Source organism: Clarias gariepinus, chromosome 4 (assembly GCF_024256425.1).
Source record: "Clarias gariepinus isolate MV-2021 ecotype Netherlands chromosome 4, CGAR_prim_01v2, whole genome shotgun sequence".
Classification (NCBI taxonomy): Eukaryota; Metazoa; Chordata; class Actinopteri; order Siluriformes; family Clariidae; genus Clarias; species Clarias gariepinus.
The window spans coordinates 23,022,745-23,091,365 of NC_071103.1; the positions used below are offsets into that span (position 1 = coordinate 23,022,745).

The 68,621-nt window shown below is 38.9% G+C and overlaps 2 protein-coding genes across 4 annotated transcripts; both read right to left on the reverse strand.

The window, feature by feature from the left end:
* Positions 1-20,448: 20,448 nt before the first annotated feature.
* On the reverse strand, positions 20,449-52,127 carry foxo6a (forkhead box O6 a). The gene is made up of 2 exons (XM_053494852.1): positions 51,028-52,127; positions 20,449-23,779 (listed from the first exon to the last, which is right to left on the reverse strand). The coding sequence occupies exons 1-2, from the start codon at positions 51,499-51,501 to the stop codon at positions 22,196-22,198; spliced, it is 2,058 nt and encodes a 685-aa protein (XP_053350827.1). The 5' UTR covers positions 51,502-52,127; the 3' UTR covers positions 20,449-22,195.
* Positions 52,128-55,031: 2,904 nt separating this feature from the next.
* Positions 55,032-60,646, reverse strand: med18 (mediator of RNA polymerase II transcription, subunit 18 homolog (yeast)). 3 transcript variants are annotated; one of them, XM_053493717.1, is made up of 4 exons: positions 60,621-60,646; positions 60,391-60,495; positions 59,958-60,253; positions 55,032-55,886 (listed from the first exon to the last, which is right to left on the reverse strand). In XM_053493717.1, exons 3-4 carry the CDS (start codon positions 60,028-60,030, stop codon positions 55,333-55,335), a joined length of 627 nt encoding a protein of 208 aa, XP_053349692.1. In that variant the 5' UTR covers positions 60,031-60,253; positions 60,391-60,495; positions 60,621-60,646; the 3' UTR covers positions 55,032-55,332. The 3 variants fall into 3 exon arrangements, with proteins under 3 accessions (XP_053349692.1, XP_053349695.1, XP_053349693.1); XM_053493720.1 differs by lacking the exon at positions 60,391-60,495 and having other exon boundaries at positions 60,621-60,639; XM_053493718.1 differs by lacking the exons at positions 60,391-60,495; positions 60,621-60,646 and adding an exon at positions 60,347-60,367.
* Between the last annotated feature and the right edge of the window lie 7,975 nt (positions 60,647-68,621).

The following is a 68,621-nucleotide window of genomic DNA, read 5'->3' on the forward strand; positions in this document are numbered from 1 at the left end:
ACAGACAGATCAAAACTTATTACATGCTGTGTAGGTCAGTTCAGGGTTCATCTGATTGTCACACCAGTGTTACTGTAGACAAGCTGGCTCTGTTTGTGGCTGTGTGGGTGTCCTGGGAATGGACTCAGATTCCCCTTGCCTCCCATGAATCTCAGCAGGGATACTTGCACCTCTAAGCAGTCTGTCAGATCTCTGCAAAAGAAATATCAGAAAGAGAGAGAGAGAGAGAGAGAGAGAGAAAGAGAGAGAGAGAGAGAGAGAGGTGTAATCGCTAAATCAAATAATTAATGGTCCAAGTGATGTATAGGACAATAGATAATGCAATAAAGGAGATTGTGATCTCCAGATAGATACAGAAGAATATATAGAACAAGTAAGATTTTAAGTAAAAGAGGTTATACGACTGGTGATGATAAAGTTATAACAGTACACTTTAAAAGGAATGAGAGAGGGAGTGAGATGAGAATGATAAAAGAGACATAAATGAAATCCATTAGTCATTAACTGATATTCATATGTATGTGACATTCACTTACTTCATGAACTCTTTTCTTTCATACAGACCTTCTTCTGTCTATTCCTTACCCTCTCAACCATCTCAGGCATATATACACACACACACACACACACACACACACACACACACACACACACACACACACACACACACACACACATCCACAGAGGCAGAATAGTTGTGTTTATTTTTTCTTGCCAGTCTCTTTAATCTTAAGAGGCGGTGCCATTTGCATGCAAATCAACTATTACTTAGAGGCACAAATAAACTATTACATTCAATAATCAAGGACAAGGCAAGGAAAGAAAGCCAAAAAAAGAATAAAAGAAAGAAAAGAGCAGAGGTGGCCGGTATAAATATGGTAACAGCCCCCCAGATATCAAAATAAAGTTCAGTTTTTTGGCCCTCACATCAAATTATTTGCTATTAACAAATGTCTTAAGGCAGATTATTTTAGACTGTTGTGAAACAGCACCACCAAAGGTCAAAAGAATCATAAAAAAATATGATATAAATTAGTGAGACTGATTTTCTTTTCAGCCCAGACTGTCAGTGCCAGCCATGTCAGGTGATTACACAGAGTGAAATGGTCCAAGAATTGATATTTGAACTGATAGATTTTAGAGTTCATTACTCCCACATCCTTAACATTGATCTCATATCAATGAGTAAGAAAGTGCATGTAAAATACAGTTCAGTCAGGAGTATACTGACTTTGAATTTAATTTAAAAAAAAAATTTTTTCTAAAATAATTTTGTAGAAGAAATGTAAAAGTAGACTAAGCACAAATTATCAACTGAAATTACACATAACGCTGAAGAACAGACAACGGAACCATAGTTTTTGTCTAGCATGTTTTCTAGTTTGTGAAAATGTTTTAAAAAATATGATAGTACATCACTCATTATTTCATCAATAAACCATTAACCTAACCCTAACCCAGCCCTAACAGTTTAATTTTTATGCTATTGATAGATATTTTATTTTAGCCCTCCCATTTAATATCAGGCTCAGTCATCAATACAAATGAGTACAATGATGATGAAACAAATAAACATTAAACATTCACTAGTTTCCACTCTTCACTCACACAGACATATATTCACTGAATTTATTAAATTAATGAAATAAGAAAAATGATGCAATCCTAAACCACAAGAGATGATTAACAATCCAAAGTGAATATGTGCATCATGTAATATCCAACTATGAAATGGCAAATATTAGCTCACTATACCTGTCTGCACTGTAACTCTTTATGTTTAGGTCATTAGTAGTGTTGACCTGTGTACCGTAACATCATAGGTAGTAGTAATTTGCAGTGAGCCCAGGGAACCTAAGTGAACTTTTATTGCTCTAAGCAAATGGACATCCAGAATCTAAACCTGGGCAAAACTTATCAGCTAACCATTTGTAACATTTTTATCATGCTGCTTGTTTCCTTTCTGTCTTCTCTCTGATTCCTCTTCATTTGAAGTTGCAGCTCAGCTCCACAACACCACCCCTCCCCTCCCCGCTCTCTCTCATGATGACTTGTTTGAAGTTCCAGAGGAGCTAGGTAGGTTATTTTCACTCTGCAGTGAAGAAGATGGAGGGAGCTCTCTGTAAGGCTGCTGATTGTGAGCTGTTTGAAGTCCTAAACGCTCCACACTAACATTCGCTCCCTGGCACTGTTGCAAAGGCCTTTTGAAGCTGCACTGAGCAACACACAGATTTTATACATTACACTTCTCCAAAACGGGCAATTATTTTTCTCCCCCTTCTTCTAGTATAACTGAGCATGTGCCAGTCGTTCCAGTAAAGGAGAAAGCTAACTGCACCCACACACAGCTTCTCATAAGAAATGTGTGTGTATGTGTGTGCAAACTTGAAGAGTGCATACGGCATTTATTCTTTATACACTTTTAATCTGTAGCAATAGACCTGATTCAAAATGTGTATGGCATTCCCTTAATTACATTGAAACCACTGACAGGTGAAGTAACACTGATTATCTTAAACCTGTCAAAGAACAAGATATATCAGACAGGAAGTGATCAGTAATTTTTTGAAACTGATTTGTTAACTGTGCTTAAAGAACTAAGAGGCTTTAACAGTAATGGTTTGAGAAACATGACATAGTGTTCTTAGTGTTGACTTGGCCTCCAAACTCCCCAGATCTCAATCACATTAAGAATGTACTGAAGTACAAAATAAACAATCCACATAGATGCTTGATGGCTTAGAGTTGTTTTGATGTTTTAATAATAATAATAATAATAATAATAATAATAATACATAAAACTTAAAAAGGGATCATTTGAAGACTGCCAATGAATCAGCAGCTACTTGAAGTAATGTATGCCTACCTTGAGCAATATTAGACAGGTTACACAATATTTGCATAATATTAGGCAGGTGACTTTAATACTGTGGATAATTAGTGTATTAATGCACTTGTACTGATATATTATCATTCCTTTAGTAACAACTCACAGAGGGATTTTTGTGGCAGAGATTCCACACAAAAAAAAAACTGATAAAAAACATGTATAATTGTTGATATAGTGACGTTTTCTCTGAGGAGAAAATCTGTCATATTTGAGAAATTTGGTATTTTGAAAATAATCTGCAAAAGAAACTCGAGAAAACTCTAGAGTGTTCTGCCATGGAAAAGTCTTCATTACTTTGCACTTTGCAGTTTTACAGTAACAGGACAATTTGTGGTTCGGGGGCTTTATTAACTAGCTAGAGATACAGAGAAGAAGTTGACTGTTCCTAGCTGTTATAATGTAAGTAAATCAAAATCAACCTTCCTGTATGGTATAACTTGTGTTGGTCTTTAATAAATAAAGAATAGTAAGTGTTGTAAAAATGCTGTGGTAACTAATTTTCCTAAAACAATATGTCATATCAAACAGTAATATCAAACAGTAATATGGTCCCCCAAAGACAATGAGGTGAAAAAGTGAACTGAAGATTTGTATTAAAAGTCAATTCACATATACTATGTAAAATTATGAATTTGATATCTATTTTGTCAGGGAAATAACTCAGGCGAAAACCTAGATGGAGAGAGGTGAAATCATATTTTGTTGACTTTTTCTCAGAAATGACTACTGTTCCAGTTACTGTTAGAATTTTAACTTCAAAATCTTTAGTGCCAAATTTAACTCCAAATTTAGTCCGTTTTTACCATAAATCCTAATGAATAACAGACAGAATGTTCAGTAGCATAGATAATGTTATAGACAAACTAAGAGTAGAGATTCAACAGAATGGTTCGTGAAAAGGGTAGTACAAGAAATAATTTCAGGATTGTTGATTTTTTTTTTTTTTTTTTAAACTGAGAGCAAGGCTTCAATTACCTCCAAGAGTGATGTGAAACACTGAAATAGGAGAGGGAATGAGGGGTTGGAAAGGTGTGGGGTACACAAAGATGGAGAAAGAGAGATAGACATCATGAGTAGCCTATGTGTACTGAAGAAACACAGTTTAAAAGATTGCCTGTCTACTCTTTGGGAACTGTAATCATATGTTACAACACTTTTCCTCTCACTCTCGCTCTCTCTCTCTTCCTCTCTCTCTCACACACACATACACACACATGCACACACACACACACACACACACACACACATACACACACATGCATACATGCCACAAACAGAATTATAGACTTTAGTTGTACCCCCTGAGAAAACGTCCTTCTTTTTAGTTGCTACAGCACACAACACCTTAAAACATTACAGAATATTTTGGTTGTTAGTTTTGTAATGGTTTGCAATTACATTTTTTGCGATAACTTTGATAGGAATGTTGTGTCGACCTTGGTTTGATAGTGATTCAAAAGATCTACTATTTTCTATCTGTACTGATCCCACAATTTAACACTCGGGGCATGGCTCAACAGGACCTCTGGGGGTGTGCTATAGTGTCCTTCACCAGGACATGGCAGGTGCTGTGGGTTGTGGGGAGGAACCTCAGTGGATCAGACTTGTTTGTCGAGTATTTCCCATAGGTGATCAATTGAAGTGGGATCGGGAGAGTTTGGAGGCCAGGTCTAGTGTCTTGGCCTTTTGCCTGCTGGGCCATGTACACAGTGGGCTGTAGTGCATTGGGGGTTTTGGTGCCTTTCTATCAAGGGCATCATTCTTCAATGATTTTTGCTGCATTGGCTTTTCTGTGGCTTTTTAACTGACGGAATAGGCTGGCTGTTCCCTGTGGGCAGGGGTAAGCCTTGGGGTCCAAGATCCTGTTACCAGTTTTCATTTGTATAATTGGTTATTAAACATTAATGTAGTATATTACAGTATATTACAGTATATTAGTATATTAATTTATCAATGTAGTTTACCTGTCAGTAGTCATAATGTTAAGGCTGATCAGTGTTTATGTATATACAGTAACTATTTAATTTTTTTAATAACTTTTTTGACTGAGTCTCTCTCTCTCTCTCTCTCTCAGGGCCTGGCTACAGTCCCAAATCTTCTCATTTTTAAGACTTCTTATTTATAGTTTATTGAAATATAAAAGCCCCTTATAGTATATTAAAAGTGAAATAAAAGTCTACATATTGGATGTGTGCAAAATGAAGATGACTGGTAAGGGCATGCTGGATGAAGGCCTCTATATACAGTATGCGCACACACACACACACACACACACACACACACACACACACACACACACACACACACACACAGAGAGAGAGAGAGAGAGAGAGAGAGAGAGAGAGAGAATAGGCACTCTACTAAAATCATTAAAGATTTATATTGATTCCTATTGCTTTTATAATGGTATGTAACAATTCCTTATGGATTGATATCGTTTTCAACCTGTGGATTAATGGTGAGTCAATCCTTTTTTAAAGTAGATTTACTGTGTGTTTGATGGATAAGCATTATTATTTACTGTTTTGGTATTTGTGAGAATTCACATACAGTCAGCCCCAAAGTGATGGAGATGGGGAGATGAAGAGAGAGATTGGGCAGGTAGGTGACAGAGAACTTGCTATATCTATAATACAGAATTAAAGAAAAGTTTACATACACACATTCTGATTTACTGAATCATTTATAATTACTTATTACTTTAATGTTAATTATTAGATTCTGCTGAAGAGCTTCTGCCTGTACCAGTTGCAGTTTTGTACGTGTGTGTGTGTGTGTGTGTGTGTGTGTGTGTGTGTGTGTGTGTGTGTGTGTGTGTGTGTGTGTGTGTGTGTGTAGAGGGGCAGCTGGGGGTATGCAGAGTTTTCACTGAGCTGAAGCATGACCTCTTGCAGTCTTATTAGTGTTAATGAGGGAGTTCGACTTGGCAAATTTACAGCAGTAATGTGATATTAGCTTCAGTCACTAAAGCCGAGGGGAGACCATCACCCTCCTGTACATGCAACCTTCAGTAGTATACTCCCACACACACTTGCTACTACACAGGACAAAAGCTAATAAATTAAGCAAAATAATGTCATCTTTGCTTCACACAGGAAGGAAATAGTGTATTTCCACTTGGTTTGTCAAACGTTTCAGAAAGAACAAACAAAACATTTTTTTATTTAGTAGTGTCTTTTTCTATTTCTCTCTCTCTCACTCACACACACACACACACACACACAACACAATTATTATTATTATTATTATTATTATTATTATTATTATTATTATTATTACTATTATAGTGGAACTTTGGCTTTGTTCCACAGCCAAAAAAAGTACATAAAAATAATTAATACAAAATATAAAGTAAAAATAAAACAAATTAACCTGCACTTTACCTTTAAAAAAAGTAAAAATTAATCCAGACTGATAAGTCTTGCGTGCAGGCGCTGTGTGTGTGTTTGTGTATGTGTGTGAAGTAACAGTAGGAATCAGCCTCCCCCTTCTCATCTTACACAGTAAACCTTTCTCCTCCATATTTGAATTTCACACAAACACACACACACATCACACATAAATGGAAAGACTGTTTTGTCGGAAAAATTAGCAAGGAACATCGCCAAAGACACTCGCATGAGAGCATACTAACGGAATCACTGCTGTAAAGTAAAACAAACAAACAATTTAACCTGCACTTTACTTCTGAAAAGAATCATGACAGAGAAGTGTTTCTGTGTAAAGCAGAGAGAGAAAGTGTGTGTTTGTGTGTGTGTGTGTGTGTGTGTGTGTGTGTGTGTGTGTGTGTGTGTGTGTGTGGCATAGAGAGAAAAAAACATTGGCTCAGTTGTGATCACGTGACACTCGGCATCAAAACAAGAAGCGCATGCGTGATACATGATACTTGGTACTCAGAAACCAAGACTTGCTCGTTTTTCAAGTCAAAATTTATTAAAAATCTTTGCTCGTCTTGCAGAACACTCGCAAATCGCGTTATTCGCAATCCGAGGCTCCACTGTATTCTTCTTCTTCTTCTTCTTCTTCTTCTTCTTCTTATTATTATTATTATTATTATTATTGCTCTGATTAAAATGGTTAAGTTTTTTTTTACACCTCAGTCCATCTAATGGAAGACAATCTGGAAATAATCACATTTTATTTTCTGAATTGCATTTCAATTGAAAATCTGTGCTTTATCTTTGACAACATCAGGATAATCCACAGTACTAAAAGCCTCACCAGCAAGCGTGTGTGTCAGAGAGAGAGAGAGAGAGAGAGAGCAAAATGTGTGTGCTTGTCTGTTTGCTATGGCTTCTCCTCTCCTTAAGGGTCCCTGAGAGGCAGCCCAGCTTCTTATGAGAAGAGCTTGCAGCATTAACCTTTTCCCTCTCAGCTGTTAGCTCTGGCTGCTTCAGTCTCCACAGACATTTTCCACAATTATCCCATATTCAGCCATATGCTGCCATGCACTGAACATCCCTTGTTTTATATTATGTTGCCTTCTTTGTCCCATCCTTTACCGCATCCCCCACAGTACACTTTTACTAATTGCAAGCTATCAAAATAGCATTTAATGATCTGACATCTAAATCTATTCCATTAAAATACATCACTTAAACCACGCCAATTAAATGTTCATATATCTTCTTACACATACCTACACTTTTATACATGTGTGAATTCTGAAATACTAAACACAACGAATCTATCCATTATTTTATTATTCACTATTAGGATCGCACACACTGCCACAGATTTATTCTTGTTCATGTGTACTCACATCACATTTGCCTTCACTATTTCTCTGTCTTCTTGTGTGTGTGTGTGTGTGTGTGTGTGTGTGTGTCTCATACTTCTCCCGTTTCCCCCCAGGATCTCATGTATAATGTATAGGCTGCCTCATGAATATGCTAATATTGCAACATGGATAGAGAGGTGAGAGGGCTTCCCCTGTTCTATTCTTGCATTCGCCTGATGAGAGACAGAGAGGGGGAGAGCTAGAGAACTGTAGGAGGAGAGGGGGGGAATAGGAAAGAAGGATCGTGAGGAATGAGTGAGAAGAAAGAGATAGGTGTGTGAAAGGGTACAGGACTTCTTGACAGGAATAAATTGGAGAACACTAGTTGAGAGACAGCACAAAAACAAAAAATGAATAAATATGAGGGCTAAAGGTAAAAGGGAATAGACCCTAAATAAAATAATATGAGTAGAATGTGTTGTGGTCTCTTTTATGAAATGCTAAATAAATTGTGAGGACTTTGTGGTAGTTATGAAGAAGAGACAAAGGTCTAAAAGTATCACAACAGTCAGAGGTTGAAATGCTGCTTTCAAAAACAGTCGCTAATTATTTATGTAAAATCTGAGAGTATTGTAACGGTACAATTGTCATTCTAGTGCCAGACCAAAAAGTAATGTGTTAGATAATTGCTTTAGACTTGACTTAATAGCCTCTAGTTCCACAGCATAAATCGGGTGTCAAAAAGTCGCTTTCAAGTTTTCTATTACTTTAAATACTACATTCCCAACTCACAGTATATGAGAATACAGAGATACTCAGTTCCTGTAGACCAAATGATATTTTAAAGAAATAAAAAAAAAAATTATACATTTTAAAATATCTAATTAAAATTAGTTTGGTTTATGAATCGATGTGGATCAACAGTTCAAAATTCTGCCATTTACAAAAAGTTTGGACGGGAACATGCCAAATGGTTAAATGTTTTATTCTGTGGTTATTTTAACATTGATTAAATACAGGGTCAGCATTTTGTTTCATGGTTGGTATGGTTTTATGCGTTTCCTCCATGTGTTGACTATTTATATATAATTTTTTTTCTGTTGTTTCTTTCTTTCCAAAAGATTCTATACAATTAAAATTTAAATGCCCCCAACATTTACTGGGCCATAATATTTTGCCTATTAATCACATCCAAAAAAATCATGTAAATAATGTATTTATTTATAACATTATTATTTGATTTTTTATTAATTTTATTAAAGAAGTTCATTAATTAATTAGTATTTGGGTTTTTCAACAAGTGTAAAGTGGTCCACATGGTCTCTTTTTTTACTGTTATGACAATTAACAATTATGCTTAAAGTATTTATGCCTATAGTCAAAAGTCACCAAACCTAACAAAATAATACAGAATTGTAACTAAATAAAGAAACCTAAATGCTTGTTAAACAAATGGCCTTTACATGTCAATGGGCCTATGCATGCTTTATTAAAGGCATGTGCACTTGGAGTTTAAAGACATTAAGCCTGTATATGAAAGATTAGTAGGTGGTGCTAGGATTAACTGTCATTAATTATGACCCAACCTCAATGCCTCTTTGTACTTTAAAGATATTCCAACTTCGCACTTTTGGATTAGATGCTAACTGCATTTTGTTGGCTTTGGACTTCTTCCTCTGCTAAATCACATTAAATCTAATCTAATCTAATCTAATCTAACCTCATTTAACCTAAATCAAAAACTGTAAAACAGAAATTTATGCTACAAGTGTCTAATTAAAGTAATAATGAGTTTGACCATGTCTAACTAAATGTGTTCTAAACTGTTTAAATAAGAATAGTTAGTTCTTATGTTTCTTAATTTGCTATATTTTAAATAATCAAAGGTTTTTAGTTTACAAACTCCGGACAGCCATAGCATTACCACTACATAATATTGACACATTAACAATGATTATAATTTTTTTTTTCAGTAAACTGGTGACAGGATCATGAGCACCTGCTTGTTTATGCCTGTGGGGAACAAAGAATAGCCTGTCTGGTCTGCTCCCACAGAAAAGCTAATGCAGCACAACTTGCAGAAATAAATAGACAATGTTGGCCACAATAGAAAGACATTAGAACATCCAGTGCACTACAGCCCTCCATGCACAGAGCCCAAGGCCACCAACCGGACCTCCAAACCCTCTAAATCCCAATATGATCAAGTATCTATGGAACGCACAGACAAACAAGTCCGATCCGAGGAGGCATCCCCGCACATAAAGAATCCACTGTCAATACGATCCTGGTGCCAGACACTATAGCACACCACAGCTGCCCAGGTGCACAAGAGGGACCTATACAAAATTAGGCATAATGTTGGGGAAGTAATATTATGGCTGATTATGGCTCATTGTATATTAATTGCTATACTCTATAAAATGCATTATAAATAAAAATATGACTGAATATAGCAATCAAAACAGTCAGTGGAGCAGTCTTTCAGTAATGTTTGTTTTGACATTCCCTGTTTCCCTCCAAAAATTAAAATATTTTTTGTTTTGTTTTGTTTTTCCTTCCTGTCTCTCCAGTGAAATTCTTGCATTTACTGTTTTTAAGAAATGTTCATGAGGTCGACCTACATACCGTCCACTCCACTCCACTCCAGTTTGTGTGTGTGTGTGTGTGTGTGTGTGTGTGTGTGTGTGTGTGTGTGTGTGTTTGGGTGGCCATAGTGATTTGTCTCCTGGTGCCCTCAGGATGCTGAGAGAGCCAGAGGTCAATTGATGATTCAGCACCTGTCTGAGTGAAGCAAAACGAGAGATAGTGAAAAGAAGAGATGTAACGACTTAAATGGAAATAAAATGGGTACACGCATATGCATGCTTATCTTTCTTTCTCTCTCTCTCTCTCTCTCTCTCTCTCTCACACACACACACACACACACACACACACACACACACAGTCACTCACATAGAAACATTCAGAGCCCTCAGGCTGACATACTCACAGGCAGTGTGTTGGCTAAGATGATGGTAGAAGGTTGTCAGTGGCCAGAGGGAAACGAGAGTGCTCAGTACTATGGTCCTGGAGAAACTGAAGCTCTGAATACAAGCCACAGTGGGGGTCAAAACTGTGTGTGTGTGCGTGTGTGTGTGCACGGGTGGTTTTAGGGGGGGTGCAAGAAAGAGCAAGAAAAGCTCTGACCTTCACCAGTAAGCAGCTAGAGGGCTCATACCTTCAGGGAGACATCTGAGACTTGGCAAAGTCACTCTCAGACAAGCTACATCTGTGGGCATACATTCTGGGCTGTCTGCACAACCACACAGAGACATATAAACAGGTGTTTTATGTATTCGTGGTAATTTGTGATTATAACTATAGTCATTAGTGCATTGTTACAAAAACTGAAATGTGTGTAATTATACCTTATAGGGTATATTGGTATAGTTCCTGTAGGTGTTCTTGAGTTCTACTTTCTAATATTTTTTACCATTGCAGTTTGACCCTTTAAGCATTCCATGAGTATAACATACTAAAAAAACTTTTAAACCCTTTTCCAAAATGAACCCCTTATAAGAGCATGGTCTATTTTATTGCACTGAGTTTCATATTCCTCGTGTTGCAGTTTAGATTTAATTGGGCCCTTTCTTTCCTTTTTCGAAAGTATGGTATACTGTTGAACTCAGTATAATGCAATAGTTAGTCAGCCATGTCTTTAGCAAAGTTCCTGCTCCATAATTATTAGAATGCTTTTTCACAACCTTTTATTCAGTCCACTGGAGCTGTACGAGGTATTAATTATAAGTATATGTTGTGAACAAGTTTATATTTTAAGGCGTGTTTTGAATAGCATGTAGTATGTAATATGCAAAATGTTCTTGGTTAGATCATGGTGCTAAAGAGCTTAAGAACTTCCAATGGCTTGGGCCTTAAAAAAAACTCAGACTAATAATTTTTCTGTTAATTTGTGGTGGGGGAACATGGAACAAGGTATGGAGAGAGAGAGAGAGAGAGAGAGAGAGAGAGAGAGAGGTGTCGCTTCTCTTCACTGATTCCTGTGCTGAAAGGGATTTGCATAAATTTTTAATCAAAGCAAATTAGATTATAACCAAATTAAATTACACTTCCTGCAAAACCCCCGCCTGCAACATCACCAGCCCCCCAGCCTCCACCATTAAATGAGAGTCGCCAATAAGAAAATAAATTAATAAATAAATTCCAAGCCTGATCACTCTTGGAATTGGATTTATTCACAAGGGAATGCTCATTATTAAAAATGCACACACAAAAAAATGGATACCTGTGATCCTCCAAAGCTCAACATAACACATTGTGTAACACACAAGAGCCATAGTATAGTGATTTGTAATGAACTAAAACTTTTTCTAAATGGCAATTTCTTGTGCAAATCTCAGCTAGGAAAACACAGTGTGTAGGTTAGATAATAATAATAATAATAATAATAATAATAATAATAATTATTATTATTATTATTATTATTATTATTATTATTATTATTATTGTTATTATTCTATGTACTGTAGTTTGCTCAGTGTCAAAGAAATAAATAATAAATAAATGTCAGTGATGACAAATCACAAATTACTTAAATCACATGGAATAATTGTACCTCAAATAAATATATATGCAGGATGCACTGCTATGTTCCATATGATCCATTGTTTATGGAACTGTAGTGCTGTAATCATTGAAACGAGTCTTGCTGTATAGTGTCTAAAATGTATTAATGAAGTGTTAATATTCACCAAAAAGAGAATACATTCATGTGAAGTGGTTAGCACTGTTGACTTGCACTTTCAGGGTCAGGGTTCGAGTCCTGGCCAGGCTCGATTCGTGTCTCTGTGTGCATGGCGTTTGCATACTCTCCCAGAGCTTGGTGGGTTTCCTCTGTGTACTCCGAAACCTCCCACAGTCCAAAGAAATGCATGTTAGGCAAACTGGCGTTCCCAAATTGCCCGTAGTACATGAATGGGTGTATGTGCCCTGCGATGGATTGGCACCCTGTCCAAGGTGTACCCCGCCTTGTGCCCTGAGCCTCCTGAGATAGGTTACAGGTTCCTGCGACCCTGAATACAGGACAAAGCAGTATAGACGATGAGTGAGGGAGTAAGCAAGGAATACAACTCCAATGTGAACATACACACACTCATCCCCTCCTCCTACATGCCATACCATATCAGCGGGATGCCATAACACCCCCTCCCCCATGTATACACTGTGTAACACACATATTCCTGCACAATAGGACACAGTAGGAAGGTTTGACACAGCATGGTATTAACTGAACATATTTTACACTGTCTGTTCCAGCGATAAACTAAATGGCAACATGTATTCTAGGTGCACATAAATGATAAGACATGAATGCACATGACCCAGAACAGGCTGCCTATAGAACTTATACTTACCTGTTTGTACCAACTTTCACATCTTATGCTTTGCCAATTACTAGCCTAAAATTAAATCTTTTCACACTTTCAGATATAAATAAAAGTTTTTGAAACCTGCCAAAGTTTTTTTTTTTTAAACAAAGGCAGTTTCATCAAGCAAAATGCTCCCACTCATTGTGACAAACTGTCACATATTCTTATAATCATAATTACATTTGACCCCCACAAAGAGCTGGATACAAGCCTACACATGTGGACACTGATGGAACAGCAGGATTAGTTCAATTGCAGCATCTTGTGCAAGTGTAAACGATATTAAAAATCAAATCATGAAGGAGGCAGGCTCCTTTTCAGCAACATGATATTGCAGTATGTCTCGAATATATAGCCATGTTCTGACTCGTCAGACTGTCCCAAAGAACACACAAGTAAGTCAGTGTGTGCTAATTTCCCAGTTACACTCAATACACTACATATACTTAAAATTTGTACTTAATAATACAGATTTAGTCAAAAATGAAGGTATGAATAAAGATATGTTGGCAGATTACCGTTTTTTCTTAGATGAGCTAAATTATTGTAATTTAGTTAATTTAAAATTTTAGTTAATTTTAAAGTAAATGAACTTTAGTATTTGGTTGCATAACCCTGGCTTACAAAGATTGCATAAATCCAGCGACTCACTGAGATTATCAAACTGTGACATTCTTATTTTGGGATTGGACTGCACCTTCTATAATTGTTGTCTATTCAGTTTCCTCTTCAGATGGTGAAATTCAGACTCATTTTTTTTTTTTTTTTTTAGTTTTATTTCTGGAGAGGTGTTCACAGACATAACCCAGGGTTCAACCCAAAATCTATCAACTGTGTAAACAATCAATGTAATACGGCAGGTCAGCACTGCAGCTGGACATTGCATGTTTCCATGTTGTCCTCATGCTTGGTGGGTTTCCTTCAGGTACTCCGGTTTCCTTCCATAGGCTACAATTAGGATAATAGTTTTCCCAAATTGCCAGTAGTAGATGAATAAGTGTGTGATTTGTGGATGTGTGTCCTAAAATGGAATAGCACCCTGTCCACGCCTTTGGCCGAAAGTATAGGATAAGAAGTTTGGAAGATAAACGAATGAATGAAATATGGCACACAACAAGAAACATTTGTCAGCTATGTTGCAATAACTTCAAACACTAAAAGAATTTGTGGGCTTAGACAAAACCATAAGAAATTCTGCTTTATCATTTTATATTCATAATTTGGTATCATTTCCAAAAGTAATCCATAATTGGTTAAAACTGGATCAGCTATGCAGCTGAAAAGAACTGAAGCAGTTTAGATTTTTCATAAAAAAAGAAAGGTGACAAATCATCTTATTTGTTATTATCATCTTTTAACAGTCACTTCCAAATGGCTAACTGATCATTCAATTGTACTTGAAAGGTTGCATATGCAGCAACTGTTTCTTAGCAACAGCTTGGTAAATTTTCTTGAATATTTCAGCTCACCTGTTTCAATTACTTATATCACATTGCTTCATGAATTAATGCTAAATACAATTTTCACCTCCAATTAATAAGCCTAAATCATATACGTACATCATGAGAGAAGAGAAGAGAAGAGAAGAGAAGGGAAGAGAAGAGAAGAGAAGAGAAGAGAAGAGAAGAGAAGAGAGCACAGCTGGAACACGCATCTGGCTGGGTGCAGTATTCCTCAGGGGCTCATTTACCAGTACAGATTGTCTCTGTTCTCGGCTGCTAAGGACCAAAAAGGGCCCTGGTGGTCCTTGCTGGGAACATAGGACACCCTGAAGCATGACACCTAAGTCAAGAAATGTTCCCCCCAGTCCTTTCTTGCGTAAAAATAGTGGATATAGTCATCCCACTGCAACCATGCTAAATGTTAGTATACATTTTCCCTCTTTCCCCCTTAAGTGGTTTAAAAAAACAGTAATTAACTCATGGCTTATCCCTTTTATGACCTTGTGACCTTAATGGATTTCCCCCCTCCTATTTAGTCAGCTGGCATCAAGGTCAAGGCAGAACCATGACTCTTTTCACCTAGATGATCCAGGTGGCCTTTAAATAGAAAGGTTGCATACACTGTTATATCTATTTTTCTTCCTGAGCAATTACAATAGGGGGACAGTCATCAAGTCACTGTGATCAGGTCTTCTGTGTGTATATATATGTAATTCTGCCCCAAAATTAATCTTTTACTGTATAGCTGCCACCTATTATCATTGAGAATTACTTACTTGAGGTAATGAAAAAAATAATCAGCCAGTCTGTGAATGACAGAGATCAGATTTTAGATCAAATTCAGATTTTTTTTTTTATAGACAGCAAGGGAAGTACGATTCTCGGAGTAGGGGCCAAAAGTGGCATAAGAACTGATGCCTCCAGCGATGAGTGAGAAATTAATTAAGACTGGAAATGGTGGCAGTAGCGGAGAAATGGAGCCTGCCTCTGGGAAAGCCCCCCCTCTTTCAACACTATTATTGCCATTATCATCATCTCATTCTCCCCATCCTTGAGTCAGAGTAGCTTCCCTCCCCCCTGTGCTTCTTGCTCTCTGTCTCTCTCTCTCCCTCTCTTTCTTCTATTACCTGCCTGCTTGGCAGTGGTGCTGTGTGAAAGCCTAATGAGATGTCTATCACCTGAGTCTAGACTGACTCTCTCGGCCCTTGCCAGTCGCAGCAGAAGAGTGCAGTAGCGCTTTGAGAATTACAGAGAATGCCAGCTGAAATGCAGTAACCTGGGCCATGTACCCATGTATGCGTATGATAGATGTTCTGCAAGAATATGGTGTAATATACTATGTATATCTACATAAGTGGGCACTCTTGATGGGGTAATGTGTGAATACAGTGTTAAAGGACACACACATACACAATGCTATGATGAATTGCCAGAACCATCCCTAAAAACACAAGATCTCATTTCACATTTCATCCCAAACCGCCTCTCTCACCCTTCATCCCTTTTCCAACCATCCCTACAGTCAGGTTGAGGACGTTGTGAAAGCACTGATGGAAAACAAATGTTTCCTTCTTTTAAAGATCTTCAAAATCTTACTTTGCTTACATGTCCTGTATCTATGACTAGGTTAAAAGAAACAGAAATCAAAAATGGACACATTGACACATAAAAAATTATGTAAGCATTGTAAGAATTCATCTAAGCCATGTTATAGTAAATCATGCTCCACTAGATCACTCCCTCATTTAATCAGCCAGCATATTCTAAGACTTCTTCAGTACTCATCTGCTTCTCTGAGTGTGTATGTACTGTGAAATGATTAACATGCTGGTCTGAAGAAAAAGATAGATCAGGGAGAGAGCAGAGCAACGTAGAGCAGAACAGAGAGAGAGAGAGAGAGAGAGAGAGAGAGATTGTTAGCAAACAGTGTGAGTTGCTGGTAAAGTTGCTGGGCTGAATGAGAAGGAATACACCCCCTTCTCTGTATGTGTAAAGGGCCATTGGTTCCAAGTGACAGGCTTGCTGAGGGTCAGGGTAGACTGCACTCTGGATAATGGACCTCAGTCTCACAGACACTGGAAACCCACACACTCACACTCACCACTCCAGGCCTCATTAGCCATACCACAACTGCCTGTGTTCACACACACACACAGAAAGAGAGAGAGAGAGAGAGAGAGAGAGCAAGAAGCACAGGGGGAGGAAAGCTACTTGCTATATCGTATGCTTTCTCTCTCTGACTTCTAGCATCTAAACTTAATCCCAGTAATCAAAAATGAAACTTTCTGGCTCTTTCAGTTTTGTTCCTTTTTTTAAGCTTCATTAAAAAAATATTTCTGGGGACCAACCAAATGCCCCTATCAGTAACAAATTCTGCCTTAATATAAAACTTTACTTTATATGGTCATGCTCCTTAAATCTCATATTTTTGCTCTCTTTAAGATTTATTAAAGCCATATTCTGACCCCTGGTCTGCTACCTTTACGTATTAAGCACTTACTTAGGTTAGTGCCTTACACCTCCAGGGTCTGGGTTAGAATCCCGGGCCAGGCTTGATTCCTTTTTTCTGTGCACATGGAGTTTGTATGTTCTCTGGGTTGGTTTCATGTTGCATGTTTGCTTTGATGGGTTTCCTCCGGGCACTCTGGTTTTCTCACACAGTCCAAAGACCTGAAGATTTGGCTACTTGCTGTTCCCAAATTGCCCATAGTGTGAATGAGTGTGTGTGCCCTGCAGTGGATTGACAACCTGTCCTGAGTGTACCCCGCCTTATGCCCTACATCTCCTGGGATAGGCTCCAGGCCTCTCGTGACCCTGAATACAGTATAAAGCGGTATAGACAATGAGTAAGTGAGTGGTTGGCCATACTAGCTACAGTGCATTGCCAAAAAATGTGCATATACATATCTATTACAGCTAGATAAATTAGTTCAACTGCCATTCACAGTTATGTGTTTCATGTGTATTTTGCAGATAAAAAAGAAAGTCACCCCATCATCAAAAAAAACTGAAACAGCCTTAACTATCCAGACACAAATCCACCTGCTGCAGTTTCTGGACTGCTGAAGATGGAATATGTTTGAATGTGAATACATATGACGCGAAAAATCTCTTTTATTTTTAAAGTAACTGCAAATAAAGAAAGCATCTTTGAATGTAATGTAATTTTTATGAATTATTTTTTTTGTTTGTTTGTTTATCTTTTGTATCATACAACAGACTTTAGTCTGCTAGAGCATAGGTGCAAAAGTAAGTGCAGGTAGAGAAAATATGATCAAAATTCAATCCTGATTCTAAATGCATAAAATCACTATACTGTAGGTTTAAACAGGGTTTTCTTATTTAAGCCTGGTTGTTTCACACATCTTAAATATAAGTAATATACCGATCAGCCATAACATTAAAATGCAAAACATTAAGCCCAATATTGTGTAGGGTTCCCTTGTGCCACCTGGGCGTGGGGTTGTGCTGTGGTGTCTGGCACCAGGATGTTAGCTGATGACCTAAATAATAATAATAATAATAATATCTCAGTTTTATATAGCGCCTTTCAAAATACCCAAGGTCGCTTTACAGAATAAGGCGTGTGTAATGTAAGCATGTAAGGGGGGAGGGGGGGAACTAGGGGCCAAAGGCCTCTGTGAAGAGATGTGTTTTGAGGTACTTTTTAAACAGGGGTAGTGAAGGGGCACATTGGACATGAAGGGGTAGCTTGTTCCAGAGGGTGGGGGCAGTTACATTAAAGGCTCTGTCGCCAAATGTTTTGAGTCTGCTGCGGGGGACGATCAGCTGACCCTTGGAAGAGGACCGCAGGGACCTTAGAGGGGTGTAGGGGTGGAGGAGGTCAGTAAGGTAGTGGGGAGCCAGTCCGTGGAGAGATTTGTAGGTGAGGAGGGCCTCCAAACATCGGACTTGAGCATCGGACTTGAGCATTTGAAATGCTTCAGATCCAAATCTGACCAGACACATTCCATAGGTGTTCGGTCAGATTGGGATCTGGAGCATTTGGAAGCAAGATCAATAACCTAGAACTCTTGATCCTTGATCCTTCAGTATCCTGGTATATAATTAATCAACATTATTGAATTTACCTGGCTGTGGTAGTATAGTGTAGTGGCTTATGTAGTAGGTATGTCTCCATTTATTTGAGTTCCAGTTTTGATGGAGTAAGTTATCCTTGACCTTTTGCCATAATAATGTGCCAAATTTCCCTCCCGGCTGCTTTATGGAGCACAACCCATGTTTACTGGTATATAATTGATAATCAATGTTATTAAATTCACCTGCCAGTGGTGTTTGTGCTGCCACTGATCGGTGTATATCTAGATGCTTAGACTACGGATATGGATATACAGTATATATATATATATATATATATATATATATATATATATATATATATATATATATATATATATATATAAAAAACAGGGGTAACCTGAGACTGAGATTCCTTTTCATTATCTATCCCTGTATTTGCCATGTTATACAATAGCATATCCAATGATCTGGTATATTATGCAGCTATTGCCTTTAGCCTCATCACTAATGACTCTTTACTATCACTAAGTAATTAAATGTGCCAGTCAGACTGCTGTGAATTAAACAGCATGTGTTAGTCAGACAGATCCATGGCCTAACGTGCGATCTTGAGATTAAAGACTCTACAGTAAAGCAGGGAGAAGTAAGGAAGAGATTAAGGGGGGATTGCGAACACGAGAGCAACACCAAACAGCACTAGTGACATGTTCTCACCTTGTCTCACCACTGATCTGCTGTGTAAAGATAGCACTCTCTGATATGATACCTTTTTCATCATAACAACAAATTTTAACAGTAGGGAAAAAGAACATTCCACCAAGCTTATTCGGTTGAGGTAATGATCACTGACATGTACAGTACACGCTTTAATGGTAACAGTCGTGTTAGGCAGGAGTGTAAACTCATCTACTATCAGGTGCGTATTAAAACCTCTTCAATTTGCAGCCTAAATATACCAACCAGAAATATGACTATCCATGGAGAATCTTATGTGCTTCTCTTCTAACTACTGTTTTGCTAAAAAAAAAAAAAAAAAATCCAGTGTCTTTGTATTCATCTGCACACTTTTGCTTTCTTTCTCTCTCTGACTCTCTCCCCAGTGAGGTAGTGCTGAAGTTGAGTCAATTAAAAGCGTGCATCTCCACCAGAGTGGGAGGAGGGAGACTCCCTAGGGGGCAGACAGTATGGCTGTGCAGAGAAGCACTCTCCCTCTGTGAAAACACCTCAGATGGGACTATGACAGCTGTGACCAACCTACAGCTTCAGAGGCGATAACAAGCCTTATTAGACTCTTAGACTCTCACCTCCATTCCACCCGTACCCCCACCTACCTGCACTAGTACACAATACAACCTGTACCACATAATGCAGACCTAATTTTTAACATTCTGTTATTCAACTTTAAACTAGCATGAAGAGTTGTATGTAAGACCTCCTTGCATGTTACATTACGCATTATTTGCATTGATTATCCTGTAGATTATGTACTAACCTTGTTCTATAGCTTTCTATAGTGTTAGTGTTTATCATAAAATACATTTATTTTGTACACTATTCATCCATTTGTGAATAGGTCAAAAGCTACTCCATAACATCTAAAGTACAAGAAAACAAAGAACTCTTTGCCTGTTAAGCCCCATGCAGTGCAGGCTGTGATGCACTAGGTGTTATATTTGCCTTATAATGGCCTTATACAGTATAATATAAAACTGCATAAAATCACATGCTAGATGTGTACAGAATGATTAACATTTGATTTCATTTATTTGTCAGTCACCAAATGATGAGATACATTCTCTTAAAAAAGAAACAATGAAAGAAATATCCTTTTTCATCTTTAAAAACTTATAGTACAATATTCTTAATATATAGATTTTATACAAAATAAAAGGTCATGAACAGTAAAGAAACAGTGATCTCTTAAACACACAAAATGAAGGAAGGAGACACATGTAGTAAGTCCTCGCTTCCATACAACAACATTGTAAGACTGCTATTATATATTAAATATTTAATATTAGAGCTTTCTATTCTGATATCTGCATTAACATAGCTTCTTTTAAGCATGTCTGTTGAGTCACGGTGGCTGGTACTGAAGTGACAGCTTGCACAAGATTATGGTTAATGGGCAAAGCAGAGAAAGCAGTGTGCAGTCTGACATATCAGAGGACTGGGGCAAATATTAAAAAATGACAACAAAAATTGTACTAAGGATATCCCACTGGGTTGTGGATTAGCGTCACAAGAAACAGGCCAACTGAGTAGCTTTATTTGAGTGCAAGGGTTGATGGAGTAAGTTATCCTTGACCTTTTGCCATAATGACGTGCCCCATTTCCCTCCGGGCTGTTTCATGGAGCACAACCGTGCATAAGAGGAAAAGGAGCAAGTTTATAAGGAGCATGGGGCTGCAGCTATAGAGACCACACACACAAGGAGAGAGAAAGAGAGGTCTTTACAAAGAGAATGATTCTTTCACTGATGCAGCCACCGCTGCAAATAACTGCAAGCCCTTTTCCATTTTCATTTTTTCCATTTTTTTTCAAAACACAAAATAAGGCAAAAATCCTAGGCTATGTTGATGTTTACCTGATTTATTTATTTCTGTCATTTTCATTTCTGATTATCGACATATAAAATTAAAATTAAAAAAAAATTATGTATGTCTATCGCATAGCACCTCAAAATTGAACATCACATTAAGTTACAATACAACACTTCCCACAAGAGAGACCAAACTGCCATCATGGGATTCTACCAATTTTATAAATAAAAAGAATAAGAAATGAATGCCTTGCTCTTTCTATTAAAATTCTTTTCTGTGTAAGTGTCTGTCCTGTTTTGGACAACAGACAGTTCTACTGCCTCACTGTGTGCTGGATGACTGTGTTAATCATGCCCATCACTCAACATATGTGAGCGAGGGGAGAGCGGCCTAGTGATGGGAGGGGGTGTATTCAATCTGCAATAATGATGCATCACTGCAGCATCACTTTGGAGATTAAAAACAAGACGCTGAATTTCAATCAAGCCGTTAATGGGCCAATGAAGGATGATGGGCCAGTCTGGGCTGGCAGGGGAGCTGAAGCTATCAGTGAGAAAAAAGGTGAGTGAGTTCTAACATTATCTCTCACTGAGAGAATTTGGAAGGGGGGCATCACTTCCAACAGAAGTGATGTCTATAGAAGGTCGTTCAGAAATGGAACTATCAGAATTTTCACTGGTTGAAAATTTAGGACTTGCAAGCCTGTATACTGGCTTTATAAGGGTATGAAGCAGCCAGCTACATCTCCTGTCATTCAGGGGCTAGCTTATTGTTGTGAAAGTAAGAAATGGATTTGTTTTACGCAGTTAAAGTGCTTAAGCATTTCGTTTTAACTGGAGAAGAAGGCAATGTTGGGTAACACAGTTGAGATTGTCATCACGGTTCTTTCGGCAAGAAGAAAGGGTTAACATTAAGCAGAAAGAGGCTAACAGAGGGCTATTTTAGAAAAAAAAAAACAGATGAGCAGGCAGAGTAAGACAGAACTTTAGAGAAATTTTAACTATGGTTTTTCATTTAAATTCTTTTGTCACGCACAGTGCATCTCCCTGGATAGGAAGCGGTGCGCTCTGCCCTATGCAGGCCTAAAGGTAGTTTGATCTCTTATAATGTCTGTAGGAAAACTTGGCATCTTAGCCAGGCACCCAACTCTGGTTACTGTGGTTCTGTTGTGGGCCTGTGAGTCCCATGCTCATGCCCATGCCCATCCCGACACCCATCCCCTGTGCCAAGGAGCAATCAAAATTAAAGTCCATCTCCTCTGTTGAGTCCATCATATCATGAAGGAGAACAGACTCAACATCACAGTCCAGGCTGCCATGGAAAATGTCCAGATCCAGGTCTGCTGGTAGCCGCTCATGAGGGTAGCCATGATGAGGGTGGTGGTAACCTTGGTAACAACTGCCTCCTCCCACCATTCCCTGAGCTTGGTGGAATGGTCCATCAACCATTGCCTGCTGGTGTGGGCCTGGGTATGTGGCACTGTAGCGGGGATGAGGGTGTGGTGCAGTTGCTAGATGGCAAGAGTCCTGAGAGATGCCCTGCATACCAGCAGGGTTTGGGGGCAGTGTAGTTGAGGCAGGAAGGTGTGCATGGGATGGAGGACTGTACAAGTATGGAGCTTTATGGTTGTATGACTGCATGTGGCCACTGATGGGTTGAGCATGGACAGCATGGCTTTGAGGCTGATGATTCTGGCCCAGGCTGTGACTCATGCTGTGATTCATGCTGTGGGTGTGATTGGGGTTGTTGGCTATGCTTGAGCCAGAGCTGTGTGACTGGTTGAGATTGTGGGTGTTGGTATGGTTGTGAGCAGGATTATGATCATGTGTGGCACTGTGGGTGTGGCCAGATTTATGGCTATGACAGTTGCTCACCCTACTGCTGGAAGGACCAATCATGGGCTCATGCTCCTGACCAAGCATTATGTCTTTAGCACTGTACTGTGAACCTCCAGTTAGTAGACTCTGCAGGGTATTTGTGCCTGAGTAAGTCTGCATGTTGCCAGAAAAGCTGGAGGTCTTATTTTCCTGGATCGTCTGCAATGGTGTTTGGTGACACAGCATGCCCATGCCTGCTTGTCCATAGGCTGGACTACTATAGGAGCCCTGAACCTTTGACCCACTGCTGTAATGGTAGGAGGGGCGCTTGTGGCATGGCGGCTGTTGATGGTGGTAACCTTCTTCCAAGCTGATGGCTCCTGTGAGGTCCGCTAACTGTGGCATTTCCACTGGTGGGCAATGTGCCACAGGTGAACAAGTGCTGGAGGGACTTGGGTAGATGTGTGGGGAAGTGGAGCAGGACAACCTACCCTCCTCTGGGTTTTCTAATTCCTCCTCTGCCATAATGGGTGACAGACTCAGTGTTGAGGCTGCAGAGCTAGTCCGAGAGTGGAGATCAGTCCATGCCTCAAACTCCTCCCCAACACCTGTTGCTCCCTTAACTGTCTTCCCTGATGGACTAGTCTGCTCAGGGGAGCCATGAAATCCCTGTGCCCCTGTCCCCACCACTGCTCTGCCTACCACTTTCTTGCGGTTTACACGGCCTTTGCACTTCAAGTACTTGGTGCTGTTGTCCATGGAGACTGCGCGTCGCCGTGGAGCTTTCCCAGACTTACTCCCTTCAGGGTTCAGCATCCACCAGGAGCTCTTTCCTGTGCCTTCATTCTGTACCCGGATGAAGCGGGTGTGGAGTGACAGATTGTGGCGTATGGAGTTCTGTAAGAAAAAAGACAAAAAAAAAGGAAGGACAGACTATTACACATCTTAATGGAAATGTTATGATTTTTCAATCAATCTGAACCCTAATTTCAAATAAGCAGTCATGCTGCAAAGGCTTCATTGCTCAGTTTCTTTGAAATGGAACTATTGATGACCGGCTGACATGTATTCTGTTTATTGACTGTGTTTTATCTGTGACTAGGGGATTCCTCCCTCAGACTGGTGTGGATGTCAGCTAATCCATGGTTCAGTGTGCTTGGCTTGGGGTTTATTTGAAGCCTGTGCCAGCCTGGCCCATTGCCAACCTCCTCTCCCAGTCTGAGAAAGTAGATGTGTTAGGTTAAGCCAGTGTTGAATACAAATAATAAAGTCAGACAAATCTGCCTCCCACTCTTGTTCAATCTGCTTTCCATATCTCACCCTCTCCCTACTTTTCTAAAAAATTGGCTGCCTCAGAGAGCCTACCTCTGTCAAATTGAAGTGACTGCTTGAATTCAATTGTATTACTTTTTAAACCAAAGCCTCATCAATTAAAAGAATGTACATGCTGAAGTCACTTTCCCAAGTCGTGTTCAACGCTGAGATGAAATTTGATTTAGCCCTTTGTTTTTTTTAATCTATAGGTAGCATCCACATTATTAGCAGCAAGTTACAGTACACAAATAAATCAATGTGGTGCATTTATTAACAGTTATTTATTTGCATGGACTGAAATATTTTTATTTATAAAAGAAAAGTAGTTATTGGGCAAGACCTATACTAGTCCTCTAGATGAACCAGCCCGGGAATTTTCCAAATGAGTCTTGTCAATGTTACTTATTTTGGCAATGCATATCCAGTATTGTGCAAAAGTCTTAGGCACCATATTATATGCTGTACCAATTTTGTCTTGTACTTTTTTTTTTCTTTACAGCCATGCATATATTCTTCTGTAATGTTATTTATTTAATAATTTTTACTTTATATATGGAAATACTGAATGATTTTGTACATAATTATGCAGACATGATAAACATATACAAATCTGTCAGTCTTAATGCATAATAACTTTTATAACAACCCAACTGCATGTTTCCCACATTGTGATGATAAGCCACTTAAACGTTTTTAGTGTGTTTAACCAAAAAATACATTTAATAATCTGTCTGTGAAGATTTCCAGTCATCTAGGTGAGGTTATCCAGAAGTTGAGTCATGTCAATTGGACTTCTTCCTAGGAAGGAGATCAGTTGTCATGAATCAACTTCCAGATTTAATTATGTGTTGTTTTCTGAAAAAACATGTGCGTGTATGTATGTCATGTACTACCAGGATCGTGGTTGAATAAAATATGCATAAGGACATAAAGACCCCCACCCTAAAACCCAATAAATGAATAAATGAATAAATAAATAAATAAATAATCAGTATCTCCTGCTGTCAGGTGATCGAAAGAATGGCCCCTCAAGGTAGCACCTGCAACTGATGACAGTAGCCATGGTAACACGGTAAACGTGAACACCAAATAAAGCATGAATCTGTTGTGGGGTTTACTTAAGAGCAAGGAGGAGAAAAGAGTTGCTTTTTAAAGCTGCAGCTGAGCTCCCCACAGTCTTTCATCAAGATACCAGGCCTGTGGTAGAACTTGCGGAGTATGCTTAGAACATCAGCAACAAGATAAACATATACATATATATATATATGTATGTATATATATATATATATATACACACACACACACACAGTATCAGCAAAATATCAGCAAAAAAGAAACGTCCCTTTTTCAGGACTGTGTCTTTCAACAATAATGTTGTAAAAATCCAAATAACTTTACAGATCTTCATTGTAAAGGGTTTAAACAATGTTTTCCATGAATGTTCAATTAACCATAATCAATCAATTAACATGCACCTGTGGAATGGTCGTTAAGACCTTAACAGCTTACAGAAAGACATTTAAGGTCACAGTTCTAAAAACGCAGGACACTAAAGAGACTTGTCTACCGACTGTGAAAAACACCCAAAGAAAGATGCCCAGGGTCCCTGCTCATCTGCGTGAACGTGCATTAGGCATGCTGCAGGGAGGCATGAGGACTGCTGATGTGGCTAGGGCAATAAATTGCCATGTCCGCACTGTGAGACGCCTAAGACCACGTGTAACAACACCTGCACAGGATCGGTACAACCGAATATCCCACCTGCGTGACAGGTACAGGATGGCCACAACAACTGCCCGAGTCACACCAGGAACACACAATCCCTCCATCAGTGCTCAGACTGTCCGCAATAGGCAGTCCATGAGGAGGAGATGCACTGCAGTACTTCAAGCAGTACTTTTGCTGAGTATATATATATATATAAAATATAAACATTTTTTGATTTCTCTCTTTGTGTAGGTCTGAACGGACCTGAATTAGAAGATGAGTCAGGGGCTGTTTGGGCATCCCAGACCTTTCACACCACAGAAACTGGCAATCAGCACTAATCCCTGCTCCATTCCACATAATCCCAGACAATCACCGTCTTATCCTAGTTAACTCATGGGCACTCCCACATAGGTGAATCACACTGTCAGGGCATGAATGAAGGTGGTGCATGCCCCACTACCTTTGTGGGGATGACCTATTGCAGAGAAAAAAACTAAAATCTGCACCCCGATATGCACATTTAGATTTTAATACATTTTCAGAAGGAAAAAAGACAGGTTCTTGAACACTACTCAACATGTATATTTATTAAATGTAAAAGGTATAGAATAAATCAATCTAGACTTATAATTCAGTTTCATCCTTCTATACAAAAGCCCCCACACAATTTACATCCTTAAAGAGCAGGTGTAAGTAACAACAATACTCTGTGCCTATGTCAAGGGCAGTAAAATCAGAGCCTTCACCTTCTTTCCCACCAATAAAACACTTCGAGACGCTGTTAATTAACTGCATACATACATACACACACCATTCTGTATACACCAATGCCTGACAAAACAGCCAGGAAACAAACAGACTTAAGGACAGCTCTTGTTCTTTTAAAAAAAAAAATAAAAAAAAAAGTCCAACATGCCCAGTTGCCCCTTTCTGAAAGTGTTTGAACTTGGCTCTCATTAGCGACCACAATCCTGATAGTTCTATTTGTGATGCAGCTTCTACCTCCACACCTCCTCACCCAAGTCCTTTTGTCCCAAGATTAAGAGCTTAAGACCTACTAACCTCCCAGTCTGACAAATTTACACTTTTTTTTTTCAAAGCACAGGTGGCCTTGGCACTAAATGGGCTTTTCCAAGAGCATGCATATGTTTAGAGCCAAAGGTCCAGACGTCCTGTTTCAAGAATCCACGCTTTGTACCTATTATCAGAATAGAGAATTAATCTCTCCCTGTCTTCTTCTTCTTCTTTCACCCATTATGTGCTCCTATTCAAAACGATTCCTGCTCAATGCCACACCCCCACTCAGTTTCATCTAATATTCCAAATGAGAACATCAACACTAAGAACTGATTCAACCAATTTGACAAAGAAATCTATCTTTTAAGAAGCTCAGGGTCAACACAAAATAATCAACAGAATACAACATGACATCCAGATTTTTTAATGGCTGTACTGAAGGAGGCCCACTATCCTATTTAAAGGTTTCACATCTTACCCACATACAGAAGGGCTTCATCATTATATATATTGTGAAAGTCCAGTGAAATCTATCCCATAAAAATAAGGACTATGGTATGAAAGAAAATCAAGTCACCTATTTGGGAGGTTGTATTTATTCAGAGGCAAGATTAATCTATTGATCACATCCACTTTATCAGACAGCATGAAACTTTGCATGAGATCTGTGACAGAGCCCAGTTCACAAAATTGGCTGTGTGCCATCTTCTCCTATGCCATTGCTTTTAGACAGGCACTCAGCCCCTTCAGACTGGCATAGAGGGCAGCTGTATGAGAAATGGGATGGGAATGTGAGGTTAGAGCTTGGGGCCCACTGTGAGAACCATCTAAGTAGCACAATGGAGTTCCCTTCCACAAATACAGCTCCCTCCCGCTTCAGTCTGCTACCTCCCACTGTTAACTCAAGTGGGCCCATGAAACAGGTCAAACTATTTAGGCCCAACTTGCCGAGTGTATAATCACAACTAAAAGAACAGCCGGATGAGATGAAGCATGTAACAAAGGCGCGAAACCATTCACCCAATTCAGAAAACTTCAGCACACAAAAGAAAGATGTTATACCATAACACACAGAGCAGCATCTGCCAGACAAGACCAGGGATCTTCAACCAGTCATTATTAAGCCATTTCATATGTCAGCAGCCATTACATACTGTCTCTCTATACACCCCATTAGGCTGATAAGCACCAAGTTTGTGTGTGTGTGTGTGTGTGTGTGTGTAAAAAAAGAGAGAGAGAGAGAGAGAGAGAGAGAGAGAGAGGAGTGTGTGTGTGTGGGGGGGGGGGTGTATTAACTCCATTTGCTGTGAAATGTTTTCTTGTACCAGCAAAGATGAGGGTGGGGGGGGACAACTTGATGCGAAAGGTTTTGTTCAGCACAGGAATGAGTTTTGTCAGCAAAGCTCGTCTCTAGGCTATTGATGGAAATTAGCAGTGGATAAATATTCACATTCCATGATTGATGTCACGGCTGGGCTTGTCCCTTTGAAGGAAAATAAAGAATGCAGAGGCACACAGATTAATGGAAACTGGGGGGGTAAATGTGTTCACACATTTCTCACAGGGAGGGGGATTCTGACAGGGAACATAGAAATCCAGACTTCAGCTCTTGCAGTCAGCACAGTAACAGAAGAAAAGAATTTCCCAGTTTAATTTAGAACACAATATACACAGACAAAATATGTAAAACAAGGATCTAATCACCAAGAGATTAAACAGTTTACCTAATCTGCCTAAACCGGTATACAATTTGCTATATACTGTATTAATATTTGGATAGTGGAGCATGAATGGAATGGTCTCTCAAATATATGTATATACAATCATGGCATCAGGAAATAACACAATGCCCACATAAAACCATGTAAATATGGTGTGTTTAAAGGTAGAAATGAAAGCGCACGTCTGAGAGCTCTTTGGCCAGAAACTGACAGCCATTCTGCTGTGAGGGTAATGGGGTTGGTGGGTGATTCCTGCTTGGCTATGTAATAATTGCAGTGCCCAGGCTGTGTTTCCTGCAGGCTGGATGGATGGCGGATGGCTGGGTGTGGATACAGGCCTGCGTGGGAGGGAGGATAAAAATAGCATTGCCAGCTTAGCCGAGCATCTGAGACCTGGACAGGAGATCGGAAAATCCCCCACCCAGCACAAGAGAAGCCATGATTTATATGTAGAACAGGCCAAGGAGCAACCTGGGATCCTCGCATCTTCCATCCCAGTCAAAAGCAGCTGGGAGTGCATCACGAGCACAGCAAGAGGGCAGATTTTCCAGCACTGGTCTGCCAGATCACGCCAGACCTTCCCTTTACCCCCCAGAGAGTATTCACACAACAGGTGCAGGAGTGGTACACCTGTGGGAGCTCTTGATTGCTCCAACCATGTGCACACACACACATACACACGCCCACACACCTTCTTTGTGAACTCGACTCACATTTTCCACAGTGCTTGCCATATACCTTGTTAAGTCGTGCACATTTTTAAACAGGTTTTAACTGCGGGATTTTACAAGGAAAGGCTGTAAGTAAGCATCAGTGCATAGTTCTGTGTGCGTGTGTGCGTGTGTAACGTTGGTATATTTAATAGCCCACAGGCAATGTGCAAAGATTTGATTATATTGCAACCTTCATCTTCCATATACAAAAAATGGACAAGCAACAATAGGACAAATGCAGACAGCCTTTTTTCCTTCTCTCTCATCATAATCTCATTCATAGTCATAAGAATTTCATTTCCCACATTCTAAAGGTCAGCACACACCTCTGATCAGACTTTAATACAGATCATTCTCTGGGTTTAATTTAATTTCACCAGAGCAGGAAACTCATTTGCAAGACATGTGTTCAGCATGCAAAATTTATACAATCACTGATTTAATTGTTTCAGTTTCAGAGCTGGGGAATATGCTGTTGCAATCAGATGCTTGGATCCCCTACATTTACACACATTTATTCACCTTCCATCTGTGGTCTAAGACTCAGGTAGCTAGATGAACTCAAGCCCTTATGAATATGCACATGGAATTTATTGCGATGACTTGGTCAGCCAGCCTTGACTCCTTTCAAAATCACCTCCTTAGAAATAAAGCATGCGTAGAAGCTTAAGGAGCAGTACACAGACATGATCACACATGCAGCTGATGACCAAGTCATGCACCGGTGAGCAGCAAGCTCTTGCAACACACTCAACATATACATGCATACACAAGCCTGGCACACAGGGCACTCTTAAACAGAAGTACCAAGCGACCAGTTGCTAAGGAGACCCATGGGAAAGGGAGGGCTCTTGTTGCCATAGCAGCCAGTTCTCTCCCAGCCAACTATCCCTCCCCAAGGGAGTGACATGGGGGAATTTGGGGGAAGGGAGGTAGACCAGGGGAGTTTACTCAAGTAAAGGACGGACTCACATGGACACATACATAGAGAGAGAGAGAGAGAGAGAGAGAGAGAGAGCGAGAGAGAGAGAGAGAATCTCTCAGAGAACTACATGATGGATGCATCATTTGCAACAACATAAAGAATATATTAACATTCAAGTTCATATCTGACCAGATATTAAAAATTTCTACTTTAGCTGGAATAAACTACAAATAAATATTAAGGATACATTGATAAGTTTTGTGAACCAAAGATCACTAGAATATTATCCAGTTTACAAAACAAAACACACACACACACACACACACACACACACACACACACACACACACACACACACACACAGTACCACCTGCTAATCATGGAATTCTCCCAATAATATCAATTACTGATCTTAATTTAATGTACTGTAATAATACCCTGAATAATCTCTGTTCCATTTCCATTCAAATACAGCTCACACTGAGAGGCAGTCCATGTTGATCCTGTGTCTGAGTAATATTCACAGCTGATCTCTTGAAGCCATTTCTATTGCTTTTCCTTTTGAAATATGATTTCTCTCTGTAATCCATGACAATGGCATTGTAAAAACGAAGACTGGCCAAAATAATCTTTATTTGAACTTCTTCCTTCTGGTAGATGCTACAGTACAAAACACCATGTGCTAAAACAACCAGACACAAGTTTCTTTCTTGTGGTTGTTCAAACTCACGAATTGAAACAGGCCCTAGAGAACATTTTTAATCTCCAGCACAGAATCATGTGATCACCCACACTCCTTAAGTGCCCCCTTTCTTCACCTTCCTGAGCTGTGCAATAACGTTACATCCATATTCTGTATAGTACATGATGTTAAAGGAATCCTGTTCTGCCACGCCAGTTACACATCAGAAGGATTTACCTTACTTACTTAATAAAATCCTAATGCATGTTTTCCAATTTAAAAAAATAAGTTGGAAAAGTTAAGTGATTTTGAAATTTCCTTTTAAACAGAAACAATAATTATAAGTAAAAACATTGCAGGAGACATAACTCTCAGTCAAAATAACAGTATATGGTAGAATTCAGTTGATTCTGCTTTTCTTATTCAATGCGCCTGTCATTTTAACATTTGGTCTCATTGATAAATCTCATATTCTCAAATACTTAAGTATGGCCTAATCAGCTTGTGAGGATAATGACAGACTTGGCCGTTAAATCACAGTGATTAGATCAAATTTCAGATTTCAACCAAATGGTTTCAGAGTTAGTGGCGGCTGTGAAGGAGATATAAAAGCGAAGGGATAAGGAGAAAGAAAACAAAGCAATTGTTCTCCATCCATTTAAAGATAAAGAAGTGAAGAAATGAACAGATACCCCTTTTTAGTCATTACTAGACACAAGAAAAATCCCAATTAAGCTGCTTTGTATTAAAGTCTTTTTGTGGGAGTGGAATGAGAAAGAGAGAGAGAGAGAGAGAGAGCATGAGCAAAAGGAAGAGGGGCAAAAGAGTGTGGGACCAGTAAAAAGGGGCCTGTATGATATAGAGGACAGAGATGGAAGATGGGAAAGGAACAATGGTGAGAAAGTAAGAGAAAAAGAGAGTGAGTGAGTAGATGCTCAATACTCCAAAAAGGGCAATTGGCTCTCAGTTCCTCTGCAGGAGCTACTAAAATTTTAATGTGTGATACGGCCACAGACTGCTGAGTCCAATGGCTTAAGTAAAACTCTTGCTCTAATGAGAGGGAACGTAAATGGCTAATGGCCCCACCAGAGTGCCTGATGGAGAGGTAAAGGAGATTTGGGTGGTGATTTCAGAGGGTGAGATATGGATGTTAGGACATGTGCTGACCTTTTACATTCTCCTGAAAACTTAATAAGGAAAGTCTTTTCTCATGTTACAGGTATTGTAAAGTACATTATGTTCAGTAACCTATTATTCCCACTTTTCTTCTCTTGCCACCTCGCAAACTAGCACACTGTAATAGCACACATTCATTCATTCAGCCAACCAGGGAGTGTCTATGCCTATTTATTTTGCTCTGCAATTATTTCTAATCAATTATCTTTCAGCATGGACAGTCTCGATTAACATCAGGTCTTCTACTATTTCCCAAACACAGTCCCTGACCTCTATCCAGGAAAATTGTGTATGAAACTTGCAATACTTAGTCCTGATATGGTTTATGAATGACAAGGACACAGTGTGTCATTGACGTGAATCAATGCTTATAGTATCCAGTCTTAGTGTAATGCAAGTATTCACTGAAAGAATACGCTGCCTTTTGTTCCAAACTTCAATGTCAATTATACAATTAGACAGTCTTGGACTGTCTGATAAATATTACTCATTTCATATAGATGTTTTAAGATAAAAAAAAAAAAACATTAAAGGCAATTCATGACTTGATGATTCTATCTTTGTGCTATCTTGCTAATGTAGCAATCAACATCTACCGCTAATAAAACAACATGGTTCGATAATGTAAACCATCCTATCCATAGAATCGACAGTCTACAAGAATAAAGGGGTAGGTTGGAGAAATATATTTTGAAAATGTATGTATTATGGAAAAATGTAATATGATTTAAAAAGATAATAATTTTTTCAAGTCCAAACGTTTGCAGATGAAGTCCATGAGGTGCCTCGAATGTCTCTACACAGTATGGTTTTTGCCTCCAGACCTTCAAGAACTAATTTTTCCAGGTAACCAGGCCTTTTCTGTAGCAGATCTGAGATTATTGAAAACCTTAGCCTTTTTATAAATGCATTTCTGTTCTATTAAATCTATTAATTCTCCCAAGGTTTGTAGTATTCTCTGTAGTAACATGTGTTCAGTTTGTTCCTGGTTTTTTAATGAGGGGTTTTGTCTTTAATTATGACATTTATTGTTTTATTTAATTTTATTTGTGTTTTATTCCACTGTTAATTTGTCTAATGTTATACACCTTCTCATCCTTCACTTGTTCTCTTTAAAAGGAAAGTTCTTTTTTTTTAAAGACCTAAATCTAAATTGAGATGCATGTAAGCACATTCCACAACCCTTGTTCCGTGCAAAAATGCATTCATTTGGAAACTTTGGAAGTGTTGTGGAATTTTTCTCTGATTGCTTACATTTTAATTGCATTCTGGGTGACAAAGCAGGAAAATAACAACCAAAACTGATTGTAATGTACTTTCATGTATCTCAATTTTGATTTAAGACTTGGAGAAAAAAATAATTTTGCTATATAAATAAATAGGTCTAACCTTTTGTACAGTTCTTGTATTTTGAAACATTATCTAAAGTGAGCATGTTAGACATAGTGTTCTCTGCAATTTATTTTTTTCCTAAGATGTGTTGCTTTAATATGGTGAATATAACATTCATTATGGATGACACAGTTTGACAGATGGCACAATACAGACAGTCTAAAGGAAGCTTAGTGAAGAATGACATACTTCCAATTTCCCCAGAAGCAAACTGAGCTATGCGTAGGAGGCCTCTGATACATCTGGTCCTAACTGTGTAGACAAGGGCAGCAACAGAGCTGGGACATGTGTTGAGGATGGACAGCTCTGGATTATGAATATGCACATGAAACATCATAAACATAAAATAGCCTCTCCTCTCCCAATTAACATACAGGCAAAAGCAGGATTAGGACACAAGGACCAATGGATGCATGGATGCTGGGTTGGCACACACATACGTACACAAACACACGCAAGCACATACACACAGACGCACACAAATGCACTCACGCACATAAATACATACTAGTTGGATAAAAGGGTCACTGTGACCTAAATTCAAACATTCTGTTTATCTTCTCAACTGTCAGGAAGTTCAGCAGGAACCGGAAGCCTTGCTGTGCCACAGACAGGGACAAGGTGGTTGCCATTACCACCTCTTGGTTATAAATGTACATCAACAAGAAGATAAATAACATCATGATAATTTATGTTATGAGGCATGCTCCTAGAATTGGTTGGGTGAGTTCTGTACATGTAAATTCTGAGCAGGTACCACTGGTGTCACAATACAGTAGTTACCTGGTATATTGGCAAACTGGCGCTGATGGTCCCTCAACCCTCTGTTCTGTAAATTAGTTGAAAAAATGTGAATGTAATAATACATTACCACCTTAAAGCCACACAAGTAGTGACTTTAAATAAAGGAAAACAGATGTTCCCTTTCAACAGTAGCTTAGGTATAGGCTTAATATATGCTGTGTAAAATTATTTTCAAAAGGTTGCCCAAATGTACATTTTTGGTCCAGCACATTTCATAAATGACCCAATCAGCTATCCCATAGCCACTCAAGATTATGATGCTAATATTAACGATAGTCCTATTATGGACTGCTTATCTGATTTTTCAAGGCTGAGAGAATCACGTTATGAGTTATTGTCACAGTCCGTGTCTTCTTTTCAAGGTTTCTTGCCTAGACTTTCTTTTATAGAAAAATAACACTTAATTTTATCATTAACTGTGCTCACAGCATTATTGTGTTTGAATTGTAGATTATCTATTTTTGGAATGTATTCAATTATACAAGTGAAGACATTCAAAACATTTGAACATTGCTCAATTTTGCACAAACCAAGCAATGAAAAGATTTACATAATTGACGACAACAGCTAAGAAAAATAAGGCTGTAAATGATGTCTGGATGTGATGTTTTACAACAGGATGAATTTCTATTAGCATATATAAACACAAGAAAAGTTGAAATGTTGCTTATTGTCTCACTCACTTGAACTGAAATTTAGTGCACAAGTATTTTCTCAAAAAATGCCAGGTCACTGTGTAGTATTTTGATGAGAGACCAATTGACATGTGAAAAATAGGAATCACCTTGCATAAAGTAAAGATCTAACAAGGTATGTCTCTTTTTATAAAAGAGCTCAGGAACAGGAGAGAAAATCTGCTGTCTCTGGTTAATTAATTTTTTTTTTTAAGTTTTAAGGTAATTTAAATTTTTTGTACAGTTTCTCTTATTTTTTAGTTGATTTATTTTTCTAATAATTTGCTTAATTATGTTATATATATAATTCATTTCTGAATTTGTGACTTGTAATGCTGAATTAGTTTGATATGTTTATCATGATGAAATTTGGAAGACCAAAGGTTTTCTTAAACCATGTCTTTGACAATAGACCAGTTTATAATTAATATAAGTATTTCCACTTAACTGTACATAAAACACTATATGATTTTCTGACTCACTCACTCATCATCTATACTGCTTACCTCTATACAGAGTCACTGGGGGCCTAGAGCCTATCCCAAGAGACTTAGGGCATGAAGCAGGGTACACTCTGGACAGGGTGCCAATCCACAGGGCGCACAAACATACACACATTTACACGCTCATTCACACACTACGGGCACTTTGGAAATGCCAATAAGCCTAATCAGCACTGTGGGAGGAAACCAGAGAACCCGAAAAATACTACCAAGCGCGGGAAAAAGATGAAAACTCCAAGCACAAACCCGACGCGGGACTCAAACCCTCGACCCTGAAGGTGCAAGGCGATATATACTTTTAAGTAATTGTTATGTACATGTTTAAATGCATTTATATGTATAAATGGTATTACTATATAATGTTATCATTTATAATGTTAAGAAATTGTTCATGTATATTAACAAGAACCTATTATTAAGTCTGTAATTTTGTGAAATTGTTTCAGCATACTGTGAGTTTCAAGCAATTTATCTGGTATACTGTAGATATGTTTCTTCCTAGTGACTTGCACTGAATTACGATTAAATCACTACTTCCCATGTGTTTACGTATTGCATTATTGCAACAGCCCCTAATGCAGTATTGTCATTGAGAAACATGGGAATTGGTCAATGTGGGTGCATTTTGACTCTGTGTGTATGCGTGTATGTGTGTGTGTGAGAGAGAGAGAGAGAGAGAGAGAGAGAGAGAGAGAGAGAGAAACGTCTCCTGGCCAGCAACTGCAATGTTTCTGCTTGAGTGATACTGTCAGTGGGCATCACTCAGCCTGGCCGTGTGGCAGGGAGTGTGGATCATTAGTGCAGATGGATAGGGAGCAGAAAGGGGTAGAGGGAGGGAAAAAGAGGGGAAAAGAGTGAAAGAGAGAGAGAGGGGTGGACTAGAAAGGAGGCAGGCATGCTCCTCTTAATATCCAACCTGAGAGCATTACACACAGAGCTATGCACTTTCCTCTCAGTCACGCAATCATCACTCTCCTCCCCTTTCACTTTATACCAGCCTGTCTCCACCACCCATTTCCCTTCATCCCTCTATCCTTTCATATATCGCTGTCCTGAGCTTACACCAAATCACAGCTTCTTGTGACTCTCCTCTTCTCCCCATGTCTCCCTTATCCTTTTTACTGTGCTCAATTCTCTGCCTTTTCTTCTTTGCTAAATTTTATTATTTATATATATATTTTTTTTTACACCTTGTAGTGCAAAACTTGTAAGTCAAAAACTCAAATATTTTATTAAAGTGCTTTTTTTGCTTTGATTACAGCACACATTCACTGTGGCACCATTTTGATAAACTAATGCAATGTCACAACATTTATTTCTATCCAGAGTTATGGGAGAGTCGGACCGCTGTGTGAAGCCTACTCTAGGACATCCCAATATTCTGGACTCTATGGTGGCCAATACATGTGTGAAAATGATGTCTAATGCACCCTGAAGCACAGTCCTGAAAAAGGAACATTTCTTTTTTTGCTGAGTTTATATGTCTTCTGACATGGTTGTTTAAGAAATGAGAAGTTACTCACTCCATCAGTTAGGGTTAAATATGGTAACTTTTTTTGGCCAAGCAGTATGTATTAGGGCTGTTCAAGACACACCCCTAATTCTAAAACCATGGTAGAGATGGTAGAAATTTTTCTTAGTATGACAGAGCCATGATCTGGCTGAAATGCTGGACTCCCAAGAACCCCATTAATCCCACTCCCAAGGAAATCGCTCAGAGTGAGATCAGGAATATATAGGGGATGTGACATTAACTCCCAGCAAAGTTTCTGTAATGTGCAAGTGGGGTTCAAAAATGACCGTTCCCACAGACAGATGTATCTCTTCTGGTGGTTTGTTATCCAGAGATTGTCAAGGATAAGGTGCTTCACTCGCTAAATGGATGCAGTGGGCTCAGAGCCACCTTGGCCAGGATTGACATTAACGGACATACAGCCTATTTATAATGTTTGCACCATTCAAAAGTTTCTTCTGCAACTAAGAGTCTCATCAGTGTACTGTGGATGTGTGAATGTCAGTCAGTTTTACACCTTTATCCAACAAATCCTGGTTTGACTTGGATGCCCCTCATATTCACCTTGCTAGTACTGGGTCAGACCCCGCTTTTTTCCTGCAGAACTGCCTTAATTCTTTATGATGTATATTCAACAAGGTGCTGGAAACATTCTTTGGAGAATTTGGTCAATATTGAAATGATAGCTTCAGACAGTTGCTGCAGATTTATCAGCTGCATACCCATGATGCAAATCTCCCATTCCACCACATAATAAAAGGTGTTCTGTTGGATTTTATGCTGGTGACTGTGGACGTTTTTGAGTACAGTGAAAGCATTGTCATGTTCAAGAAACAGGTTTGAGATGATTCTAGCTTCTCGACAAGGCACATTCTCCATGGCACATCATACTGTGTTCATAAAGGAATGGAAATGCTCAGCAACAATACTGGAACAGACCAAAGTGTGCAAACACACCATTGCACCAACATCAGCAGCAGCCTGATCCATTGGTATAAGGCATGATGGATCCATGCTTTCATGTAGTTTACATTAAAGACTGATCCTTATATTACTACATCATAGAAGAAATTAAGATTTGTCATTTTTGGTGAGTCCATGTGAATTGTACCCTCAGTTTTGTGTTTTTAGCAGACAGGAGTGGTACCCAGTGTGATCTACTGTAGCCCATCTGCTTCAAGGTTTGGCATATTGAGTGTTCAGATATATTGAGTGTTCAGATATGCTTTTCGGCATACTTTAGTGTAATGAGATGTTATTTGAGTTATTGTTGCCTTTCCATCAGTTTGACCGAGCCTGTTCATTCTCCTGTAACCTCTGGTATCAACAAGGCAGTTTCCCCTAGACAACTCCTGCTAACTGGATGTTTTCTCTTTTTTAGACCATTATCTGTAAACTCTATGGAGGGCTGTAAACTCCCAGTAGATTGGCAGTTTCTGAAATACTTGGGCCTGCCTGTTTGGGTCAAATAACCATGCAGCATTAAAAATCACTTAAATCAACATTTTTCCCCAATTCTGATGATTGGTTTGAATTTTACATTGTCTTCACCATGTCTACATGGCTAAATGCATTGAGTTGTTACCATGTTATGGGCATGTTATGGGTTATGATGATACAAATTTTTTTGACTGCTTCCTGTTTGTACATCTCTCTGTCTCTCTCTTTCAATATATTGAAATTACTCAAACTGGGTTAACAACCCTTTAACACATTATCAAAAATGTCCTTTGTATTAAAAAAAATCTTGAATGGATATCATTTACACACTTAAACATAAAAACAACAATAAAAAACATAATTATGCTTAATAGTGCTAGTAAGAGCATTTCCATAAATACACAGTGTGATTAAAACTCACAGAATTGGGACTTAACAGCTAGTGTAGCCATGAGAAAACCACTTGTTAATGCATTAAGATTGGATTTTAAACCAATGTAAAAAAGTCATATGGTCTGATGAGTTCCGATTGACCCTATTCCAGAGCGATGGGTGCATCAGGGTAAGAAGGGAAGTGCATAAGGCGGTGCACCAATCATGCAGAGTTCCCACTGTACAAGCCTCTGGAGACAGTGTTATGATCTAGCGTTGCATCAGTTGGCTCAGCAACGTTATGTGAAAATAAAATGAAGTCAGCCTGAATGTACTGAATGACCAGGTTTATCACATCTAGGAATTTTTCCTGATGGCACAGGCATATTTGAGGACACAAATTGTAAAAAAAAAATGTTTCTGGGAGCATGAGGAATTAAAGGTTTGTGAATTAAATCTTAGCATGTGCAACCTGTTTTTTGGTCAGGCAACACACACATTTATCCATACACCAATTATCCATAACATAACTGCACAAAACATTCATATTGATGACTATCTACACACTAGTAAAATGGTGACAGGATCATTGGCACACAATGATCAATTATAGACCAGCCTGTCTGTCCAGTACCAGAGAAAAGCCAATGCAGCACAAGTCACCAAAGAAAAGTAAATGTTGGCAATAATAGAAAGGCCTATCCGCCAATCTTTTCAAACCTTTTAAGTTTTCCACATTTTGTTATAGTTCACACTCTTAGTTCTTAAAATCTTAAAATGTAAGTGTATCTCACTTTTTTTCTCACTATTCTACACACAATACTCTGTTTTTTTAATAAATTAACAAAAAACTATAAAGAAATATCCCATTTACACAAGTAAATACCATTTACATCAGACCCTTTGTTTTGACACTTGCAATTGAGTATCCCACACCTATCAGTGGTCCTTGAGATGCTTCTACAACTTGGAGTCCATCTGTACCTAATTGACTTCATTAGACATAATTAGGAATGTCACACACCTGTCTATGTAAGGTCTTACAGTAGTTTCGGCATGTCGGTGTGAAAACAAATCCATGAGGTTGAAAAAATCATCTGTAGATAGTCCAATAAAAAAAGGATTTGTTGGCAGGTCTAAGGAACAACCATCAGACTTTTCAGACGTGGCCGCCCAACTAAACTGAGAAAGCCAGAATAAAGAGGTTTGGTCAGAGAGGTAACTAAGAACCTAAGAATCATTATAAATTAAATCCCGAGTTCCCTTGTAGAGATGCTGTGGGGATATTTTTCTGTGACTGTGACTGGGAGATTAGTCAATGTAGAGAGAAAATTGCAGATAAAATTAAGAGCTATCCTAAATAAAGCATTAATTATCCTCAGGATCTCAGGCTGGAATGGACTTTTATAGTTCTAAAAATTGCTGTGCACTGGTCCTGACTGTTCAACCTGGTTGAGCTTAAACAATTCTGTAAAGAAAAATGAAAGAAACATCCAAAAAAAAAGGTGTGCCACGTTTGTAGCATCATTCACAAGCAGACTTGAGGTTGTAATTGCTGCCAATGGTGCTTTGACCAAGTACTAAGTGATGGGTCTGAATACTTATATAAACTCGATGTTTCAGTCTTTATTTTTTTAATAAATATAATACAATGTGAAAAACTTAAAAAGCTATGCATACATACTGTGCATACATATAATGCCTTCTCTTGATGATCTGGAACAAAATGTTTATCAAAACATTCACACATAATCCCATTCAGTTTCGTCTTAGACGATCTAGCAGGTACCAAAACACAGGCGACTGAAGTAACTTTTTGAGACACAAGTACACAGATCATCTTTAAAAACTCACATCACATTCAGATGGACCTGCATCTCATCTGTACTGTCCCTAGTTCATGGCGGCAAAATACTGGTCTTGTTCCAATTCCACATTCCCTTGTGCTATAAGCCATGCTTTCTTTTTCATCTTCCTTTATACACTTAATCAACACACAAACACGCACAAAGCAAGCACACAAAAAAGACGATTCTGCACTTCACAAGCCTGAAAAATAGTCTGAAAACTATTTTTCCCAATCAGCCTTTGTGTTTGAATCATTTGTGGGAATTAGAAAATGACTTCACTAACCTGATTGGTAGGGGATGATAGATTACGATTGCACAAATTCATGCTGCCATTCTCAAGCCATGGTTTTTCCAACATAATGGAGACTATGCATTCCCAAAATACCACTCTTCCTTGCAGCTCCATCACTTCATGCCAATCACCCATTTTATGCTTAATCGAGAGGCCTTTCTCTTATGAGCTATTATTGCATTCATCTAATTATTGATTTATCCAGGAAGCTTAGCAATCTGGTTGTCTGGTGTACAAACCATGCACATTTCAACTAGTGAGTGCCTGATGGGAGCAAGTGTGTAGATGTGCCATAATGTGTGCGTGTGTGCATGCGCGTGTGTGTGCACACTAATGGATATACACTTGATTTGAAGTGTGCCATTTCCCTCCTTCTCCCTTACCTGCAACTCTATCCACATCCCTCTCTTTCCATTTCTTCTTACTCCGCCTTTCTCTCAACGGGAAATAAAAGTCGCAGAAACTATATTTAATCCTAGGCTAGAGCCCTAAAACTGAAAGCTTTCACTGAAAACCTGAGGACAGTAGTAGGATGCCAGATTCCTTGAGCCTGCAACATGTGGCTGCTTTCTGTCACTGTGCTCTACCAGGTCACCAAAACACATTTAGGCATAAACTGAGGTGAGTCTCAGGGTTAGAGAGAGAGAGAGAAAGAGAGCACTGAAAATATCTGCACTCTGTCAAGAGCTGTCCGTAAGTGTCATTCATGAAAAGAGTTGTAGGTGTAGTGAGGCAGTTGTGGCACAGTAGGTGCAAGGGTCTCGAGGTTACACACTAACCAGCAGACAGCGAAAAGACACTGAAAGCAGTGGAGTGAGACTGAAAGAAACTGACCAACGACTGGATGGAATGAAGAAGATGGATGAGCCAGGGATTTATAGATTCTTCAAGTACACAGAAATAGCTAGAAGAATGCTAAATGAGAGGGGGAAACAAACACAAAGATGAAGATTGGGAGACTGAAAAAGTGCCACAGAAAAACCACAGGAGACTACTAGCCTAAGATATTGAGGGAGAGAGGGAACTGTGGGATGAATAGAAATGGAGAAAAACAGGCTGAGTTCATGACAGGCTATCTGCCGTCTCAGACTTTAGCATTCACATGGTCAGAATATTAAACATATGCTCTGATCCTGACCTACTTTCATCTATGCTGACACACAAATCCGCATAGGACTGCCACGTCTCAACCCCATGTCCCTCCAATAACTTCACCATCACTCTGGCCAAACAGTGACCTACTGCTTATGAAACAGACTCCCGCTACCTAGTGACCACATGAAATCCGTAAGAAGCAAACCTTGTAAAATTGTGAAACCACAGTTGAGACACTTCCAGTGCATTACACCTCCTACGCCAAAAGCTGTCCCACTCATAATAGGTCTAACATTGGCTCCTACTATACTCCCTTACTAAAGTCTGACCACATGCCACATCCACAACCCACTAGTACTGCTAAATATTGCTCTTACACATACATAAAACAAAATCAAACTGCTTGCTACACAAAATAGAGCAGATTGTAGGATTACCATTTTGCATGGTGGGGATTGGCCTTGTGGGTCATAAAAGAAGTAATCACAAATAGCTAATCTTGTTTAAGATAAAGTATGGGGAATCTTATAGTATGTTGAGTGTCTTGGTTTGTTGATAGTATTCAACATATGCCATGTTCAAGTTGACATATAAAACATATAGAAGATAACTGAATATTTACCAAATGTTTGAACTAGCTGGCCAGGAAAGTGAATAGTTTGTGGACCAGACACTTGAACCAGACACTCTATTTTGGTTACTCTAAATGTGTTACCAGCCAACTATTTTTAGTTGTACACTTACTTAAGACAGGAGTACAAATCTCCATCTATACAGCAAGTGTCAGAAGATATTTGTTTAAACTGTCCAATAGGTCTACGATTATACACATGCTCTTGTGGCCTTCTATGCACACATTATTTTCAACCCATGAGAAAGGGTAAGCAGTTCTCATATTAAACACAGCCAAAACCCCCCTTCCTTGCCCTGCCCTTTACTGTAGAGACTGACATTGAGATGTCACACTTCATATTCCTCTCCCACTCCTGCAACTGGAGTATGGGATCTGAACTGATGCACTATTTCTGCTCTAGTTAGGCTACTGTGCACATAATGAATGATGCCTGAACAGATGGGGTCATAGCTGATCCTAAATCAGAGCTTCAGTTCAGGTACTCTTATGAACCGAGGCTCCACGAATTCCATGACACAGGAGAGCTGCACACCACCTTGGCGAGTGAGCATAGCCTTCCTAAGCCTGTCAGTATGCTTCAACTGGAAAGGAGAGCAGCGTGAGATATGGCACTCTCTAAGGCATAAATCACCTCAGGTTCCTCACAGGACACATTAATAGCCATCAATCAGCGCTCAGCAGCAGCCTAGGAGCGAAAGCCATGTCGCTGGGTCTGAATCAATCCACACATCTCAGCTCGCTCCCAAAAGCATGCTGTCAAGCTGCTACGATCATTTCACACTTTCTCAGATTTCCACATTCTTTCCCTGATACACAAGAGTTCATGTGAGTACTAACATGCTGATAATTAGAACCTAGCTGGCAATGGGCACAGAGGAGCTCAGTAATGTTGTACATGGAATCTGAACTTTGGTATAATTTCAAACCTTGTGACTGAACTTGGGATGCACTTGTAGTTAGCCATGGCAAAACTGCCTCTTGTGCTAATGTTGTGCCAAGAATGCAGAGGATTTAAAATACTGTGGACACATGACATGTAATTTCACAACTACATAAGTAGTTGGACTGATTAACATCTTGTGGAAGTCTGGGAAGAAAGAATGAAAGTAATTCCCTCATTTTGTCTAAGAGGACAGAAGACACTGTAAGAAGGAGTAAGCTGTGATTATCACAAATTAAACTCAAGTACTAACAGAAGTACAAAGGAATATTATATATATATATATATATATTTATATATATATATATATATATATATATATATATATATATATATATATATAGCACAACTATATATTTTACTGATATATTTGGAATTATTATATTTTTATAAAGCATTATATATATTTTATTTGTAAAAATGTTTGTTATAAGAGACTACTACCTGCCCAGCGCAACACTTAATAGTTCACTCACTCACTCACCCACCATCTATACCGTTTTATCCTGTATTCAGGGTCGCGGGGACCTGGAGTCTATCCCAGGAGACTTAGGGCACAAGGCAGGGTACACCCTGGACAGGGGGCCAATCCATCACAGGGCACACACACACATAATGTATACACACTCATTTACACACTACGGTCAATTTGGGAACGCCAATTAGCCTAAAATGCATATCTCTGAACTGTGTGTGGAAACCGTAGTACCCAGAGGAAACCCACCAAGCACAAGGAGAAACATGCAAACTCCATGTACACAGAGACGGGAATCAAACCCGGACCCTGGAGGTGCAAGGCAACAGTGCTAACCTCTACAACACCGTGCCACTTAATAGTTGTGTTTCACTAAACTGTCTCCAAGTAATTTAGTAAAATATTATTTTAATTGCTAACCAATAGTATCAATTAATATTTGTGATTTCTTTTTCTTTCCTCTATTTCTATTTCTGGGTGTAAACACATTTAAAATTTCAGTCTCAGAGAAGCTTTTATTTCGGAATACCATGACATTTTACCATGTGAAGTATTTTCATAGGCCACTAGAGATAAAGAGCAGAAGCTATGATTTCCGTACACATATACTGTACTGTACTGTGAACCAGCGTGTACTGTGAATTCTTAACCCAACCCTCATTTTGGCACTCATTTTCAGTTGAGTCCTCTTTTTTTGTTTGTTAAGCCACACAGTAGCTTCAGTATCAATCATTCAACCATGAAAAAAAAAAAACATCTAATGTTGGCATGAACCAGTGAGAAATCATGGTGATGCTGATAACATACAAGAGGGGAAAGGAGGCTGCTGCTCAGGTTGTTACATAAAAAAAACTATTTCTTTTGCCACTTCGCAGATTGTTACAGTATTTTAGTATTTTTCTACATAATCTACTGTATGCAAAAAAGCAGGTCAAGAAAACACACACACACACACACACAGAGGACTTGATCTGCATGTACAGTCTTAATTTGGTAAGCAGTGTGTAAGTGCATCATTAGTTCATGTCCATGAGAGATAAGAAAAGACCATCATGAAAATAAGGTTTCTTGAAAGCCTTTTGCCACATATACGCATGACTGAATATTCTCTCTTGTGGTTGCCAAAATCAGAGAATGAAAAAATTCTCGAGTGTATAAAGTGTACCTTAATATTCAAAAACTGTACTTCTGTGCATGTGTGCTGCTTTACAGAAAACGTAGTGCTGAATATGCGGACATGAACACCATGTATTTTGCTTCAGATTTTACTGAAGACAAGACTTTGAAATAAAACAAAAATGATTACATTCCAGGGCTAAAAGAGCTTTGCCAGAAAAGATAAGAAGCCTCAGGCATTCCTCACGGGTCATCAATTCTATCCAGTTATTGATTAGACTAACAACCAATTACTAAGCATTACCATTTTATTTAGTGCTAATTTGTTAATTACTAATCATATGACATCATAATAATGGTCATTATGTATTTAAAAATGTGATCCTTATATAAATGTACAATAATATAGATACCCTCCAATTAGAGGCAACACTGTTAATTTTATTCACACAGGGTTTCATTCTAAATCTGCATATATGTAGATAAATTTGAGTCTGTTCAATGAGAAAGAGGTAAAGAGAGTGTGAGCGAGAGAGAGAGAAAGTGAGAGAGCACAGCGTGACTACAGACTGCCTGAGTGGAGCAGGCTGCCTGCAATTAAGGTGAAATCAGGGAGAAATCTGCACTGCCTTGATAATGAGCCTCGTCTGAATTATTAACGAGAGTTATTCCCCCAGGACCCAGTCTCCCACTGAGCCCATCAACACACACGCACATGCGCACACACACACGCACTCGCAAACACAGACATTCGCATGAATGCAAGTGCACACACATAAACACACATGCACTCAGAGTGTCTCTCTCTCTCTCTCACTCACACACACACACACACACAGGTAGGTAGGTAACTCAGCACATCCAATAGACTTTCTCTCTCTCTCTCTCTCGCTCTCTCTCTCTCACACACACACACACACACACACACACACTTCAATGTCCAGAGAATTTAAGATCCACATAATGCTCACGCATAAAAGAAAACTTTAAGATGAACTGTGAGAAAGGTCATGAAAAAAAGAGAGATGGGACCTTCAAAAATACGTCAGAAGATCACAGAGATTTCTACATGTAACACACAGCTGAAATGTTGTAATGTGGCCTTGTGGGTTTTCTGTCTGTTTGCTATGCTGTTTTTATGCCTTATGCTTTCACTTGCTTCAGATTCCTAAATTTATATTTCATTCTAATCCATAGAACACCCAAATGCCTTTAAGTAGCACCTGATAACTAAATTCGGGCATTATCAAAATCATCCTCCTTCCAAAGCTGAACAGCTTGTCCTTGCTTCTTATTTAGCTGAAAACATATCCTGACCTCTCTATGGCATCTAGCCATAAAATCCTCTTTAAGAGTTTACTTGACTCAGAAGGTGAAGAGCACATTACAGTTTTATAAGATGTTTGGAATCATCATGATCTGAGTAATACTTTGGATAACTGGACAGATCTTTCCAAAACCATTCTGAAGCACTACATATTTTCTTCTCTATGAAGGCTCTCACACTTCTGCCTGCGCATGAACAGGGTGTAAGGCAGAAAAAAAAATAAGCCGACAAGCTGCATGCAAGGCCTACACTTATGGCTCTGTGGGTCCGGTGTACCTCAGGGGTCTGCGTACCACCATCTGGTTGGCATGCGCCCACACGTTTTTCTGTTTGTTGGTCTCTTGGAATTTGCACACAATGCAGTTTATTGTCCTTGCACATTATAACACTCCATATACAGCAAGTGCCCAAAGATAACTATGGCCAAAACAGTCACTTCAACTTAAGTCCTGGTTCCATGGGCAGCCCTCTCTGCCTGCATTCTGCCTTTCCATCTCCAGGTTATGGGTGCAAGCTAAGCATGGACATGTGTTATTCTGTCCACTTTATGCTCATAAATACAAACAGCTTAAAAAAAACATAAAATCTGAGAAGACCCAACACACCCTCCAATGCAATCATTTTAAAATTGGAAGGAAGAATCAGCAGTAAATGGCATACACAGTACACATTAGTTATCTATAATATACATAACTAATAAGTTAGGGCTAAAGAGAAAACTGCATTTTATCAAGACTACTCTAGTCTACACTAATCCAGTCAAATTATACACAGATGAAATATGCATGAATAACTGAAATATTCTATGACAGCAGAGAACAGAGATTTGAGTCCGAGTTCTGCTCTGGCTCTGCAACATCCTGTCTAATCTGTGCACCATGTGTGGCTTTGAAGACTTGTGAGAAGCCATGTGAAGCTGAAGGCTATGTGTCATGGCTTGGATGAATCCAGTGCAGCCACTGGTATTCCCCTTCATACAAGGTAGATAACCTCAGGAGATGACATAATCTCAACATAATTTTAATCACCAGAATCTGAATCTCAGTGTGTTACTTTATCATCGTTTGTCAACTCTGCTTACGAGCACAAATAAAATATGGATAAATTCTTTTATCTGCAATTCCTGCCCTTAAGAATGCGCTCAGAGTTTCACTTACACACAGTGTAACCACTTCAGAGTGCTAAGAGTCCATTTACAAGGACCATGATTTATATGACTCATAAATACTACACCATAAAGCATGGACTTCAGGGTATAGTAAAACAAAACGGCAAAAGGAAAATTTGCCCAAACACTGAAAAATAATAATGAACATTCTATATTATGTTTTTATAATTTTTAAAATTTTAGAATTGTACCATCACCAATTAATGCATCTTATTATATTAGAGATTAAATAATTGTAATATTTAGAATAGACTCCTTATACTCTTATCTCAGTCTTTCTCTTCTTACTCCATCACTTGCACGTTTTGACTGCATGCAGTAGCAGGCTGCTGACCCTTTGCACTGCTGGCCTGTGCTCGTACCTAAAGACACGTTATAAATAACGCTCTCGTCACTTCAGATTAGAGCGTCTGACTGACTGCTTGGCACACGATCTGACCTGACTTGCAATCCCCTGGCACCAGAACACCTGCGGTCAGACACTCATATACTCCATCACTCGCACCGTCTCTCTCTTTCTCTCAGTCTCTCTCACACACGTGCTTAAGGCAAAAAAAGAATTAAGATATTTGCAAGGAAAGCCATCACAGTACACTGCAATGAAAGCAATTAGCTTATCTGACCCTTGCATTCTCGCAAATACTGTAGCCACAAAAATCAAGGTGTACTTTTTTTCTTTTAAATGCTTTCCTTCAAACATGCCCTTGTACACAAAAATAAAAACATCTGAGCAGCACATAATCCGCAGTGATGGCATGCTGTCACACTGATCAGAGAATCCCCCTACACACACGTCTACAGAATATGACACCACTTTCTTAGCAGTGTCAGTAGGACTCAACCAACACATGGTCACATAATTACACCACAAGCAGAATACTGGCACAGTGGATAAAGGTCTATACAAGTAACCCAAAGATTCTCAGCTCAAATCTCAGGAATATGGTTGAGTGCTTTGCTAACCTGTATGTTTGCATTCTCTCAACCTGTGTACATGTAAAACAAAAAAAACAGAAAACATGCATCTGATGAGGTTACTTCTGATTACAGGTTCTTGTACACAAAAACAGAAAAAACAGAACCGGACTTACTAAATTAGAGCACAAGGACAAAGGTTAATCTGCATGATGAAATTATTTAACACCTTTCCCCCCCCACACAAGCAATGTCATAATACATACTTGTTCACTGGCAGGGTTCACACTATCACGTAAAATATTCCAAAACCTTATTAGACTTCCTAGAATGGCTTTTTATACTGCTATTTGCGTGTTGCTTTTAAAGATGATTTTAAAGTGGTTTTTTTTATAGTGAATAAATTCCATTGCCTTTCAAGTGCTAATCATACATAAGCTGCAACAGAAGGAGTTCAGGGAGTAATTTGGTGTTATTTAACGATGATAAATGATCACTGATAAATCACCAGTGAGGTACTCATCACAAAAGGGAGTGTGTTAGTCAACAGTACTTGGAAAATGTCAGTTTAAAAGATCTCTATAGTATACAGTCTATATGGCTGTTTAGGGTAAATTTTTGAGACACTATTTATAATATTTCTACCAGAAAAGGGTCACATCTATAACTGAGCACAAGTGTGCTTTTAACAGCACACCTAATCACCTTTATTACCTGGGCTCAGGCTATGTCTGGACAAGCTCTAAAAACTGCTGCAGCAGGAGACTAACCGTGATTGTGGTAAACCCCTTAATTTGCTCTTACGCAAGCCTGCACTGGGACAGTAGTGCTAAAGATATGGAGGCCATTCTGTGGCTAACTAGCACAGTGTCTTGTCACAGCAAAGGGATAATGGAGCTCAGACACCTGTTGACACACCTAAGCACACATTGTTTAAGCTTGATAACATTGCAACAGACCCAGGTGCCTAAGCAGAGGGAAACTACAAGTCCATTGAATATTATGCATTTGGATTTTTGCTCAACTCTTTTTTTTTTTTCTCCCACAGCCCACAGAGTGGTATGCCACAGTGCTGTGGTCATGGTTGGGTCTTCAATGCGCATTTGTCTCCCATCAGTGGACATTTTCAGAACAGTCAAGCTATCACTACTGACAGAAAGTAAACAGACTAAATGTAAGCCTGATTTTACTGTAAATGAATGAAAGGTAATGGAATAGATATCATGCTTACAGCAAAGTAAGCCACGGCTAAATTTGAATGTTTATATTTTACATTAAATGCTTGCTATTATCAGCAATATTTTAATAATAGTAAACAGACAGACCCTTGTCAGCATGACTAAGCTGCAAGAGAGAGGGAGGCTACATGAGCAATCCTGGGCAACTTTAGGGACATAATGCATGCATGTGGGCTGGTATCTAGTACTCAGGTGTCCTGTGGAATCTCCCAAGGCTCATTTATTACATAGGGTTTTTAATCATATTTACATTTAGAACAGTTCCATACAAATGAAACTTGGATTTCAAGATGCCCAAAAGTACAGAATGATATACAGTATTAAAAATTAAATAATAATAATAATAACAATAAGTAAATAAAGAAAAATAAAGATGGAATTAGAAACACCATGCTTATTTAAAGCATACATTAAAAAGGAAACTTCTAATTTATTTGAATTAAAGTTGTAGAGTAGCTTGGTAACTAGATCATTCCGTAGTTAAACTATTCAAAGAAAGTCAAAGAAAGTGTGTACACTGCAATTATGTAGTTTGGTTAGCTACTGTATTGTTGTTTAATGACTGGCTTGTATAATTCTTAGCACTCCGCTTATAAGTTATCTAGTGTAGTTAGCTCTGGGAAGCACAATAGATTATTCCACTCGATATATTCATTTGTGTTGAAGAATAATAGTAATAATGATGATGAGTTTGGAGTCGGACATCTAAAACAAATGAAAAAAACATTTAAAAAAAAGAACACATATGACTGATAATATATGCCTATAAAAAGAAGAAAGTTGTCTTATGCCACAACTTGATCTGGAATGTATTAAAGACTTGGTCAAATGTGCTTAGGTATAGGGCAGTTTGATTTGTGGATACTGGAATGTGTGATGATGATAGCCTACTACTCTACTATTATTATAAATGATTTTGGCTCCTTGAACTTCACAGTATTGCTCAATTATGCTCAAGAAGAACAAGCTACAAACTTCTAATGCTCTTTATAGCTGATGTCGGAGTAGTTTATAAAAACTAACTCTCTTAGTAACTAAAAAAAACGCATTAGAGTTGCAGGCTAGCGTGTAGCTGTTTCATACACAGGTCTGGTGATTGCAGCCTAAAGCAGCCTAGTACGCGTGCACGTGCGTCTTACCTTCCATCCGGCCGAGCTGTTGCTGTCTCCTTTATCTTTAAAATAAGGTACGTATCGCACCATCCAGTCGTATATCTGCGACAGGGTGAGTCTTTTCTCGGGGGTGCTCTCGATCGCGCGGGTGATCAGGTCCGCGTATGACAGGTTCCCCCACGCGTTGCGTCGTGAGGACTTGGCTTTGCGCAGCTGCCCGGCGACATCAAGCGCAGCGCCGCTCAGACACGGCAACGGCGCGCCTCCGGCTTCGCGCTTCACCTCGGCGGGATTCACACTCTTCCTCCCCGATCTACAGGGCGGCCCGATCTCGGTCTCCGTCTTCAGCAGTGGACAAGGAGCTCCGCTGAGCTCTGCGCCCGCAGGGAAGTCCTCGGAACACGGCGGCGGCCAGGTGCACGAGCGCGGCCGGCTGCGCGGCTCCAAGTCCGTGTCGAGGTCAAGTGCACGCGCGTCCAGCTCCTCGTCCTCCACCATCATCGTCCACAGCAGTAAATTCGATGGAAGCGTGACTCCGCGGCGTCCACCCTGACCGTCACCTGAGCCGAAACGTCTACTTCAGTGTGATTACAGTGAACCGGCAGGCGAAGAAACACGGCATCTCGAACTGGCAGCTCTCAAAAAGCGACACGCCGGAACAATCTTCGATTAGACAGCATTAGACATTCCATTTTTCGAACAGTTAAAGACGTCTACTAAGCCCACTCATGCTACAGTCAGTCCAGATTAACCCAGTGTGGAGTGATTTTGAAGAGCTTTGTAATCTGCTCGAGGTTTTAATTAAACCGCCTGCAGCAACAGATGATATCTAGGATGCGCACAGGCAGTGATTTATCTTAAGCGCTCTGAAAAGTTGCATCTTCACTTTCTATTAAGAAGGTCAAGAGTGGAAAAGTGCTCGCTGAATCATTATGCCACGGCCACTGAACAGAGCGAAATCCCTTCATTAGATATTCTTCTTTCTGAGTGGAGTATGCCCAGTCATGCGTTCATTATTAGCCTATGCATGTAGATAACTGCGTGGCTCAAATCCAGTCCAGGCTCCTCGTAGTTTAAAAGCTGGAGGTTGTGCTCTTCGTCGCACGAGCAGGTCTTCCTCTCTTCGCTGTATCACTTTCGGTCCGATGAGATCCCGTTCACGCGCCGCTACGCTCGGCCCTTCTGGCGTTTGTAAAAGGATGGATGACGCACCGGCGGTGTGGAGTTGAAGAAACGCAGCTCGCCCATAATTGGCCAGTGAGGAGGGTGCGAGGCCATGCCCACCTTCTGCGATGAAGGAGATTAACGCTGAACAAACGCTTTAAGGTGTTTCGATCGATGATGGTCTGTCCGTCTTCATCAAACAAATCCCAGATTTACACTCATGAGCTTTTGGGGATGGAAGTTTCCACAAACGTCTCAGCCACGGTCTTTATAGTCACACCAAGCGCATACATGCCCTAAGGGTCGCCACTGACAGGACTTAAAAGCTTCAACTCAAACTGCTTGCAGTCGCATAGAACAGAGTACTCTCCTTACGATCACATTCATTTTTGCACAGTTGTATGCCTCTACGTTTACAGGAACAAGCAGCACCTTTCTTTGTCCCTGGAGTTGTACCTTCAAATGTATGTACAGGGAGCATAAAGTCTCCCTCTGATTATGTCCAATCACATATATGAAAACTATGCTGGACAGAAACATGAATTTAGGGGGATTACATAGACCAAGTATTACAATGAATTTGCAATAACGCGTTTATTTTATATATCAGGGAAATCCTTTATACTCTATTGGAACTTTAAGAAAAGTATTTGAGGAATATAAATAGATCGCGATTCATTCTTGAAACCTTAAAGTTAGATGACATTCATCTTTCTAGGTAAGTTACAGAATGTGCACCCTTGACGGACCCACTCCATCGATAAGAAAAGAAGTGGTTTAGTACTCTTTTTCCCCCTGATTTTATAGAGGAAATTACACCAGCATTGCAGCTACAGTATATGCGCATATCCTGAAGGATCAAACACTGGCTGTGCTTGATAGCCATCAGCCACATTAGAAAAACTGCAATTTTCTTTGAGTCCATCTGAAAAGGTGAAAAAAATGAAACATCACTGTGTTGGACCTTGTTCTGTTCTTTCACTGCTGTAAAGAGAGAGTATGGTGAGTTCACCATCAAAATCTCTACAATATTCTCTATACAGCATACAGTCCATAGCAAATGCACAGGAAAAAAAGATTAACCATCACATTTGTGTCAACTGTTTAATCTGTTTTTAATAACCCTTGTCATACACATGAAAAATAAATAAAATAAATATTAATAACAATTAACCCTTAAATAATACACAATTTAAATACACTTGATTTGTGAGATTTTTTTAAAATGCCCAAATATCTCCTCTTAAAAAAAGAGCCACCTTCTAATTTGTGCTTACAAAGCAGTCAGTGCCAATGATATGCAAACTTACTCTATACCAAGTACGTAACTTGCTCTATAGCATGCAAATAAAAAAAATTATTTGCTATTATTTAATATTAAATACCAACTTTAGAAATCATTCAAATAATGAGATGGTAAATGTGTGTTTTCCTGAGATACAATAAAAGATCTATCATTTGAGCATAAAATACAAAGAACTTAAACATTCCACAAGGGACAAAAGTTACCAACTCCTAAACCTACAAATCACCTCCATCAACAAGGATGAATTCATACCCATCCCCACCCAACACACCTACGATTTGGACATACTCAGTTACACAATACACCCACTGAAACTTCAATGTGTGGTGCCATTTACTTAGGAAATTACAATTGTGTTATTGCACATGCTAAACATAGACCAGGTATGAGATGTTCTGATGAGTCATATGCAACCTGGAGATCAGTATTCTCTAGGGATTTGGGTACCAAGAATTTAGCCCACCACAAACTACCTTCTGTATCTAACAACAAACCAAACAAAAGAATCTTTAGCTCTTATCTTCCTGTAAGTGGACCTGCAACACTATACAGGCACTGATTACTGAAAAAAAATCATAAAAAGTTTAGAGATGAAATGTATGCCTGAGAGGTTCAAGGCGGCAAGTTTGAAAATAGCTGACTGTTGTTAATAAAAATAAAAAATAAAAAACACTTCACACAAGGCACTAAAAGAGTAAGTAATGTAAGACACAACACTTATCACACTCACAAACATACCCCCAAGCTCACAGGTTAATATTTTATCCAGGTACAATATTATTTTTTATTTTTTTTAGGCATTATATAAATTTATATCCAAAAATATGTAATAATTTCTAAACATAATGTTTTTACGAAGTAAAAGAAAAAATAACTGCTGAACTTAAACATTTTAGAAACTGTTTTTTTAGAATAGTAGTATACATTTAAATTGTATAAAATTTAAAGGGAAAAAAAGCTTAGAGTCTTTAAGTCATTAGGTGGTATGAAATAGGGCAAACGGAGTTCTGCAGAACCATACATACTACATACCCAAGCCACCTCTTCATGACAGGAAGCCAACATCAATTCAATTCATCTGAGACAAACATGAGCACTCCAGTAATTTCTATCTCCATTCAAATGAGTGCATGTACTAAAACAGAAATTAATGATAAATTCTCTCATACATTTTAAATAGTGGGATCCCAGTTGGAGCACTGAAAGAGTAATGGCCTCATCTCTAGCTGCCATCTCTGGTGTCAGCTCTCATGAGTTAATAGTGGAGATGAGAGCAGATAAGGAAAAAAAAATATCTGCACTTTTCTGACAGGGAAGAAAGGAGAGCTTTCACAGGTCCATGTATCATTAAGCAATTGAGAAAGCTAATTAGAGATACTGGTGGTGGGGGTGGGGGGTGCAGATCTCACATCTAATTATTGCCATAGCAACTGCATCTCTCACTTGTGAGGTATAAAAGACATGCCACTCAGTGAGGAAACAGGAAAAAGCATCAAACAGGGTAAGAGAGCCACCTAGTGCAACAACAGTGTAAAAGCCAAACACAGAAAAATGACATCTGTAACAGAAAGAGTGCCAAATGAGGCACTTTTTTTATTCTGAAAATAACATTTACAACCATTTAACACGATATTGATAAGACTAAATAGCACATCAATATACAGAATTGTGCATCTTATTCATAAAAAATAAATCATTTTCAAAAATAGGCTCCTGTTGCCGTGGATAATTTTTTCCAGCTGCAAATTAAATAGACTATATCCTGCAATCTTGGTCACTTTACTACTTTAAAACTTGATATTTTAGGTGATGCCACAATTCAAAGCTGCCACTTCAAGTTACATCAGAATGGCTTTTGGCACCTACATGAGCCTTTTGGGATCAATTTTCTCCAAGTGTACTAATGGCTTAAGCTGCTCTGCAAAGCTACGCATGTCTTCAGACACCGTGTCCTGCCCTGCTGGTGCTAACACACTAAGTTCCACTAGGTAGGACAGAGACAAAGGTTCAGTATTATCCGTGTTGCCTGGCACAAGTACTCGGGACAGTTTGCTCACAACCACCTTGAGAGCCCCCTTGCGAAAAATATGGCCTTTGGCTACAAACTCGTGATCCATTCGAAAACCCATCTCATTTAAAAAATCAGGCAGGCTATGTGAGGCAGCGACATCTACACAGTTCCGTACTAAGGCGTGGCGACTCTTGTCACCCACCTCCGGCTGCCCAAGATAACGTAAGTGCCAGGGAGCAGTTGGGTGAGCAAGTGATCGTCTGGCTCGCAGGATGAATGGATTTCCCTGCTGACCTTTCAGAAGGTAGACAAGCTCATGATCAGCAAAGCTTTCTGGCTCGATGTTGTCACATAAACCTCTAAGCCGATGGAGCAGACTGTCCAAGGACTGGTCCAGAACACTGCCTATTAAAAAAAAAAAAAAAAAAAAAAAAAAGGAGTGTTAAGTATAGGATGCAAACCTATATATTATAAAGATATGCCAAAATGTATAGTTTAGCACTAGTATATATGGCATTTGAACACAAAGCACTGTAATACAGAACACATGGAAATTTTCCTGCAATTCCTGCCCAAGCATGTATACATTTTACCTGGTGGACTGGATCGCTGAAGAGTGAATTCTTGCAATTCCCATTCTCAAAACCATCTCTAACTTCATTTACTCTCCAAAATTACATCCACCAGACCCAACATACAATTGATTTAAGCAAATCAGCAGTACCATATGACCATGTTCTACCCAAAGAAAAACAAATGAGAATCATTACTGACCTAAGTGACATTATTTACAGGCATTTGGCAGACATTCTCATCCAGAGCGACTTACAAAAAGTGCTTTGTAGTTTCGTAATAGAATAGATCCTTAAACTGGATTACCAACTACCATCAGTCAAACAGGTTTTATAAAGCAATAAACATTCTAAATTCTAATTTACTGTATCCAGAAAATCAAAGACCAACTGGAGGGAAAACTATATGCAGTAACGTTTAAAAGTTAGTACCCCCTCTTTTAATTTAAAGAAATTTAATAATCTGATTATAGCAGGTCTCAGTAATAGGCAAATACAATCTCAGACAAACATTATCATATAACATTTTGCACTGTGCAAAAAAAGGAATCCAAAACGAAAAAAAAATTATGTGGGCAATACCAAGTACCCCCATGATTGTAGGTTGTAGGTCCACCTGCAGCCAGCAGCAATAACTGAAAAGTAATACATTTCCTTCATGATTGACAACTGATTGGCAAATGCTTTTCACTTTCGCACTGTAGAACAATTGCAGCAACAACTACTTCTCTAATGTTGTCTTGTCGTTTCCTCTTGGCATTGGCACACCTGAATGATTCACACTAGCAAACGGTCAAAACCTTTGCTTTTATAGAGGTCTGCACTCCAGGCCAATTAATCGAGGGCAATTAAACTAGGCCAATTAATCGAGGGCAGAGGATCAGCACTTCGCTACAACTTACCCTCTTTAATTCTGTGGAAGTACTGCTCACGTTTTTCTTCTTTTGTTAAAAAATAATAATAAAGGAAAAGTGAAAAAAGTTTCATGTTGTTTATCTGAGGGTTGTATTTGCCTAATACTGTGACCTGCTATGATCAAATTATTACTATTATATTTAATTATGATAAAACACAAAATTAAGAGTTAACCTTTGAACATGAATGTACGCCTCATTTTGTATTTACTATTTACAGCATGTGCTCTACATATTCACAGTCCAAACACTATATATTTCCACTGCATATTCCGCAACAAGGCTGCCCAACACACAGTTGCTCACTGTTTGAATAACCTTTTATTAATAATAATAATAATAATCACATGGTAGAATGTAACAAATGTCCCCACAGTAATTGAATATTTTATTGTAACTATTATTTATCAACTATTAATAAAAGATTATCATGTTATATTTTATATATGTCATGTCAATAGAATCCCAACCCTGGTACTTAAATGCCCCATTTAAAACATGCATTAAGTAAATAGACGCAGTTTTAGGAAATTATTTTTTAATATTATATTAAATATATATATATTTTTTTAAACATTGATTAAAATATTTTGTAATTAATACTGTCTTTCCTGAATTAAGCAGCCACAACTTGACAATTCATAGAATGAAACTGTTAAGATCTTAACAGATCTTTAAACATTATATTTATTTCGAACAGTCCACTGTTAGACTGACCTACAGCCTGTTCTTTCAAAAATCACACATTTCTTTGGAAATATCACTTTTAACCTAACCTAATCTAATCTAAAAAATGTTGTTAGTCTTTCAGTTGCTCCTGGTAACACACACAAGCTTAGCAAAGGTTTTACACGGGATGCTCCTCCTGATGCAACCCCTTCATTTTATTGGGACTTTGGACTGGCACTGCCTCCAGTGGCTGGGGTTTGGGCATTGGGTAAGAATCCTACTACTGAGCCACCAATAACCTAACCTAATTTGAAAATAATCAAACAAATAGTATAATACCAGTATCAATTTGAATGCATACATTTACATAAAACTATGGGTGTCAGTATACTTCAGAAAATCAACTGGTTCTCAACAGGTTTGCCACTCTTTCTCAGGTTATTAGGGTTTTCTTGTTAAGAATATTGGCTTTGCATGCCAGTAACTCGAGTTCTCAAATCAGACTGTGCAATAAACACATAGCAGGATCACACAGGGCATGGGAAGGAAACCACTACCAGGGGTCAGTGGCGGACTGGCCATCTGGAGTACCGGATGTTTTCCCGCTGGCCCACTGGCCAGTGTAGGCTGACCCAGTCAGTATGCAAATATATATTAAAAAAATGACGGAAACCATAATATTGCATCTATTTTCTTATCATGAGGGCGTCGATCGCACGGGCGCCGCTGACAAAGAGCGTGTTGTTGTGGGAGAGAGAGGCTGATTTATGACAGCCGTTTACAGTAGTGTAGTCCAGTGCGGGAGATGCATTGGAGGGTAATGAGGTGTGTGTGTGAACGCAAATGCGACATGTAAGCTGGGATATAGAGCCTGAGTTTTGTTTTCTTTTCAGTAGTTTTTAGTTGGATTTAAGTACCGGATCCCCCCGAAAGTTTGTACTATAACCTGACAATGCAGCAAATAAAAGAACGGGCATCGACCAGTTTGTCCATCTCATCAGTACACGAGCATGAATTAACGGGCTATTACGCTGTCGCGAGCAACATTAAAAAATAAGGTGGACTCAATAAATCTTCGAATAAACAGATTCTGCCTCTGGTGTGAAGTAAAGTTACAGTTCCACAGGCTCTGGTGGCTCTAACATTACGGTCAGGGACAGCGAGGCTGGATCCAGCAGCCCACCACATCCTACATCATAATACAGTGACTCATTAAAGTGGAGATTAAATTTTAAAACCCACATACGTACTAGTATAAAAATATAACACAAACAAAAAATGTAAATAAAGTTTCACTGAACATACATTGGGTCATATTTGTAAAACAAAGAAACAAAGGAAAGAACAATAAGTTCATCATTCAAAGTTATTCAGATCAGTGTAAAGTTAGTATGATTTTGAAGGTGCTTTAACTCCACCAGCTACAGTTTCATCCCAGTGGAACAATCTAACTACATGTGCAGTGCAATGGAAAAGTATTTTCCCCTTTCTGCTTTTTTTTCTTTGCATATTTGCACACTTTATGGGGAAAAGACAAATTGGCCTTTTTGTTTGTGAGATATCATGAACATTTCACAGGGGTTATCATGGTGATGCAGTGTAAGATATACCACTCATCAGTGTAAGCTGCAAGTGCGGCAGGGTCAGTGATGATGAACCAGTGCCTGCTCATGATAACCAACACCTCACCCCTGATCTACCAGAGCTGAGTAAAAAGAATGGCAATCAAACTGAACAGGAAAACTGGAATAAAATCAGCAGCAGCATTAACTTGTGCTAGTAGTTATTATGGTAGTCAATATTACTTCAAAATTAAGTTTCTCAGCATTATTTGAATTAATATTGACTACCATAATAATTAAAATAAGTAACTAGTTTACTAGCGTGAGCTAATTCTTCTACTGCTTTTATTTCAGCTTACCTCTTCGGTTTTATTGCTATTCTTTAAAAAAAAAAATTATATAAATATATATATATCTACATTAATGAGCCAATATATTATAATGTGGGCAGCTGTGGGCCACAAAGTCCAGAGCCACTTTTTAGTCCCAGTCCGCCCCTGCCAGGGGTCTTTAATTCCAGTACTGAAGGGCCAGTGTCCAAAACAGCTTAATTCTTCTGCTCATATACAGAAATCTGTTCATTACCAGGTTCAGTATGTGTGTTTAGGTGTTCCACTGGTCCTCCAGGACTGGAGTTAAAGACGGCAGCCTGCACTACAATGTGCTGCTCCAGTAATATAACTGGGGGATCCCGTTGCAGATGCTTTTATTATTATTATTATACAATTTATTATTATATAATTACATAAATTAACTCACCTTGTAACAAGTACTCCATCATATTAATTGTGCCGCCTGTAACAGGCATGACTGTGACTGGTGGAGCTTCCATTGCTAAACTGCACAGTGAGGATTCAGAGCACAAACTAGCCAACTAGCTAGTCTTATTTATTTAATTTAGAGGGAAAAGCGTGCTGTGTCAGTTGTTATTATTATTATCTGTGCCGTCAGATGCGTTTAGCAGAGCCACAGCGCGGTGTCCTGCAGCGTTATAGCGCTCCGATCCGCCAAGTGCTCAAATCCACACCGAGGCTGAGAAGGCCGCGCCGCCAGCACTGAGGAGAGACAACAATCATTACCAAACACTTTTACAAAACTCTCTTATTTTAAGACATCAATGAGTAAAAATATATATGACTACAACCCACAACACTGGCCTAGTTGAATTAATCCATATGTATACTATACCGACCTAACTGGTCAATTTTAGCGGCCGTTATCGTGCGCATGCCCAGTTGACATCTACCAGGGGTGCCAGATCCCGCAAAAATGCTAAAGAAGGCACTTACAGGTGCATCTGAATAAATTAGAATAGCGTCAAAAAGTAGATTTATTCCAGTAACTAAATTTAAAAAATAAAACTAATGTATTATATTGATTCTTACACACACACACACTGATATATATCTGATTTATCTAAACCTGGGATACAGCGGATCTGTCCGACTCGGAACGTTGAGTGCCACGGACTCTGAGGAAATCAGCGTGTTCATGGAACCAAGGATTGGGTGGATAGTAGAGATTCGGTGAGCGCCCTCTAGTGGAGGGACCGTAGGAAGATTCAGACAGAATCTCTACTGACTCACCTCACTCAAAGGATTCAAGAGACCCGGATACTTTTAGTGAGTGATTAGGAAGGAGTCTGGTCCGTTAAAGGATTCGAGTTTCTCATCTATAGTAAGCAGTACATTGATATAATCTATTATACAACAGTTAGTTCCGTGGTGAGCATTTGTGAGCAGCAATAGGGTTTCATGCCTAGAAAGAGTACATCAGATGCAGTATTTGCTTTGAGGATGCTGGTGGAGAAGTACAGAGAAGGTAATAAAGAGTTGCATTGTGTCTTTATAGATTTAGAGAAGGTGTACGACAGGGTGCAGAGAGAGGGGCTGTGGTGTTGTATGAGGAAGTCTGGAGTGGCAGAGAAGTATGTTAGAGTGGTGCAGGACATGTATGAGAGCTGTAAGACAGTGGTGAGATGTGCTGTAGGTGTGACAGAAGAGTTCAAGGTGGAGGTGGGTCTGCATCAAGGTTCGGCTCTAAGCCCCTTCTTGTTTGCTATGGTGATGGACAGGATGACAGATGAGGTTAGACAGGAGTCTCCATGGACTATGATGTTTGCAGATGACATTGTGCTTTGTAGCGAGAGCAGGGAACAGGTGGAAGAAAATTTGAAGAGGTGGACGTATGCTCTGGAAAGCAGAGGAATGAAGGATAGCCGCAGTAAGACGGAATACATGTGTGTGAATGAGAGGAACCCAAGAGGAACGGTGAGGATACAGGGAGCAGAGGTAAAGAAGGTGCAGGACTTTAAGTACTTAGGGTCAACGGTCCAGAGCACATAGAGTGTGGAAAGGAGGTGAAGAGGCGGGTACAGGCAGGTTAGAATGGGTGAAGAAACGTTTTAGGTGTGTTGTGCGATAAAAGAGTTTCAGCGAGAATGAAAGGAAAGGTGTACAGGACAGTGGTAAGACCAGCGATGCTCTCCGGCTTAGAGACAGTGGCACTGAAGAAAAGACAGGAGGCAGAGTTGGAGGTAGCAGAGCTGAAGATGTTGAGGTTCTCCTTCGGAGTGACAAGGATGGATAGGATCAAGAATGAGTTCATCAGAGGGACAACCCATGTTAGATGTTTTGGAGATAAAATCAGAGAGGCCAGATTGAGGTGGTTTGGACATGTTCAGAGGAGAGATGTTGTTCATGAACGATTCATTCTTTTTGAACAAATCTTTAACATGACTTAGATGAACGAGTCGTCTCGGAGAGTGATTCGTTAATTTTCTATTGGGCGTGCATGCGCAAAACATTGCAAAACCTCCGTGTGTTATAGACAGGAAACAGAATTGAACGATTCTCAGCAATGAGTCTTCAAGTCTCAAGTCATTCGTCTTTTTGACACGTGACTCCCATAGACGCTATGCAGTGCAGTACACAGGAAACAGTATTGAATGATTGTGCTAGTGAGTCTTCGAGTCCCGAGTCATTCGTTCTTATGACACGTGACTCCCATAGTTGCTATGCAGTGCAGTACACAGGAAACAGAATTGAACAATTCTTAGCAATAACTCTTTAAGTCTCAAGTTGTTTGTTCTTTTGACACGTGACTCCTATAGACGCTATGAAGTGCAGTACACAGAAAACAGTATTGAACAATTCTGCTAGTGAGTTTTCGAGTCCCGAGTCGGTCGTTCTTTTTTACACTTGACTCCCGCTATGCGGTGCAATAGATTTAAAAGAACGAACGACTCAGATTGGAAGATATAAGAGGTGAGCTGCTCATTCTGTTTATTATAATATGTCCTTGGTTGCATTGTAATATTTTCATAACTGGAACTATAGCCAAAATTTGTGTATGTAGACGTATTGGGGTATTTTTATTGAAAATGCAACATTTTAATTTATTTCTGATCAAAAGAATGAAATTAACGAAATGACTCAAAAAAAGATTCGTTTATTTTGATAAACGAGATTTAAAGATCCAAGTCACTAAAATGATTCGAACTTCCCATCACTAATTAACAAGAAGCTGGGATGTGCAAAGAATAAAGAATTTCACTGTGCAGTAATTAAATTAAATTAAATTTTATTTGTACAGCGCTTTTAACAATTGTCATTGTTGCAAAGCAGCTTTACACAATCAAAAAAATTATTTAAGACTGTATGGAATGTAAGTGTGCATGAATCCAGATGAGCAGATCGTCCCTGGTAAGCAAGCCGCAGGCGACAGTGGCAAGGAAAAACTCCCTGAGATGGGAATAGGTAAAAACATTGAGAGGAACCAGACTCAACAGGTAACCCATCCTCATTTGGGTGAAACCGAAAGCAGGAATTTATCTGCATTTATACAGTGTGTTAGATGACAGCCAGTTCAGCTATAACAGTTGATGTTAATTGATGTTAATATGGAGTCCAGGTAAGGACAATTGCAGTCTTGAACTATCGAGCAACCACAGCCAAGTCAAGTCCTCAGAGAAACAGCTGTCAACACAAGTCGAAGCCAGAACCGTCTTTATGGTAGAGTGAAACCATCCCCAGACACCAGACGCATCCCAAAAAGACACAAGGGGCATCCATGCGACGAGATCTCCAACCAGAAGCAGGGCCGGAGGGCAGAGGGAGTCTGGATCACTGGCAGCTGAGATGAGAGAGAGGGGGAGAGAGAACAGAAGAGGGGAGAGCAGAAGAGGAGCGATAACAGTTAGGTATGGTCGCAGTCACATAATGTATAATGTGAATGTATATTTAGTGTAGAGTGCAAGCAGAGACTCCGGCACTATAGGACTAACTATAACAGCATAACTAAAAGTGGAGAGCCAGAAGGAAACACAGACATGAGGGCTCCCTGAGATGTAAAGCAACCAATCACCTCACCGTCAACAAACCTGAGTGATCAATGAGAGTGGGGAAGACAGCATCCAAACATACCAGTTCACCATAATACTCTACGTCCATTAGTCCCCCAGATCTGCCCCTTTACCCAAGACAACACTATTTGAAAGCCTATTCCATAACTTAATAAAGGCTGAACTGAACTGAGAGGGGATAACGGCACTGGGACGTTTAAGTACATGTATCACTGCGCGTCACAGGTGTTAACCGTTATTTACACTAACTGTCGGATGCAGCATTTGTAAAAGGAGGTCTGTACAGTCCTCTACAGTACTGCCTTCCAAAGCCCACATTCAAAACAATTCACAGACTCACTTTCAGCAAGAAACACAATAAGAACACATAATATTAGTTCATCGTAAAACACTTTAACTCCTAAAGTCATTCTGAAATGTCTCTGACCCATCTGTGTTCTGGGCTATAAAGCTTCACACCTGAGGTTGTGCTGTATGGCTAGATTAAGCATGGCTGTGATGCCTCCAACAACTGCATTACAGTCATGCGTATGTTCATCACAACAGCAAAACCTTGAGTGTAATATTGCTTAATTATGACATACTGTATTATACATTAATTAATTAATAATAAAGTTTTAAACAAATTCTTAAGCAGAATAACTATATATATATATATATATATATATATATATATATATATATATATATGTATCTCCCTCTGTATATATATATATATATATATATATATATATATACAGTATATATATATATATATATATATATATATATATATACACTCAGCAAAAAAAGAAACATCCTTTTTTCAGGACTGTATATTTCAACAATAATGTAAAAATCCAAATAACTTTACAGATCTTCATTGTAAAGGGTTTAAACAAAGTTTTCCATGCATGTTCAATTAACCATAATCAATTAATTAACATGCACCTGCGTGACAGGTACAGGATGGGCACAACAACTGCCCGAGTCACACCAGGAACACACAATCCCTCCATCAGTGCTCAGACTGTCCGCAATAGTCCATGAGGAGGAGATGCACTGCAGTACTTCAAGCAGCTGGTGGCCACACCAGATACTGACTGGTACTTTTGATTTTGAGCCTCCCTTCATTCAGGGACACATTGTGAAACATTTTTAGTTTATGTCTTATGGTTTTGACTCTTTTAGTGTTCATACAAATATTTACACATTAACTAAATTAACAAAACATTGCATCACTTATTAGGCTATGACAGCCTCAAACAAATATGATAGAAAATGAATACTAGATCATAAGGTGAAGAAGTACAGTATGCAGAGAATCTATAAATACAAACAGGAAACAAACTAGAAGAAGTTTGTATACATTTGTATATATTTCTGTTTGTATTTATTGATTCTCTATACACTCAGTTTATTGATTCTCTGCATATTGCTGTGCAGTGTTAGCAAGCTTATATTGTGATGCATATTATTGATCATATGAATGTATTTAAATACTGTGAAGTGATATTTCACATGCACTTTTTTACAGTATGTTTCCAGGTTTATAATAAGATATTTCATGTCCCAGGATGCAACACCTTACCACACTAATTGGTTTGTGTGCCGCCTTTTGTAAATGTGTGTTTGTCAGCTTAACGAAGATATAAAATAAATAAATCTGCTCGGGCCAAAAGAGATTTAAAGGTAAAAGGTTAAGTCGTTTTTAGCACTGTGGCCTCACACCTCCATGGTTAAAGGTTCGATTCCTGCCTTGGTACTGTGTACGTGAAGTTTGCATCTTTTCCCAGTGCTTGGTGGATCTCTTCAGATATTCTAGTTTTCTCCCACAGTCCAAAGACATGGAGATTAGGTTAAATGATGTTCTCAAATTGCTCATAGTGTAGGTCTGTGCGCGTGCCCTGCGATTGGCACCATTCTTCCTGCCCTGGGATAGGTTTGAGGCCCCTGCAGTCCTGTACACAGGATAAACAGTATAGAAAATAAATGAATGAATGTAACACACTGTTTTTCAAACGCCACCATGCCACAGTACTGTAAATTGTAGTTTATCATTTTAATTCCTTAAAAACTAACAGGGATGGGGTATCACCAGAGACCATCTGATACGATATTATCACAATCCTTAGGTACCATCCATCCATCCTCTATTTTCAACCGCTTATCCAAAGTCGGGACGCAGGGGTAGTAGTTCCAGTAGGGAACTCCAAACTTTCCTTTCCCCAGCCACCTCAGCTAACTCTGACTGGGGAATCCCGAGGCATTCCCAGGCCAGTGTAGAGATATAGTCTCTCCATCTAGTCCTTGGTCTGCCCCCTAGGGAGGCGTCTTGGTGACATCCTTACTAGATTTCCGAACCACCTCAACTGACTCCTTTCCACGCAAAGGAGAAGCTGCTCTACTCTGAGTTTCTCACAGATGACTGAGCTTCTCATCCTATCTCAGGTACCAATTTGATTTTATGGCAATTTTGTAAGTATCACAATTTTAGAAAAATATTCGATTCAATGCTTATTTTTTTCAGATTTTGTTTCAATTCTAAACAAACTACAGTGGAACCTCGGATTACGAGTAACGTGGTTTACGAGTGTTTTGCAAGACGAGCAACAATTTTTAATAATTTTTTACTTGAAAAACGAGCATTGTCTTAGTTAACAAGCACAGAGTATCATGTTTCACGCATGCGCTTTTTGTTTTAACAACGAGCGTTACGTCATCACAAGTAAGCCAACGGTTTTTCTCTCTCTTGCAGCAGAATTGTAGGTAATCGTCTCTCCTGCTGGGTGAATACACACACGCGCTGTGTGTGTGTGAGATGTGCGTGTGCGCACACACACATTAACGGAGAGATTTAGCAAGGAACATCGCTAGTCACACTCGCGTGAGTGCATACTAACGGGATTACTACTGTAAAGTAAAACAACAACAACAACAACAAAAATTAAACAGCTCCTCACCTTTGAAAACAGTCGTGACAGAGAGAAGTTTGTGTGTTTATTTGGCAACCTGAGAGAAGGGGAGCTGTAAAGCCGAGACCTATCGTCTCCCCTGCTGGGTCTTAGTGCCTGCAGTGTTTTTGGGTGCGCGTGTGTGTTTGTGTCTGTGTAAGGCAGAGAGTTTGTGTGTTTGTTTGGCAACCTGAGAGAAGGGGGCTGTAAACGCGAGCGAGCCGCCCTTCATCCCCCCTCCTCTCAGGTTGCCAAATAAACACACAAACTTCTCTCTGTCGCGATTGTTTTCAAAGGCGAGGAGCTGTTTAATTTGTTTTTTTGTTATTGTTGTTTTACTTACAGCAGTGATCCTGTTAGTATGCGCTCACATGAGTGTGACTAGGAATGTTCCTTGCTAATTTTTAAATGGTTTTAAAAACGGTCTATCCGTTAATGTGTGTGTGTGTGTGTGTGTGTGTGTGCGCGCTCACATTTTACACACATACACTCTGCATGCACAAACGAAAACCCTTATCTGTCGGGGTTTAATTTAAAAAATTTTTAAGGTAAAGTACAGGTTAATTTGTTTTATTTTTACTTTATATTTTGTATTAATTATATTTATGTATTTATTTTTTTGGGCTGTAGAACGAATAATTTAAGTTTCCATTATTTCCTATGGGAAAATTAAATTTGGTTTACGAGTGTTTTGGAATACGAGCCCACTTCCGGAACGAATTAAGCTCGTAATCCGAGGTTCCACTGTACTTAATTAACTCTTACCACACAGGGTGATGTGCTGTGTAATTAGTTTAGAATGCACCACCTGTGGAATTATAGAGGAATGTCAACATTTTAGCAGCTAAATTAAAAATTCTTTAAAAAATCGATTTTGTAGTCAGTGAGCCAATACATGAGTTGCTCAACAAAAGAATCACGATACATAACTAAATATTTTTTTCTAAATCTATAATAGCTAAGTTAAATGTTTATATTATAAACAACACTGTTAGTTTCACATCATTTTGAACATTTATCTCTGATCAGTGTTGTATGTGGCTGAAGTTTCCCTGCAAGTGACTAACGAGCCTTGCAAGCAGGTCAAAAGACTACTGTGGTTTTTGAGTGGAAAGTGTGACCTAGGCACCTGACGCACATACAACACAGAGCAGCTAAAAACCAGACATGTGGGTGGTGTGAAGTGTTAGGTGGGGGGATTGCCCATACGCACGTGCTATATACTATTTAATGATCTTTTTACTGTTCAAGCCCTCTTAAACGCAAGGTGTGAAATGCATTAATAATATCATTACTACATATAAAGATCTTTATCCTGCACTGTGCTGTGTCATGACTGCACAAAATGCAATGCTCTCACCCCATGTCATTTGCACATCACTTTGCACTTTACCGCTATCCTACCTCATTGTCTCTAACAATGCGACTTACTGTTTTGCACTTCTGGATAGATGCTTGTTGTTGTTTTATTGGCTTTGTCCTTGCTACATGGCAATAAAGTTGAATCTAATCTTATCTTATAAGGGGGTTAGATTATTATTCCACCAGGGATGTTGTAGAAAAAAGTATGAAAATGGAAAGTGAATATTTTGATTTTATTACAATTTCCCTGTCTTATGCTTAGAATATGGGGAAAACAAATAGGTATAAGTAAATTGAGACATATTCGTTCCTAAAATGTTTAGATATAAAAGATCATATTTAATCGAATCAGAAAAGGACAAAATCTTCTGGTCGAGTCACGTTAGATCTGTACAACACAGGGCCTTCACATTAGTAAAGTACAACACACACACACAAACATTAAACACACAAAAAAAGTATAGAAATTCACAATTCAGACACACAAAAATCAAAACACACAAATTCTGTTTGTTTATTCCTTTTAATTTTGACGATTATGGCTCACAGCTAATGAAAACCCAAAATTCAGTATCTCAGAAAATTTTTATATTACTTAAGGCCAATTAAAAAAATAAAGCAGAACCATTCATTTTTAAGTATGAAATTAAAAAAGGCACAGTACAAAATTCACACCGTATTTTTATTTTTTAAACACAGGGCCTGATTTAATGAACACATTGTTTTGTCTCAGAGCACTCACTTAAAACATATACACCTTTTTAG

Excerpts from the sequence above, each read along its gene's own strand:
- med18 (XM_053493717.1), bottom strand. The coding sequence starts at position 60,030 with ATGGAAGCTCCACCAGTCACAGTCATGCCTGTTACAGGCGGCACAATT. Across the intron at positions 55,887-59,957 it reads GATGGAGTACTTGTTACAAG|GCAGTGTTCTGGACCAGTCC; the intron begins GTGAGTTAATTT and ends TTTTTTTAATAG.
- foxo6a (XM_053494852.1), bottom strand. The coding sequence starts at position 51,501 with ATGATGGTGGAGGACGAGGAGCTGGACGCGCGTGCACTTGACCTCGAC. Across the intron at positions 23,780-51,027 it reads ACAGCTCGGCCGGATGGAAG|AACTCCATACGCCACAATCT; the intron begins GTAAGACGCACG and ends TTTTTCTTACAG.